Below are 72,089 nucleotides of genomic sequence, written 5' to 3'. Positions count from 1 at the left end.
ATGCCATAGTCGTGCACAAGCTAAAAGAAACATTTCATATAAAATTTGACATTACACTGTTATCATTGTACAGATAAGTCACGTCACATCACATCAGAGGTCAGTTTGCATGTGAACTCATCCCTCTGTTGCTGTACAGTAGCATCACAGGTGCAGTCTGGTCTGTGTGGGATAGGAATGTGAAGATGTATCTGTGTCTATGCTACAGTATCAACAAACGCATGAGAACGGGTTTCCTCCAAACTGAGCAGGTGTAAAGTAACAAATAATGTAGCAAAACCTTGTGACTGTACCTACGTCAATGTTAACTCTGCTTGCATGTTTTATGTGCATACTGTTGTGATTCTGGCTTACATCCGTGTACAACAACGGCAGAAGGAAGGTCAGCTCCCTAGTAACAGTGAAGCAAGACAGCTGTGCTGCTCACACCAGGAGGAAGTCGAAGATCAATGTGGAAATTTGCAGTTGCAGCAACTGAAAATAAAGAAATTACGTTGTACGTGATGCAAGCGCTGCATGATTCAGTAGAAGGAAATGTAGTCACATCCATTCTGCAGCGTAAATTCTGAATATGGACAGTGGATGATCATGGGGATTTGTTTATACCACAGTGGGGGGCCACATACTGTATACAGTAGGTGAACATTCACGCAACTCTGCTTGCATGTTTTATGTGCATACTGTTGTGATTCTGGCTTACGTCCGCATACAACAACGGCAGAAGGAAGGTCAGCTCCCTGGTAACAGTGAAGCAAGACAGCTGTGCTGCTCACACCAGGAGGAAGTGGAAGATCAATGTGGAAATTTGCAGTTGCAGCAACTGAAAATAAAGAAATTACGTTGTACGTGATGCAAGTGCTGCATGATTCAGTAGAAGGAAATGTAGTCACATCCATTCTGCGGCGTAAATTCTATGGACAGTGGATGATCATGGGGATTTGTTTATACCACAGTGGGGGGCCACATACTGTATACAGTAGGTTAACATTCACGCATCGGTATCTCTGCCAGGCTTATGTCTGGAAATTATCATGTGCTTTGTGCACATTTATGACTCTATATATTCTCAAGAAACTCTTGTGGTTATGGTGATTCACAATTTTTGAAAAAATCTTGGAAAACCTATTTTATTGACTGCTCTGTTTTATACCGACTACTAACTGCTCGTTCGTCATCAACAACTGCTGGGCTAAAAACGAAAAAGAATATGTTATGAAATTAGTTATGTATTTGTCAGAGGTCTTTGCTTCTCATCTCCAAGCCAGAGGTTTGATTGAAATGAGCAAGGAGGCTTCCTTTTGGACGCTGTGCAGATGTTAAACACACCTAAAGAATCCACCTTCACTCCAAGAAAATCTTTCCTCCAAGTATGGCCTTAATACTTATTTCCATTTTAAATCGGATAAGAAATCTTTAAACTTTTCCTCCACTGATATTCTATAAAGGTTTACTTTTAAGGCATCTGGAAACTTTTTCCACCACTGTGTAGGGGGAGTTTGTAGATAATCTGCTTTAGCCTGGCTGAGGATCTGAAGAGTGGAACGTGTGAAACCCAGGTCAGTATTAAAGACAGTTCAAAGACACCCTCCTGCTCTAATAGCATGCAGGAGGTAATACAGATAGTAGTTAATAAACAGCTGTGGGGGTTTATTCTGGGCAGTCATTGAACCTAAACACAGTACAAGTTCAAGACCAAGAATCTGCGTTGTCACTCTTCCTCTCATGTCTACATGGTCCTCTTCATATCAGCACTGTCTGCTGCTGCTTTACCAAAAGCCAAAGTCAAACAAGTGACGGTATCGCATATCTGATCAATTTCCATGGTAAACTCACAAACAGGGTCCCTGTAAGGGCAATACTCTGCAGTGACTGGCAGGTCCTCAGGAAACACCAGCAAAAGCCATTTTCCAATTACAGTAAGTCTTGTCATCACTCTTCTCAAGTACCCATGTGGCACCGGTGAGAAGCCACCGCCGCCTGTTGGATTGAAGCCAAGCACAGAAAGACAGAGGGGAGTTTTCAGCCTTTTTTGTTATTTGAGGATACAGTTATATAGACAAAGCTGTCTTAATGTCAGACTGAATATTTGAAATGGAATAAAATTCAGTGCTATGGGATTTTATTTTGGTTGAAGAGGTATGCTTTCTATATTTAAACAATATTTCTAGTGCTTTTGTGTAATGGTGCAGTCTGGCTGGCCTGAAAAGGCCTGTAAAATGGGACAAACTGGAATACATAGAGTTGGCCAAAGGGTTTACGATGCTGACCATGCAATGTCAACATCCCTGTTTGAGTCTGACTGGCTGCCGTCTTTGCATGTCCCCCCATCTTTCTTTCTCTGTTTACTTTGAGCTCTCTGACTTTTTACTTATGTAAAGAAAGAAAAACTAGAATGACCAACTTGCGGATGTATCCCTCCATCAGCCAGTCAAGTTGCAGTTTATATCCAGGTCTGTCCAGACTCTTATAACCCCTTGAAGGATTTATATATTGCATTCACAAGAATGAGACAGACATGAAGTCACAGCCCACTCTCAAATGTGCCAGGATTGTGCCAGTGTGAAAGCTTTCTCAGCCTGGTGCTGACAGCCCCCTTAGCTTTTGGCTATGAAAAGCCATTTTCAATTTAAAATATGAAATAATGCCAGTTAAATGGGTTCATGCAACATATGTGTTAAACCATAAGATAAAATGATTTGGCAATGCATTCTAACACTCAGCTAAAACATTACTTTCATTTGGCACAGACATTAGCTAAAATTTCCTGACATTTGTGTTTAGACCCACGAGAATGTGGTCCAGTTTTACCTGAGCCTCATTCACAGGTCCAACAATCATACTGCTCTGTGAGGAAAGTCCATTTTTCCATTTCTCAACTGTATTTCCACAGGCGAACTGCCCAACCGTCTCTTTGTGGGCTTTTTCTTACCGTCATCCAGGGAACATGCTCTTTTTCACGAATCTACAAATTAACGTACATGTGTGAGTGTTCATTTTTAGTGGTTAGCAGCTTTGAGTCACAGCTGTGCTGTGGAAATGAGTCCAACTCATTCAAGGACTCAACAGTAGCAAGTTGTTCTTATTAAATGCTGACGTGCTGACTTGCATTGCCAACCTTGTCTGGGGATTTGAAAAAAAATCCTTCTCACACCTTAAAGGTTTGATCTCTTGTTTTTCTCACCTGTCTTTAAGAATAAAAATCATTTAACTCAAACCCTGGCCAAGAAGTGAAACATCTGTTCTCTGTCACAATGGCAATCAAGATTAAACTGCCAGAAACTGTTCCTCTTGTAAATACTAAACTTAAACATGCTGTACATATTATGATCTTATAATCTGATATGAATAATGTGTTATCCAACAGCTGTGCATTTATACAGGTACATTCACCACACATAGAACAAAATCAGCATTAATTCACAGTGTAATGTTTGTATATAATGTTTTATATTGTTGAGGAATATAAGTCAAATATTCACCCTCCTCTTAGCTCTGTTTTGGTCTCCAACAACTCCTGAAGCAAATATCTGGGTATAAATGTACCACCATTTTTGCTGGCTATATATAAACTTTGTCTATCTGTTGTTTGGTGCTGGGTCAGAAACATACAGCAGATTGATTAGAGCGTTTTTTCTGAAAAAAGTGCCTGCTGTGAATGTAAATACTTGATACTAATCAATGCTGTGAATGTAATAATTGATACTAATCAATGCTGTGAGACTGAACCAAAACAGTAAAACTGCCAGCTGTAAAACTAAAACAATGAGCTGAAGACATTAAAATGCTCTGAAGTTCTGAGGGAAACTGTAGAGTTGGGTGATAATTATTTGTGGGTTTGACCCTTTTCATATACATATAGTTGTTTGATACCGTGTTTATATGAAAATATGATTACAGCAGCTTTAAAGTATGAACTTGATGATTTTGGCCACCGTCGCTATCATATTTTTATTCACTACAGTCCATGTTTTAGGGTGTAAGTATCTTAAAATATTTCAGACATGTATTAGGACATATATACCAATAGACTGCTTGGACCAATAATGTTTTCCATTAAAAAAGTATAATTTTCACCTCAAAGTCCTTAAAAAGCACATAATTCCTTCTGCCTTAATATAAATTACAGAATCAATTCAAATTTAGCTCATTTCTTAAATTTTCCTGCTGGACACAAGGTGTGTCTTACTCCCAGTCCATTCTCAGTTTATGTGCACTGATGGCTTCAAATTCGACTTATACTTAACTTATAATTGTACAAGTTACAAATTGGAACTGGACTGACTTTGAAACTAATTGTGATGTCACAAAATCATCCTTGTAGGCCCACCCCTTAAAATCAGATTTTCAGTGAGCACAGAGAAAATTTCCACCTTCAGCAGATGAATGTGAAAACATGCTTCTGGTGTCAAACTCTGTATGCACATAGTTTAACCGTGTAAAACTCAAACATCCAACAGTAGGAACAAGAAGAAAAACATATCTGACAGGAAGGGAACTTTAAAAAACACTGGAACATGTTTTATGAGGAAGGAAATGTTTTGACACATTTGTGAGACGTCAATGATACATGTGGTGCTTTTTGGTGAGTAACACTGGATGTAAACATAAATTATATTCGTTTACTAGAAAACTCCCTCGGGGCTGTTTAAAACCTGTATGTTCCCCAATGAGCATTTTTCTATTGAAAAGACATTTTACAAAGAACTATATTCACTGGTGAAAAGACATTCAGAATTGGTCCAAATTGAAAGTTTTTTCATTAAAGGCATTGAATTTATATGCATTTAGAGCATATTTGCAACAGTAACATTGTTCATCTTCTAGAATGTGCAATTAATAGCATTTCATCACTTCAGACCCTCACTAAGAAACTACATCAAACTTTCTCAGTTGAAAGCCAGAAAACAAGTCTCACACAGGATTTGAAGCCCAGTCTCATAGATTAAAGTCCTTTGCAAGTTCTAAGTTGCTCTTTGTACTACATCCTGGTGCATATATCCTGGAGTAGTCGCAACAAATACCCTTAAGAAGTTGTGCAATAAGTGCAAGATGATGTCCTAGGAGCTTTTGGTTGGCAACAGAAAGCCTATATAGTTTGAATTTTTGACAATTACATGAAACATTACATGCATTTAAATTTCTTCTTTGTGTAGACCTTTTGAAAAGTATTTTAACACTAAACAATATTATCTCTCTTTCAATACACAACTGAATAAACTATGAGAATGAAGAAACTAATTTGTGTTTTGTGGCATGTTGATGTTGTAACCACATTTTAGCTGGTTGAAAAGAGGATGAAAAGAGGTCTTCAACGTTCAGACCAAATATCAAGCACTTCTCAACAAGAAATCAATATCGAAAACCAGGTCGGTGCCCATTTCTTACCTAATCAGGCATCTTAGAACCAATGTCACATTATCATAAATGATAGAATTACGTCCCAGAGTTATCGGTGAAGTTGTTAGTGACTGGAGCTCAATAGAGCTCTGACTGTGTTCCCTTGTAGGTGCAGCAGTGTACAACAAGAGGCCGTGTTTTACACTCACATTTGAAGACATCACAAACCCTCACAATCAGCAAATGAGCGACCTCCTCCTGCCACCGAGCGAGGGGGAGTAGGAGCTAGAGACAGAGGGAGGAGGAGAGGAATGTTCGATGGAGTGCAGCAGTTCAGTAGTCACGCTTTCTTTACTCTGTAGGTTAATTACCATACTGACAGATTGATTACTGAGAGTGACAGAGGAGGGGGTCTGGCAGCAGCTCCCAGCTGTACTCCTTAACCCTTAAACACTGTGTGTGTGTGTGTGTGTGTGTGTGTGTGTGTGTGTGTGTGTGTGTGTGTGTGTGTGTGTGTGTGTGTGTGTGTGCGTGTGTGTTTGGGAGTGAAAGTGAGACTGCAGAATGGGAAAAGGAGGGATTGTTGTTGTTGTTGAATTATAAATGGTTACGAAAAGAATGGGCGAGTATATCCAGACCTCAGTGGTGGATGTGCATCATTGCCTGGTTGACCACAAAATTTGTCTCTCTTTGTGTTTGCGTGTGTGTGGGTGTGCGTGCGTGCGTGCTGGACACCTGGAGCTTGAATAGAGTGTTTAGGATGTCTGTATCTGTATACTTTTTCAGTTCAAGGGTCACAGAGGTCCTTCATGTCACTGCACCTGGAAAACAAACACATCAACACACACACACACACACACACACACACACACGATCATTTTCTTGTCAGCAGGTTCTGGCAGTGGTCACATGATTGCGTTAATTATCATTACTGTGTGTTGTGGCAGATACAACATACAAGCTTCTTAAATGATTACACAGACTCCCTGAAACACACAGTGGACACACACTCGTGCAAGAATACACGGTTACTGCTACACACTTGGATTCGAGTGGTGTCAGATATTTATAACAGCAAACATGGTGTAACGAAACAAGTTGCCTGACCTGAACACTGAACTCGGCACACAGATGTGTCTGTGTTGACACTAGTTTCAACACAGCTGTTTTTTAATTTAGTTTTAAGCTTCATTTGTTACACAAAAAACACAAACATGCTGAGTGTCCAACCACTGCAAGTCCCAAAATGGACTATGTATGTCTGTGTGTTCTGTATGTGTTAATGTGTACCTTAAAGAGGTAGTTAAGTTGTATGAGGTACTTATCCATAATCAGTGTATTACCTTCAGTCGACGATGGTCGACATGCTCCCAGATTGGAGAAGCAGCAGGAATACTAATGTAGGAAGCTAACCAATGCACTGCTGTGGACGGGGTCAGCAGCAAAATGTATGTGAGCCACCTAAAAAAACCAATAGCAGTCTAACCCACTCAGAATAGCCTAAACTAGGATAAACTTGTTTTCAGTTTTTCCATCCACAGTAGTGATTTTAGGCCAGCAGAGGGCAGTGGTAGCAAAATAGAGGGAACAAAATTAACAACAGCGCTTCCTGGTTATACGAAGAAAACATGATGTGAACAGAACAGCAGCAAGTTGGAGCAGAAAGTGAGACAGAAACTCAGCCCTCAGCACTTAGTTGTTGCACCAGTGGTAGTGCTCCTCTCCCTCTATCAAATATTCTGGCAGTAAAAAGAGACTCATGACTATAGGTGATCGCTGTGAGGAGTTTGCGGTGGGAGCACACAAAATTTCAAAACCAGAAAAGAGGCTATAATTAGCACAGGTGCTTTGTTGCAATACCGAACAAGACACAGATGTCAACAGTCGGTATATTTTAATTTAAATGTACACTATATTTAGAATATTTTTGCTGTAACATTGCTTTCCATCAGACAGTCTTTTCCTACTGGGAACTCTCTCAAGCCACCGGACACCTTTAGCAAAAACAGTAATTTTACCTTGCAGAACACAGGAGTTGCTGGTCAAAGGCTGCTTGATCAGTTCATTCCTGAACTTACCCTTTAACCCTATGTAACTCTATACCCTATATATTCTATATATAGTGTACACTTTAACTGATACTGGGTTTTTTTAGGTGGACCTTTTTTAGGTGGCTAAAATATGTTTTTTCTCTGACTCTAACAAAGTCTTGCTTATCTTCCGACACCTGTATTCCTGCTGCTTCTACAAACAGAGTGTGCTGACTGTCATCGGTAAACCTCATATAACCTCACTTCAAAAAAACTGAACTATCCCTTTAACACATAATTAATTAATTAATAGGATAAACCTACCAATGTTCACACTCTAATTTAGAGCACAAGCATGTTAAATCAGCAGCACACTGCCCTGCACAACCTCATTGACCTCCTCCTCTGACATTACAGATCTCAGGGGCAGCGATGCGAGGGATGAGCCAAGAGATGAAGAAGGAAGTGAAAGAAAAAGGGGGCTGTCGACGTAGCTTAAGCGTTTTCTTGTCTTTGTCTGTTGGGGATCAAAGCTGGTTCCTGGTTTAAGAGCTGTCTTTCTCATGAGGGGGATTAGTACGAAATAAATGCAGCTCTGAAAGGAGGAGGAGGAGGAGGGGCGTGTTCCCATGCCAGCAAAGGTGGGTACATTACAAGCACAAGGAGGCTAAATGACACCTCATTCGGAAAATATCCTGTAAAGTATTTTGGAAAGCGCTGCGTATAAGATCATGATATCCCCCCACACACAAATCATTCTTTTGATGCAGTGATGGGTCAGTATGTTGGGGGAAGCCCTTGTTCAGCCAAGCTCAACTCCAGTCTGTCAGCCAGATAACTGAGCAGGTACGAGATGAAACACTAGAGAGTTGAACAAGTACACCGTGACCACCCTTTAGTGTGTGTGTGTGTGTGTGTGTGTGTGTGTGTGTGTGTGTGTCTGTGCAGTATCTGATCTGAAAGTTCCCATGAAGTCAAAATCAATATTAAAGTGTTGTTGTTTTTTTTTTATCACATATGTATTGCACTATACATCACCTATATGTCAGTATCTGGCCCAGCAACAACAAAAAAGTTGATTTATAGATATTCTTGTGTATTTTTACTGTATTTCAGAATTTGTCTTTTTCTGGAAAATGATTAAAAACTATTGATGAATCATCCTGCACTTGACATAACTAAATTTGTGTCAACCAAAACACTTAATTGCTTATGATGCCGCCAGAGCATCCACTAGTCACCGACATGGACTGTAGGGTTCCTAGGGGCTGGGCCTCACTGCACATAAGTGCAACTTTATAACTTTATTCACTGATTTAGGTGGAACTGGATCGTGTTTCTGGAGAAAATACTTTTCTTAAGCAGCTTACTGGTTACTAAAGTAGCTAACCATGACTGTTAGCTGCCGTTTACAGTCAACAAATTTAGCTCAGCAGCCTCCAAGTGAACACATCAAGGAATACAGTATTGAGGTCATGATGGAAAAGAGCTTTGGTAAAGTTGTTGGTAAAGTAATTTAACTAAATGCTCTTAGCTTGGTTAGCCATGACTCAGCCCTGGGATGCTGGGAGCCAAACCTGGCAAATAGAGCCTCTCGGTGGCCTATTACCTGATGTCAAACTGACCTTCCTTGTTCTCAGAGGCTGCTTTGGTCACTGGGAGCTCTCACTCCATGGGAGAGTCAGCTATTATGACTGCTCAGAGTCATAGCAGGGCAGTATCAGCCACTGCAGGAGAGAAAATATTGCAGAACCAACAACCAATGTCCACAACAACACTACCTGTGTTACAGGAAACAGGTAAGCCATAAGCACTCTGCTAGCTGTTTCGAGGGAACTTTAAAGGCTGCTTTAGCTAGTAATAATGTGAAATCAATGCTTGACAACACTTAAACCCCTTTCTTTAAACAATGGTGAGAACTATAAATTCTTTAATCTCCATGTGTTTAATTCAGTCGATAAATATCAGAAGCTACTTCTTCACTGGAATGAAGCATCCAGTAGCAGTGGCAAACCCCATCTCTATGCCTATATTTGGTTGTTCTCTTTAATATCATACCAAAATAGAGTCGTGCAGCTGTCTGCCCCACCTGGCCAGCACCTCACCAGACAGGTGACTTTGCCTTCTGTGCAGTATTTCTTTGAGCGTGTGTACTTGTGTATGTGTCTGCACGGTGTGTACTCATGAGGAATGGCTGCCGGATGCCACAAGTAGTTTTCATTAATAGTGCTGTTCAAGTGTTGTGACATTTACGTGTCATCTGCCAAACGCTGCATGGCCGCGCAGTCCTAACCTTCCCGGACAAATGGCAAACACGCCGTCACACTGACAGTCATCATACTAAACATTGTGGTTGTGTGGTCAAAAAAGATGAGTCATTGGACTGACACTGCAGGGTGATGGGGTGGCTCCCACTGCCGCCAAGAGGACTGAATGTTTTAAGCATTTATGGCACCAGGAGGGTGCTGGGACAGAAGATGTCTGGTACAGTATGTGGTAGAACACACTACAGGAAACACAGCATACAGATTAAATATACACAGTATGATCACAGAGGTAAATACAGCAGAACTGGGTTGTTTGATTTTATCAACATGGATGGGGTTTAGTGGAATAGAACATATTCAAATGTATTATGTTCACTGTAAAAAAATAATAATAATAAAGAAGAAGAAAACTAAATCGTCTGTATGTATCATAATTTCCTAAATATTTTTTCCTGTTGTATTGTTCTAATTGGTAAATTATAATAATAAACTTAAAGCTGGGGTTGGTAAGGTTGGGGAAACAAGCAACAGTAAGCTAATTTTAAAAGTTTGCAATTGAAAAAATGCCAGCCTCTCCCTTTAGGCTTCTGTCCTAAGCCCATCCACCAAAACACATAAAAGCACAGTGCCTGACTACTATCAATGAACATGGTTATTGTTAGTACTGTCAGCTATCAAGCTACCATGTTAGTATTTTGGCTGCACTTTCTCGTCCATTCTTGTGCAACTAGCTCGCTCCGGTCAGTGAGTGCACAGGCAACGCATTTGATTTATTTATTTGGTGCTTTGGGAAATTGCCCACACTACTTTGCTTTCTTGCAGAGAGTTAGATGAGGAGATTGATACCACTCTCGTGTCCATTACATACGAGCCTGTATGGAGCCAGTTGACAGTTAGGGTACCTTCGTATAAAGACGGGAAGCAGGGTGAAACAGTTACCCTGGCTCTGTCCAAATGTAACAAAATTCTCACTTTATGCTAAGCTAAGCTAACCAGATGCTGACTTGTCTGGCCTTGACTATACTGTCCTGTTTTCAGGAATGATTTCATATTTCTCTGCTGAAAGGCGAGAGGTCTGTGCACTTCCCTAAAGTCTAAGATTGAAATGAATCCAAGGCAAGCCAGCTTTTAGTATGTAACAAGTTTGTAAGCCACTTGCTGTTTAACATGAAATGAATACAAAGAAACCTGAAACGTCCAGCAGAGAGCAGACTTAGCAAGAGTTAGCTAGTTAGGTCAGTCGCTGCCAGTTACAAGCCAACATGCTAATAAGAAACAACAACAACTACAAATGCTAAATACACCATTCTGATATGTCTGCTAGTCACCAACTTTGCTACACAACAGACTATTTTCATCTCTCTCCGATGTTCCTGATAATGCTAATGCTAATGCAAGCTATCTTGGTGTACGCAGCTCTTTCATTGGTCAACCTAGTACAAACAGCAGTGGTGGGCAGGGCAGCAGCTCAGATCCAAAATTTCTCAATGAGGGAAATAGAATATATGTGCTTTCTATGGAAGCCCATTTCCGCCATTAATTATGATTTACCATGGGGATTTTTTTTTTTCTTTCAGTGGCAGAAATGTGCTTCCAGCCCCTTCCCACAGTTTTTTTCTTTTATGTTTTATGTGGGAAAACCAAATACATAAAACAAAATATTAATCATAGCAGATATATATATATAATATACTTTAAAATGCGAGTGAAGAGAAAGCCACTCGCACCTGCCAAGTTCTTTTACCAATATAACCAATAAAACAAGTGTCAATATAGCAAATAAAAAATAGGTAGAAAAGTAAGTGATACGATGTAATAAAACAAGGGACTTAAAACGTACAGGTTTATAGTTCTAATTTAAATTCTGTCAGTGCTTACTCTAACTATCCAAAATGAAAATAAACAAACTTTAGCAAGCAAAACTCAGCCTGAAGGCAGCTAATTATCTATGTGTGCACACAAACCTCAGCACACTACAGCCGTGTTGTTTGGGGGTTACCAGGCTTGTAGTTGTGCCGGGTCAGCACACATTTCTCTCTAAAGTGACACGCAGAGGGGCTGACATGTTCAGAGCTGTTTCACTGTGTTTCCTTTTTATACACAAACAACGTCCCACTGTCATCACTCCATCCTTCAAATACCAAAGGGCCCCCTTAAGAGTACGGGCTCAGTGTTGGCCTCTAGTCAGGCCCCATGATTTCTCCTGGAAAGCACGTCCCCAAGGAGGGAACTTTCAGTCAATGCAAACTCAGATATTTTCTTCTCTCCAGGTTTTCGGTGAGCAGCCTTACATCCTGAATAACAGAAATATACGCAAACATACAGTAGACTGGGGACGCTTGCAACAAGGGACAGTTAATCAGAGTCAATCAGAATCAAATGCTAGAGTGATGATAGTCATAAGGGACATGCTCAGTTAGACCCCGGCCCCACTGGAAGGATGGAAGACAGAAATAAACAAAACTTGTTGCTTGATGAACATTACTAAATAAATACATAATACTATAATGTCGTAAAAATATGCTTAGTTTCTGAATACTGTGTTTATTGATACAAGCCATGCCAAAAGTGTTACAACTGTCCCTAGTCTTCCCCGCTCTGCTGGTTTTACTGTCATAACCTTTTTCTCACACAGAAAGTTCTCCTCCTCTGAACGGTGCCTTCAGGAGGACAATGCCCACGTCCCCCCTCATGTCTTGTGACATTAGGATTGCATTACACTCTGACTGACATCACAACACACCCTCCCTGATTTTATTTTACAACTGGTAGTTAATCTCTCACCCTGTAAACCTGCCGCCTGTGTCAGTGTGCGTTAGAGGGAGTTTTCTCACAGGTTATCACTCTCACAGCTGTTTTTTCTTGTTCTCTGGCTGTAATTTAAGCTACTCTGCGATGATAATGGATTTAACAGGTTCCTTGGACCAGATGTGCTCCGCAGCCTCGGGATAGACTGCTAAGTATCACTTTGTCTTCATTTCGTCTAAGGTGGTCCTCCATTTTCAACCAAGGAAGGCTCACCTGGAGGTCTTTGCCACGCCTTTTTATTACCTTTAACTTTCCCATCATACACCTCACTTAACAGTTCTTATCCTACCCCTATGCATGGTAGCATAGCCTCACGCTCCATCTGATTCTCTCCAAACTCTTCTCTTTCATAGCCTAGCCACCCTGAAAACTACAACCTTAAAACTCAACCCAACAGTTTACCGATGTGCTGATAATCTTGTTTTCAAATACCTTAGATTCCTCATAACTTTCTTTTACAAAAGAGCCTTAGTCAGAACTAAAATCAATTACTTCAAGCCTCCAGGTTAGAGTATCACTTATCCAGTTAAATTCCACCAACACTCTCTTGTAGACAAGTATTTATGTTCCAATTGAAAGCAACTTATTTTATTGGAATAGTTCAGCATTTTGGGAAATATGCTTACTTGCTTTCTCGCCGAGAGTTGGGAAGAATTAATATCACTCTCACATTTGCCAAGTAATGCTGTTTATAAATCGCCACATCATAACAGAAGTTGTCCTAGAGCATTTTTCATACAGTATAAAGCATGTCTAGACCATACTCTTTATACTAATATTTACACAGACCCAACAATCCCCACCATGAGTGAGCATTATCTTTTAAGCGGCAGAAACCTCAAGCAGAATCAAGCTCTGGGCGGGCAGCCATGTGCCTCGACCTGTTGTTGAGCAAGGAGATGGATAGCTTAGCTAGCTTAGTTTAGCTTAGCATGAAAACTTGAAATAGGTAAGGCTAGCTCTGGTTCTGTCCACCACATCACCTCTAAAGCCCATCTATTAACACAGTGAATTATTTTTCATCTGTACAGAAAATAAAGCTTAAAAACACTTCCTGGATTGAACTGCTGGTTAAGGGATCTTGTGGTGATGACAAGACACTGGGTAATCACAGCTCCCACCTTGGTTTTTGTATGGATTTAACAAACCAGATATAATGTGCTCATTAGTGAAGCGCTGGTTGGTGTATTTTTACCTTTTGACAGAGTCATGCAAGCCATTTTTCTCTGCTTCCAGTCTTAAAGCTTAGCTCGGCTAGCTGTCTTATGGCGGTAGCCATGTTTACTGATGTCAATTTTCTCATCTAACTTTTGGCAGGAAAGTAAATAAGCATATTTCTGCAAATGTCTATTGAAGGTTTCAGTATGCTTCAAACTAAAAGGTCAGTCAACAAACAACATGCCAGATATAGGAGGGGGTGCCATTTTTTATAACTTTCAAAAGGAGGATCTGATAATCACACCCATTTCATGCAGCAATTGACAGGTGTGAGGAAGAGCGCATGATTTTAATTGTTCACTCAACTTCTTCTTCACTTCTTATGTTTATCAAGGTGCAATCTCATAAGTGCCTTTGAGGAGAGACTGTCGAAAAGTGTGTGCATCTTTATTCTCATTTGTATAATTAACTGTCTACACTGACTACAAAAACACGTAAATAAAACAGAGCTCTTGCAGTAGGAGGATTTTAACTCTCAAGCAATGCATGCTGGGAAGTCTGCTGAAAGTTTATTTAGAAACTTAATTTAATGAGTTGAATGAACCCTCAGCATTACATTAATTCAACACATCATTTTAAGTCAAAAGACTCAACAATGTTCAACAATGGTCTGAAAATTAAAACAAATTTTAAGTTGAATTAACTTGAAATTGGTACAACTTATATATTTCAGTTGATAAAAAAAGATGAATTGATTTAAGTAAATTCAAATGTGATGTTTTACAGTGTAACTAGTGATCACACTTCATAAACCAATAAATAAATGTGTTTATTGAAGAGTATTAATGGTTATATGACAAACTGACTCCAATACAAGATTTCTGAAATATGACCACCAGTGGCTACTTAAGAAATTTTTTCTGAAAGTAAATATTTTCCAGATTAACGAATGTTGCTGTATCTTGTGAGCAAGGATGAAAATGGGGATCTTGCAATTACTTTATGAAGCATCTTGACCCAAATGACCACAAAGCCAGCATTTCTACACTCTTAACCTTTCCCAGATGTGTGAGTCAACAGAGAGACGAGGGTGTGGACGAAATAGGTGCAGCAACGAGATGGGAAAACAGTGTTGAAAAGAGTGGAGCAGTGGGAGAAGGAGAATATAGCAGGGTGAGTAAGGAGGGGAAAGAGGCTGTCACTGCCTCCAGGGGTGAGGCAGGGGGCCAGAGGTAAGAGAGATGGGGGTCTCTGCTGTCTGGGTGGTGGGACCACAGGGAATGACAGAATTATTAGGACGAGCATCTGACAGGAAATAAATACAGTGTGGGCAGGATCGCCGAGAGGCAGCCAGACAGACATTGTTGAAAACTACAATAAACTGTGTAGTGGGCCTATAAGGGTTAAGAAAACTTTTCATAGTGTGCTGCACCAGAGAATTCATGACCTTTGCTGCTCAGACTGAAGGTAAATCTTTCTTCCAGAGGGTATCAAACAAATACTCTCATTTTAGATAGTCCTGCAGGTTTCTTCACTTTATTTAGGAACTACACTGTTGACTTTATCCAGTTTAATAAAAACTGTTGATTAGATTTCATTTATTTTTAGCAAAAAAACTAAATTAACTCAGTCTGTTTGGGAAAAATGTGGTCACACTTTCTATTTCAGAACTGTAATAAGACAAACAAGCTGTTAGCAATTAGACAAAAACTAGAAATAATTTGTTCTTTAATAGTCAATAAATAAACAGCTATACCCAAATTAGATACCATAAAGCAAATAGCACACTAGTGAGATGTAGTAAGTCGCACTTTGTGTCAAATTAGACAGAAACTAAAACAAACAACAAACCATACCTACCTCTGCCTCTATAATTTGGACCTGGTTCACATGTTATTTTTAAATGGAGAAGTGGTTTCACTCCAGTTTACAGTACACTTCTGTTGTAATGTGTCCCTAATTTGACACAAAGTACAGCTTATCATGTCTGTCATGTCATGTACGAGAGTACTGTAAAATAAAGTGCAACCAAAAATATCATCAAATTTATCTTGTTCCGGTCATTTCTGTTCAAGTTGTTGAAATGTGTGTGGATTATGTTTCTGTTGTGTCTGGATTTGCTGCGATGTGCTGATTAACAGATGGAGCAGGAAGACGACTGAATACCTCAGTAGCTGCACTGGTTAAGGGTCATCCATCCTCTCTGTCATTTGTACGAGGATATCTGAGAGGAAAAGAATGAAAGGCATGGAGAGCAGAGACTTAGAAGAAAGCGGTGGCTTTGAAGAAGCCTCTTCGTATATATGTCAGTGTCAAGAGTTTTCAGCCAAACTGGACGCGGGACCCCTAAGCAACACAAACAAACAGCTGAAACACTTCTGTGTTTCTGACAGAGTCAAGGAACAACATGAAAGAACATTTTTCTCATTCTGCTGAAGACGTGACTCCTGTCAGATGCTCGTCCTAACTCAGTCTGTTTGGAAAAAATGTGACTTATATGGCATCCTTTTAGTCTGCAGCCTTGTTTTTAGGCAGCATTTGGTCTGGCTTGGTTTCCAGCAATTCCCAGTGTAACAATTAAAAAAGGGTTAGTAGAAAAGCAGGAAAATGTACCAACAATCAGAGAAAAATGGTAAATTAGCTTCAAACAGGGCAAGCCAAACATTATCCGGTTGTGCTCACAATTTAACTGTCTTGAACGTCTGGGCATAAATTGAAATGTCTTTGTAGCTTCAGGGTAACTAGATGCGTCGCCTTGATGTGGTTTCGACATCCCCGAATGACTCCACAATAATGAAAGCAAATGACTGTACTAATGCTTCCTGGCCAGGAGATCAGGATATCGCTCATTCAGTGTGTAATTTTTCCTGACCACTAAACATACAGACAGCAGAGACCTTCCAAGAGCTGTGTGTGAAAAGTAAATCAAAAGAAATAGATGTAAGGGAGAATTCTTTTAAGTTAAGACAAGGTATGACTCAATTTAAGACAAATGCAACCAAGTTGTGTCAGATCAAATATTTATTTTCTGCCACCGATGTTTTGTTTTACAAGCTAAAGTGGTTGGATGCCTCAAGAAATTTGAGTCCAAATCACTGGACTGTTGTTTTAAAGAAGACTTTTCACTGTTTATCCTAAGACTAGCCTGGTTCCAGACCTCTAAATTGCTGCTCAGATCTCCAGTTTCTTCAGTGATTGAAACAGGTCAGTTGTGATGCTTGTGGGCTGCTGTTTGTCTGGTTGGGGAGCCAGCCACCAATCAGAGCTTTGATGAAGAATGAGAACTTCATTTTCAGAAATATGCATACAGAAAAATTGACACAAGAAATGGCAACAAGGATGAATACGATTAATACAGCTGCACAGCGTATTAGAAGGTGATTCACAGCAACTGTTGATCGAAAAGAAGTGGACAGATATGTGTGAAAGTGTAACAACTAATATGGATAAAATGTAATAATGATGAGGTATGCTGTGCGCATTTACGCATGAGGCGCAGCAGCCTAACTTTATGAACATTACTGCTTGAACGGAAATGTTTAAAATGCCTGAAAGCAGCTTCTCTAATCATTAAATCATCTATCTGGGTGATTTCTTTATTCTGTGTTATTTTGATGTCTGAATGTTTTCTTTAATAATTTACTTCCTGATTACAAAGGTTCCTTTCAGTCATTTTAAAAGTTTCCAGTTTCCTTTTTCTGTGCCTTTAGTTGATGGTACAGCTGAAAATTTGACAGGAAAGGAGGGAGAGAGGAGACAATATGCAGGAAAGGGCTGCAGGTTGAAATTAAACCGGGACCACTGCAGAAGACTCATAGTCTGTGCTTCTCCAACTTGCCGAATGTGCCGTTTGAATAGGGCCCCTGACATTTAATTGGAATGGGAAATGACACTGATGACATGATCAATACTGCGCTCCAAAATGACTCTGGCTCCAAATGATGTCACCAGCACATCAGGGCAATATCCAAGATATTCTGGCTTCAGTTTTGTGTAGTGGGAGGAAGTGGAGACGTGTCATCCATCTTTTATTTATGTCAAGGCGTTTAACAAGCAAAAGTGGAGCTGGACACGCGCTAAATGCACTTGTGCCACGCACTTTAGACCATGTGCTATAGATTGTCTAAGTAGGGCTAAATAGGGCCTCTGTGAGTTTGCATTCATGCATAGTGTTTGCTTTGAGCTAACATTATCATGCTAATATGCTCATGATGATAATGATAATATGGTGATGTTTTTAATATTTGCCTGGTTCACTATCTCTGTAGAATCTTAGGCCGACAGTCACTGGGATTAATCCTAAGGTGACCGTAAATGTCTCTATAAAATGTCATGACAATCGATCTGTTGTTGTGACATTTTAGTCTAACATCCCTAGAACCATACTGCTAGTGTGGCTAAAAACATTACTGTACTTTGGTTTGTCAAAAACCACCAATTTAGGATAGAAAATCAGTTTTGACAACGCAAAGTAAGATACAGAGTACAAACTTGACGCATGACTGCACATTTATTATATTATACATGTGTTTTGGGAAAAGAACAGGGCTCTTCAATTTAACAGGGTCAATGGTCAGCGCTGTGCAACAGGCATGAAGTTAGAACAACATCTGTGAAAAATATGTTTTCCGTTCTGTGCCATACGGACAAAATGTCCCCTCAGTATGTTTAAGTGAGCATGTAATGTAACTAATGTTTGCAACAGCCAAAGGGAGCGTGCGTCTATTCATCAACATTATCTGTATCCATCTAAAAAGTAATATTATTCTGTGGAGTTTTTTTTAAATGTGACCACCATGCTTCTATGAAAAAGGGGTAATTTAATTTCCAGCAGGGCCCCAGTCCACAGAGGCGTACTCCGCTTGGAGCGGATCCACCAGGATCTCCTGCTAGGATGTGAAGATCACAGATCAACACAGGCCCTCAGTTGGGATCACTGCAGAGCTCTCTCGCTCTCATTCTTTAATAATGTCATTTATGTCTTTATTGTACCTGTGGAGGATGACAAACATAATTTTATTTCCATGCTTAAAGGCTGGTTGTGAAGGCTGAGTCCCTGGACACAAGCCCTGAGGTCCCTCTAAACTTTTACAGCGCCCCAAACCTATTTAATGTGGATACAATATAAACATTCTTGGGTACATGTCTTAATAAGTCAATGGGGATATCAGTTATTGTGATTTTCATTATCCTTCAGTTCACTGCTGGGATTCAGCCATATCTCCAGAATGAGGTAAGAAAATTATACCCCTGTGTGGGACAAAAGATAACTGTGCCTGTAGTGCTTCCAATAGGCCGTCGTATAAGCTATATAAACAGATTACGAGTATTTTGGCTATTGTAAAACTTCAAACTGATAAAGTAAGCTGTTCTGTTTCAGTGTGTCTGAAGAAAATGTATTTGAAGATAACACAAACATTTCTAACAAACACTCCTTTCAAAGGGCAGACCCCGGGGGTCTTTGGTGTGATTGGCAGTCAATGTGATTGCAATCTGGCCCAAGTCCCGGAGAAACGTTCAGAGACCAGTTTCATATACTGTATATGGTCAGGTTAGAGGTTGTCTGTGTCTTGTTCACCAGAATTAGCGCCTGGACAGACAGCTTTCTGTTGAATTCTCTGCTGAATAGTGGAGAGACATATTAAAGGAAAATCCTGGTTTATCTCACTTTGGTGTATTTCCTATAAATGTGATTATTGGGCCTCTCTGGCTTGTGCTAACTTTGCACTTGTCACCTTCATTGTAGAGATTTGGGGAAACAAGGACCAGTGCATACCAATGTATACAGTATAGGGGCAAGCTGCACAAGCTTCTGACAGCTTTCCAAATTAACATGTTTTTGACATTAATCTTTTCAAACATCTTTGAATGGAAGCGAGCCGCCTGGACAGCCATTATGGCAGCATAGGAGTCTACAGCTCGTAGCAGAGCCTTCGTAGCGCTACGTGCATCGTAATTTGTATCTTAAGGTCTCCCTTAAGCTTACGGGCTGTTTCCCAGAGTCTCCTTAGCTAAGATATATCTTCTGAAGGTATATCTTAAGAAGGGCAGTCTGAACCACAGGGTGTTTCAAACCTCTAAAACAGAGACTCTTGGAAACACTGAGTTTGAAAACTCCGTTTGTGTCCTGATTGGGTCTTATCAGTCACAATGTGTTTTCCCCTGATTCGTCACATTCCCGTCATGTCACCTTTTCCGCGAGAAAAGAAATTACGTCAGCCTTGACTACCAGTGCTTAATTCAACATGGTTAAGGAATTACAGGCATTGCTGACCTTGTTGTAATATATCTTGTGTTAATAGGGATGGATATTATTTCTGAAATGGTGCTAAGACATTTGCGTGGATGGAGATTATTTTCATTTTAGAATATATTAGTGTGGATATAACCTACGTTCGGGCCAACTTACCAGCTGACCCTGCAAATTCTATGCATGCCTTTATGAGCATAATGCTAACTTTCACTGCAGTTATACTGTTACCCGAGAAAATTCAAAAAGCTGAATGCAACAGGGGATTATTATGTGAATTGTTATGGAGATGATCATAAGTCATTTCACTTTCACTTGTATTTATTCCACAGCATACAGATGAGGAGACAGGAAGAACTGAGGAAGAGACAGCAAGGCAGTAGAACGCCTTGATGCCAGATTTGGAAAATAGAAGTGTCCACAGATGAGAGTGATCCCAGCTGTGTAACTACAACAAATGAATTTGCAGCGCTTATCAACATTGTCATTCTGCAACACTTTGTTTCATCTTCCCAAAACCAACTGGAGAAGACGACAGAGGCCAGCTGGACCGAACAGTCAGCGCTACATTCAGTAACAAAAAGCCATAACAACACTCCACGACAACACATAAATTGCCACGTGAGATTCCAATATATATGACTCATCAGCAATAAATACTAGCATCTGCTTACAGTAGTGTCTCAGTCATCTTACAGAGCAGTAGCCACAACTGGAGTCATCATGCAGCTGTAGCAGTAGTTAATGAAAAATGGTATGTTTCTTTTCATCTTATTCTTGCAATTCAGAAGTTTGCAGACAGTCATTTGCCCCAGTCCTAACCAAGTGTTTTTGCCCCAAAACCTAAGCAGATCTTAACCACAGCTTTGTCTCATCATAAAACGTAATTGGTTTGTAACATGCACAGTGAAGAAACAACACCTACAAGTCTCACAATATTTTTGCAAATCTAGGGTTACCATCTAGACGCAACCCTCTACAGCCTCACACATGTAAACGAACTGATGTGCAAGTCACTCCAGGTGTAGCTCCCTATGCACATACCCATAAAGACAGCCACTTTCTGTGTTTACTTTAAGTTCAGCCAAGAGGAAAGTGTTTTAAAAGACGTTTATTGAGAAATCTGTCAGAGGCTTGTGCAGCGTGGCCTGATATACACTGATTTATGCGAGTCCTTGTTTGCAGAATGTCAGGTGGTGAGTGCAAAGTTAGCACAAGCAACAAAATGACAATAACCGCATTAATGGGAAACACACCAGTTTGAAATGAACCAGAGTGATCCTTTAAGACAAGTCAGATATTGGAGTGGGACTGAACGTGACCAAATATAGGAACCAAGGCAGATGTTGTACGTCTTGGCTCGAATTCATTAACACTACGGGGACAAATCAACAGTGGATTTAGGTCAGTTAAAGAATTTTTAATTTATAGATCAATGTGATGATGCCTGCCTCAAAAGACCTCATAAAACAAAGAGATAAAAGAGCGGTCATGTCTGTCAATGAGTGCAAACAAAAAAATAATAAAAACGACAATCAACTTTATCTTTTTGAAGGTTATATATAGACTTACAAATTAAATTTCTAATTATAAATTCTAAGCTCAACATCAGCTGCCATTTATCACATATATACACTATAGTTTAGGGTTTTCTATTCTACTTGAGACCTGCTACAATAGTAAAACAACTTTTCAAACAGTGTCTGTTATTGTTGGAAAATAAAACTGTCCAAATATTTGCAGTTAAAAAAGTAAAGCCCACCAAAGATACTGTGGAGCCTTCACTTTCTTGCAATGGAGTTGCAAATATTTTGACAGTGCATGACTTTAATGATGTCGGACTATCCTATTACTAGTGGCATGCAAACTATACCTCCTGTCAGTGAATGCTTTGTTGCCTCAGGCTAAGCAGATATTACTTCAGGGAAAAGAATCTCATTCAGCAGGCAGGTAATACTGTCTGTGTCCTCAGAGACTGTTGTCTGCTATCTGAGTTTGAACAGCGGTGTTCACAGCCCAGAGCACAAGAGTTTAACATGATTTTCTGGATGATGACAAAGGTATGTCTTCCTTGTAAGTGTGGCCTATTGTGTTAAAGATATAGTATATCTGTTTCACATTACTGTGCCTCCCTAGGTTTATCCTGCGACTCATTCAACATACAGCTCCAGTAATCAGAGCCACATTTCTGCTGCAGGGAGGGAGCTTTTTGGACTGGGATATATGAGGTCCAGGTAGTGATCACACTGTCAAATTGCAGTGGCTGATTATTTTGAGCTGCATGGTTAAAAGGTCCCCCGGACTAAGCATATGCAATAAGTGTAAAGCAGTATTAAAGTCACAGAGAGCAATATTATATAATACATGATTATAATTTTGGTTGAAATAGCTCATTTTGACAGTTGTGTGTCACTCACAATATTTAATTGAAGGGTTCCATTAAAAAATATGTCTGTGAGCGCCCTGCCCTTTGTATTCAATTGACTCAAACAGTCATTTAGGGTTAGTTAGCAATCACAATCTCTGTACAAACAAAACAAAAATGTCTTCTGGGTAGCAGACATTAGTTTGGTCATTAGTTAAAACCCTGACTAGATATGTGACTGGAGCCAACTGTCAGTTAGCTTAGCTTAGTATAAAGACTAGAACCAGGAGGTAACAGCTAGCTTGTGTCAAAAGGTAACAACGTACACCTACCAGAACCTCTAAAGCTAACTGGCCAGCATTCATTAACATCTTGTTTGTTTAATGCATATAAAAACCAAACTTTAAAAAGAACTGTTTAACTTTTTCGCCGAAATTGACAAGATCAACTGCTGTTTTCACTGCCAGGTGATAGGTGGCGCTGTGACGGGTCATCTGTCGAAAAAATTGTCACTCTGAGAAGAAGAGAGCAGCAGAAGGAGAAGATGGTGTTATCTAGTATGAAAACATCAGTGCTCAGTGACAGATCCGCAGGACAGAGAGCGTCGTGACTTGGCCACAGAGTCCGTGCACTGAGCGGAGCTGTTCAAGCTGCAGTCCCTGGACACCCACAGTGAGCGCTGCTCACACTGCAGCCTCTGGGACTCACACCACAGCCGGGGCAGACAGCGCCCCACTCCCCAGGCCTCTTGGACAGTGATTCGGGTGGGACACACACACACACACACACACACACACACACACAGTGTTGGGAAAGTTCACTTTCTACATGAACTAGTTCAAAGTTCAGTTCACAAATTTTAAAATGAACTAATTCAGTTCATAGTTCATAATTCAAAATGTTGAACTAAGTTCACAGTTCCAAAAATGAACTAGTTCATAGTTCTTTTTTTTTTTTTTCAAAATGTTGCCTGCGATCTATTATTTTTCAAAATGAGTGCCACGGCCCATATAGAACCACAGACAGCAATTGTTTTATCAGTTTTAACGTTGGAGTGTCTTTTGATTTTTTATTCGCTTACACATACCTTGAAAGGCTACCCGGGTGCTTGAGTTCAATGTGCCCGTTTCAGGTTTGCTCACACACACACACACACACACACACACACACACACAGGTGACAGTGATGTCACACATAAGCAAAGTGACCATCGCTGCCCACATACTTAGATGCATCCTTTACGTTTTCATGGATGTTAAGCAACACACCCACTCAGAGACAAAAGTTACCCCAAAGAAAAGTTTCTGACAGCAACAAACATGGTACTGGAGGAGGTTGTAATAACATACATCCTAAGAAAGAGACAAAAGTGGAGGCAGAGCTGTAGACGGTTGTGATCTGGGCAGCTATTAAATACATCATGACATTTGGATGGAGAATGTTTTTCTCAAAATAACTGACAATGAGTTATTTCCAATACTTCAGTATTTTTACATTGTCATGTCCTTTGGTCATGCCTTGTTTGAAGTATTGGCTATACTGTTGCACTGTCCTCCACGAGTACCCAGCATACTCCATACAGAGAATGGACTGAAAGCTCCTTCCATATCCACATGCATATCTCACATTTCTATGCATAAATGAGCTGTGAAGTAACAAAAACAGGATCCCTAGTTTCAGTATACACTGATAAAAATACACTTATGAATATTACATTCCATCTCTGCCAATAAATACCTGTAAATCTTACACACTGGTCCTTTAAGTTATACATCTTTTTGTCATTTTAAAGCTTAGATGAGGTAAATCAAACATGTTTTTGAATCCGTTTACCAGCATCTTCTGATATTTTTGCCAAGAAAATTAAGACCCATTATTGAGGAAGTCCACAGGGATGTAAACTTAAGAAATAGACACTTTCATGTACGTACAAGAGTACACACAAGTGTCTAGTTACCGTCCTCAGTAGCTGTTAGCGCTATGGCTTTTGTCTTACTTTCTAAGCTTTTTAATTTTTGGTTCCGCATGGAGCACAGACACAAGCTGGTTTTGAACTTTCAAAGAGATCTTCCTCAGATCAGTATCTGCAGATTTCCTGAGGATCAGTAGTAGATTAGCTCCAGTAGTGACTGAATCATACAACAACAACAACAGATAGATTTACTTAACTTCAAACAGGTGGAGTGGTCAATGCAGAAAGAGTTCTTCAATTAGCATCATGGGAAACGTACTGTACATATATTGTGCACTGCTGTGTAAGTCAGATAAACCAATGGCATGTGTAGGAAGGAGGAAGTCATATAGCAATGGCAAACCATTATTTACTGCTGAAAAATAGCTATGACAAAGCATTCTTTTATAAAATAAGCTTTTAAGATTTATAAATCTGTCAAAATAAAAGTCTCTCTGGAGATGAGTATGAGACCCTCTATCTTGTTTTAAAAAAGGAAACTCATTGTTCATGTAGGGAGTGAATCCCTGACATGATCCAGATGCTGCCAAAGAGCAGGAAAAGCCTTCCTGAACACAGAACATGAGGTCGGCTGGGATTAGATTATACCAGCAGGATATTGGTCAAACCCCAAAACACTCATGGAAAATCAAAGGAAAAGTCTGCATTACTTAATCTTCATATCATTATTTCTTAGTGTAGTCATCTCTATTTGCTTTGAGATGTTGGATGGTCAGTCGGTCCACTGCTTTGGTTCAGACTGGAATGACAACTAGTGGATGGATTTCCATGTAGGTCCGTACATGGTACCTTTGATGATCTCCTGACTTTACATCCAGCGCCGCCAGCAGGTAAACAATTTTCATTCATCCAATTAAGCATCTCAACATCTACCAGATGGATTGACATCAGATTTTTTTTTTTTTTTACCAATTTTCATGATTCCCAGATGTCTACTGCCGTTGGTGATCCTATGACTTTTCCTAAAGTGACACCATTAGGGTTTGCATGAGAATTTGAATTAAATGTCTCAACAGTTATTGGGTGGATTGCCATAAAAAATTTGGTACAGACCTTCACATCCCCCTCAGAATGAAATGTAGTAATTCTGGTGTTCCTCTGACTGTCTAGTGCTGCCATCAGGTCAAAATTTCCATTCGCCTGACATTTTGGTTCATGACCACAGTACAGTGGCATGTCTTTTTTGGTGTTTTATTTGCACTGACATGAGTCATTTATCAGTGCTGAAAAGACACTTCCTTCCTCTTTTCAGGGTCATCCCCTCTCTCTCTACCCTCTTTCCTGTCATATCTTCAACTATCCCAATCAAATAAAGGCAAAAATGCCTAATATTACCAATATTAATTATATTACCACTAGCAACCTCAGCTGTACTTTGCAGTTAATTCTAAGTAGCAAATGATAGCATGTTAACATGCTAAATTGAGATGGTAAACATTATAACCACTATCAGCATGTTAGCATACAACATGTGCATGCTAGCACACTGAGTTTAACAGAGGTGGGACAAAGTCTTTGTGAGATGCAAGTACCAAGTAAGTCTTAATTGTTTAAACTCAAGTGCCAAATCAAGTTCCAAGCCCTAAACTTTGAGTTTGGAGTCTTAAACAAGTCATAATGTAACAGTGTTTTTCCAGCCTCATTGGTTTACAAAGTTACTTAGCTGTTAAATTAAGTTTGGTAAAGGATTAGCTCGCTAACGATGTTTATATTAGCTTACTGTTAAGGGTGCAACTTTCGACCCATACATTTTGCATACAGGAATTAGTGTTTTTTGTTGACCACTGCACTGTCCTTCTCAGCCAGAACTCTACATTTATGTTTGTATGAATAACAGTAATTATACCGACGAGACTGCCCTGATTATCCTTGCTGGGGAAAAAAACCCTGGTAGAAATCTCTCATCTCTCAAACAGCTGTGGGGTCAAAAACATGAAAGTCCACATGACACACTGATCAAATATAGGGGACATGAGGGACCAGAGTCTTTGATGCCTGTATGAGCATATGGGGAGACTCTGACAACAGGGTGTTTATCAAACAAAAAGAAATCAGCTGAGAGGACTTTGTGTTTGTTCTTCGCGGTACTTCACTGTGTTTCTGTATTTCCTCGCTGTTCATTCTCCTCTTTAATCCCTTTCTTTCTTTCCGCCATCACAGCTCATGAAGGTCTCTTGTGAGCTCCCTCTGCTTGGGATCATTGTGCTTTCCACAACAAAGAGAAAACATCCAACATTTGTAAATGGGCTCTTGCCAGTTGGACAGGTTTTTTAAACAGGGGAAAGGAAGTCTGCTCTGTTGAATCTCAGCGGCCAAGAATGTGGGTTGAGGGTGAAATAAGTTATCCAATCAGATCTAATTAGATTTTCATGATGTTTTACACAGTTGACACTTTGCTAAACTCTCTGATGCAACTCCTCTGATTCTATTTACAGATATTGAGTGCTGAGCGCAATCCTGAATATTTCCTTTATCATCACTGTGATTCTTGTGAGCTATAAGGGATTTATTAATCATCACTCTGGCTTGTCTCTTGTTAATGGGAATGCATGTATTATTTCTGCATCAGCCAGATGTTAAGCACTCTAAGAAGACCATAAAGAGCAGTACCACGAAAAATTTAATGGTGAAAAGAAGTTTAATCTAGTTAGTTTGGCTTTCACTTCTTCATTGGCAAAAATAGAATATAGCAGATAATCAATCAAAAGATACCGTATATGTCTCTATTTTATAGGAGAACCATCTTCGCCACCTTTGCTACGCCTCAAATGGAAGAGCATTAAATTAAGTCCAAGAACCAAGGTGGCAATACGCCCAGGTGTCGATTTGGTCTGCAGAACAATTGCCAGCAGAAAACCTCACAGAGCAATCCAACACTAATGGCAAATATATACAGCATGTGGTAAAACAGCAAGGTTTGTTCCAGAAATTTGAAACATCTGGATGACAATATGGAAACTTATGATCCAAACAGCTCCATCCAAAGCTCATCTATAACACCTAAGAAGATGTGGTTGTTGTGGCTGAAAGTCAGAGTGAGTGATCTGCATTAGAGAATCCAACAAAAATCCTCTAATGATCATCATATCAAAGCAGTCCAAGGTATACAAGCTTTATGTCAAATTTGGAGCCAAATATAGTGTAAAATGGGTATACTGGATGCAGAACAAATAAAAAAATATGGCGACACAGACACATTTCATTTTGACACTCTGTAAATCCATTTATATGTGGTGGTGTTTTATCAAAGCCATTAAGCCAGATAATGTTTCAACCAAAAAGTTGTCAGTTGAGTACATTCAGTGGTCTGGCTGAGCAGTTGCTCATGACGGCTAATGTTAGCACAAGCTAGATATTGATATTCACTTACTTTCTGTCTCTTCTTTTCTTGTGTTACTGTTACACTATGTTTTAATATGTCACAGGTACCTGTTTTAATGGGTTTTATCACTTAACTACAACAAGTGAACACGCCTGTCCAGGTGTTCATGTGTGTCGACATCTGGACAGTCAAGAGTTCAACTTGGAAGACTCTTAATGGACTGATATGACCTGCAAGGCGCAGGTCATGTGACCGATGGAGACTTGTTAGCTTCTCAGCTGGTAAGGCAGACAGAGAGGAACAAACCACTGCCCAAGTGCATACAATTACAAAGTTTTTTCTTTGCCATATACTGGTTTTGTAAAAATGAAGACTACGATAGAAACAAACTAAAAACTTTTAGCAACCTCCCTCCAAAATATGACAAAAAAAATTTATATACAACACGCTCACTCACTCCTATTAAACCTTAAAGACTGTGTTCTTAGTGTATTATAGTGTAGGAAACTCCAGCTTAACTGTTAATATTGCTTCACAGATGTTTTCTTCTTTTGTGAAATTGCAGAGCACACTCTGAAAGTTTCCTATTGAAACATATAATTGCAATTTTTAAAGGCCTGGTGTAAAATATTTATGGGAATCCATTGGTAGAATAGGTCAGAAATAGAAAATAATATTCATAAGTATGTTTTCATTAGTGTATAATCACCTGAAAATAAGAACTGTTGTGTATTTGTTACCTTACAATGAGTCAGTATATCTACAGAGGGAGTGGGTCTTCTTCTTTGAAGGCTGCCAGGTTGTACTGCCATGTTTCTACAGTTGTCCAGAACAGACAAACATAAAACTGGCTCCAGGTACATCCGCCGCCCGAGGTGTTTGCAATCTGCAAGCTCACCATTAGATTGCACTAAATCCTATACACTGATCCTTTGAAATAAAAAATAATAAAACACAGCAAAACCCTCGGCCAATTGTACTTTATTATAATTTTGTGATAAAAGTCTGCATGCCCACCTGGCAGTAAACATGCTAACAAATTAGCTTGCTAATGCTAAAGAGTCTTCCTGTTCCACTTGCTCTCATTCAGGTCGCTTGATACTGATGTCTTGACAGTAATGTTTTGGGAAATTAAGAGAAATTCGGCATTCAGTGAATCCAGTTTATAGTGACAAATTTCCCAAAACCTGAAACATGGCACCTGTTAATACCATTAAAAAAAATCACGTCGTTCCCCTTTAAATGTTTTTATTTCATGCGAATGGAAAGAATGAAACATGTGAGTGTGCCTCCACTGGATGACAAAGCAGTCATTGGAAAAAGTAGCTCTTCCTCTGACTGTTAAGTCCTGTGTTTGCCAGCGGTGGAATTTTACTGGAGAGTTTGCCTTGTGTTTGACTGGCCAGTCCTCATACATGCGAGTGAATGGGAGATGGAGGGACTTCAGGTTTGCTTCTTTTCAGCGTCCACTCTTTTGTTGCATCATGTTTCTTTGTGTTGAGAAAGAGTCTCCTAATTAAGCCAGATGCATAAAGACTGGAGAAACTCTTGACTGATTGACGTCTCAATGTGGCATGCATGGCAGACCGGACACACACACACACACACGCACACACACACACACACACGCACGCACGCACGCACGCATGCACACACACACACTAAGTCAAGTTTTTACATTCTTATTCAGGGGATAAGATGTATTGGACATGGTGTTAAAAATACAACAAAAAGAGGGTAATAATAATAAGAAAAAAAAGACGGTCTCAAGTTGTTTCCATGAAAGACCCTCGACTCAGAGAGGAAGAGAATGAGGGACAAAGATCATGCACCCCATCAGGGAGCCCACATAACATGTCTCAGTGGTGCAAGTGTTTCTCAGGTCTGAAAACACATTGCTGGGGAGGAAAAGTCATTAACTGTCTCAGTTTTTATTCCAGAGATTGGAGACATTTAATTACTTCATTAATAATGTTCTTTTTGGGGGGTTGTTTGCAGGAGCCAAAGTACAGTGGGGATGGTTGAAACACAGACCTTTTCTCTTGTAACACAGAAACATGCCACACAAAGTCCACACAAAGTACATCACAGTCCACAGCTGAAAACTAGCCTGATCTTTTGCCAGTTGCAGCAGAAAAAAATGATGTCTTAATACAAAACAGAAAGATTTTTTTTTCAGTTTTAAGGTAGTGTAATGTATTTGTATAAGATTATAAATGTATATTATCTGGTGTATGTTTAATTTATCTCTGTTGCTACCCAGGGTAAAGTTGACAGAGACAGAGGAGGGACTAGAAAAACATGGTGTTACTTCAGTTGCTGTTATTAAAGATGTATTTCTCATTTGCTTCGAGAACTAAGTGAAGCATTTACTTGCATTATATGCCAGAAATATTAAGGACTTATTTGTTTTGTAGTGGATTTATTGAACCATCACTTTTACTCCAACAGAGAGGAGCAAAAGTACAAGGTCAAACTCTTGCATCCAACTCATTTATCCAAAATTTAAAATAACATTCAGTATTGGTAGAGCACATGTGTATGTTGTGTATAATGAAACATGGTTACTATAAATGCATTTTTGTGTACTCCAAGAAATAACAAATGAACTCATTTGTGGAACAGGATCAGTTTATTTTCAAGGGTTATATACAAAACTAGTACCTCGTCTGCCCCATTAGATGCAATAACTGAACCTACTTGACCCATAAATTGTCAAAATTGTGTCTAGTCTCCTTGATAATATCCTACTGAATGTGTTTTATTATCTAATCCTCAAGGTCTCCTGACTGACAGGCTAACTGACTGCTGCAGCAGGGCGGCTGTCTGCAGAAGGTGAGAGGCAGTCAAACAGTGTCAGTCGAGCGCAGCTGCACCTGAAAATCACCACTGCCCCCTGCTGGGCTCCACCTCTCCATAAACTTTAGCCTGCTTTCTGTGCATTCTATACTATTCAATATATTCACCCAATATATTCAGTCAGAGAAAGGGAAACGGATTAAGGAGGGTGGAGTAAGACCTGAAGTGACCTCGTGTAACACTGTTTTTCCTTACAGGCCAGGTGTGGTTCACATAAAGGACGGGCGTAGAGCAGCCAGATATGTTCTGCTCTCACAAAAAACTTAGGCTGTTCCACACAACTTGTGACCTTTTGACAACTCAAGTCTTACTATCCATTGGTGAATTCTTCTTAAAAATATCCTCAAAGAACCATTATTTCAATAAATATATAAACTTTGCTATGCTTTACTTTGATACAAGCCCCATTGTGTGTTGTGGTTTATAAAGGTTATAAGCAGTGCAGGTAAAGTAGTTCACATTTTGTTGAAACAAGTATGTTAAGTTTTGTGATGTTAGATAAGAAAGGCAACATTAAATTAAGCTGACAGATTTCACAATAGACTTTGACGTGAATTTCTAACCCATACAAAGAGAGAAAGAATGGCACATATTGAGGCCACGCTGAGATAAGCAGAGCAGTGATGAAATGAAAAGTGGTGAAATAAGCATCAGAGTTTGCAGCCCAGAGTGACGTGAGCTGGAAATGTCTACAAAATGTATTCTCCACAGACATCAATGAAAAAAAACTAGCCCTAGTATAAAGTGAGAAGCAACAGCAGCCAAGAATCCTGCTGGGTTTGTTTGGTTACAAACAGTTTACTCAAAGACACCATGGCAACACATCTCACAAATAAAAAATGGAGCCAAAGCTATCATAAGTTTAGGACACAGTCAGATCAAGGCTTTCCCACAGAAAACGATAGAGAATAATCCTGCTGTGACTGACGATTTTATTATAGTGATGAACACATAATTATCACCCACATCTACAGCTCCTCAGCTTCACGAAGCTTTTTAGCTTCTTTCAGCTCATTGTTTTGGTTTTACAACCTGCAGCTTTCTAAAAAGTTCACTCTCCTGACACTGATCGGTTTCATACGGAAAAGTATTGGGTCATGGTATAAAGAAAAAATGAGAAGATCAAGTTTTTTTTTAATTTTTCATTTGAATGAAACTGAAAAGTCAGTGCCAGGCATAATCAATCAGATGATTTTTAAAAATGTTGAGGTTGGAATGACGAGAATACATTGAAATGCCGGGAATAAAACTGAATTGTTGAAATAATTTGAAATCTCAAGAACAAAGCTGAAATGCAATTTTAAAAATAAAGTTGAAATAGTGTTTTGACTTTATTCCCAACATTTTCACTTTCATTCGAAATGCAAAATAAAGTTATCTTTCTCCTCTCATTTTTTTCTTACACTTGGGCCGACTCTTCCGTAGTAGCATTTTCATTCACCGCAGGCAACTTTTTTCTGTAAAAATTCTAATAAACCTACTGTACCATTTCCAGCTGGCATCAGGCAACAGATACACAAAGTCAGCATGTAGCTGCTGAAAATAGTGAAACTAAAGAAGCAAATATTTCCATCAGGAAAGGGTTGAGACCAATACAGAGCAAAAGTAAAGTGAGAATTTTTCCAGGTGGCTATAAACAAGACAGTAAATGGATGCTAATGTGACTTTTTAAGGCAATCTTATGCGAATGTTGCGTTTACCGTATTTTGTGCAGCTGAATCATTGACAAAGCATCTTGATCTCCTCCTGGTGGCTGGCTGCAGTATATGTCAGATATCCTGCTGCCATGCACCTAACTGAGTCATCAATGTACACACTACATATTTTTTTTTCTAACATGGTTTCTGTCAGTTGAGGTAGTTCTAATCACACTGATGTATGTTCAAGTGTTAATTTTTCAAGCAAATTTTGTTTTAATTAGTTATTTGATGCTATAAAAAGAGGTTTTCACGTTATGATTGAGCTGCGTTCTGCTCATGATTGAGTCAGTTGACTGTGTGGGTAGGAATTCAAAATTGGCTCAATCCCTGGTCACTCCTGTGCTTACTCTAGCACCAAATAACATCATCAGCACAAGATGACAGAACTTGTATCCAGGATATTTTGGCATCGTTTTTTCAAAGTCATCCATCTTTATTTATGTCAGTGTTCTGAATTTGATAGATCAGCTTGAAGAGTTAAATTCATGAATACATTATAAGCCAGAAAAGTTAGCAATTCCAGCAAATGAAGAAAAAAAAAGTGGCCTTTCCTTTAATTTAAATGGTCAGCTAATAAGTCATATGACCACCTGAAGGCAGCCTTTTAGAAAAACAGGACTGCCGTTGAGTGGAAACCATCTGGCCTATGTGAGAATGCCGCTAAAGGCATCATGGCAACATGCACAAGGAGGAAGTTAAGAGCAGTGGCAGCCATGGTGGGAAACTGATCTGGGCAGCGCTGCACAAATCAGCACAGCATGAGACTGCCATGTATCACATTAAGACATCCTCCAGAGCCGATATGAATCACCGGTTACATTTTTCTGTTGTTGTCCCGACAGGTGAAATATGATTCTGTCATCAAAAACAGATGGAGTGAAAAGAATTCCAGGTCAGACTTTTAGCTGTCTCTTCGTTCTGCTTGGACTCCCCCCCTTGCTTTAATTGACTTCCTTGTTCCGAGCTACTGGGGGTGACCCTTTAAAAGGTCAGACAAACACAACTCAACCGAAGGAGACTGGACCTCAGGAGGTGCAGCAGCAGCACCAGTTCCAAACTGAAACAAAAACCACATCCCAGCAAGAAGAAAGAGAGTACAAACTGTTTTCAAACATTTGAAGAGGACCACTCAGGAGCCAAGGAGCTATTTGCATCACGGGCGATGCAACCTGCATGAAGATTATACTGACTCCAAGGACTGCTCGTCATTCATAAAGTGTGTATATGCTGCAGAGCATGTGTTTGTGTGTATAGGTGTAGATTTCACAGGGGGTGGATAGGACAGGCCCCCCTTAATATTTATAACATGAATTTGTGGCCCCCTTTGGAAGATTTCCCAACAATAAAAACATGAAAGTAGCAGAAGACTTGTCTTAGAGCTGTTATATATTTTATATTTTGAATTGTCACCTGGCACCTGTATTTTGTGTTTTCCTTTACACAAATAACACCATAAATTGATGCAGAAATGATGGAAAATGTTGCATAAAAATTACCAGAATACAGTAAAGCGCTCAAAATATCTTGGGGGAGGAACCTTGCCTAATATTTGCCCTCCCCAGTGTTGGAACTAAGCCCACATCCCTAGTGTGTGTGTGTATTTACGGGCATGCCGAGTATGTGTGTGTATGTGTGTGAGAGAGGAGGATAGAAGCTGGTGCTGTCAGAGGGCCAAGTGGAAGAGAAAACTGGGATAAGAGCCTCTTCAAAGAGCGGTGAATTTGTTGAAGAAGGCAGTGCCATTTAGCACGTACACCCAAATAAGAGCGGGAAGGGGAGTGGGTGAGAGGGCTGAGAAACTGAGGAGGGTGAGAGGGGAGGACTGGTTGATACTTGAATGGATGAAGATTCATGGCACTGGCAAGAAAGCTTTACCCAACATCAGAGCAAAAAAAAAAAACAAAAAAAAAAACAAAAAAAAAAAACACACACTGGATGTCACTCTTAACCTCGATCTCCACTCCCTGGTCGATGAAACCTGTGTCTCGGTTTCCAGCTGTCTGCTTTGCCAAGCTTCTTCCTTCTCACCTCATTTTGCAAGCAGTGGGGGGCTTTAACCAAACCCATTCCCTTGAAATAGGCTAATTGTGTTCAGTTGACTTCCTTGGATGCAACAGCCCTTACAAGTTAATCACCCAGGAAAGCCTCTTAGTGACAGCTATGCCTTAATTGCATACCAGACTGTGCCCATCAATTTGGATGGCAGCAAATCCACACATTCCAGCTGCATGGGAATGAGACGTTCTGTCGAAACACGTTCGGTTCTCACTGAGAGAAATCTTACACAGTCAGATTGTGTAATTCAGTGATTTTGATTAAAGGTACCACCCCAAATTCAGCTCCTCGGATCCCACACTGTTGCTGTTATGATCCTCTCGCAGGGGGTTTTTGTGTTTAGACTCTTCAGCAGCAGCTATCACCAGGGGCCCTTCAGTCTTCACCAAAACATTCAAGTCAAAACAAACTGACCAGTGTGACAGTAAAAGCGGAATGTGGTGCGGTGGGCTCGTTTTGTTTTTGTGCAATGTGACCGTACCCACTCATCTTCGCTCTGGTCCCAGCTCCTCTGCTCGCTCCATGCTGCGTTTTCGCAGTTTATCCAGGGAAGCGGGGGTGAAAACGCTAACCTTTTCCACACAGCAATAACTTCCCACCATGACATCGAACCAACATTGCTTCAGTGTCCCTCAGCGCTCGCTGTGAAAATGTCAGACCAGTTCTTTTCATCTGAGGGAAATCCTATCTGATTTACTCTCCCCCCTCTTCTGCAGCTGAGGCGCCTGTTTGTACAGGGCCATGTTTCATTTGAATATCAAAGCCTGTGAGGAGGTGGCCAGACACTTTAAATGCCATTTTTTGGGTTTCTCTCAAGGAATGTGACTGCTTAAGTGTCCTTGACGAAGGGACCTGATCACTGAGACAATGCTTCCTTTGTGGCGGCGGGGTGACGGTAATCTCTATCTATCTTCGCTCTGCTTCGTAGACGTGGCGGACACAGAAGGCCATTTGCATCTCAGTGTGCAGCTCCTTTAGACTCCACGGTTGAGATGGCATTTGAGAAATTGTTCACATTTTGGGACATGAATCCAAACGGTGAACGTGCTCCTGGCATGCCCTGCTTGTATTTACCAAGTTTTCACAATGAACCACACTGAACCAACTGTTAAGGAGACACACAAGAGGAAAGTTCAGTGGTTCCTTTTCTAGCTGTAGCCCCCCTGAATAACCAGGTTGGTGACTCCCCAAACAGATCCATATTGGAGAAAATCAGGGTGATATTTTCAAAAAGCTGGCGTTTGAGAAGCCAGTGCCACCTTGAGTAACAGCCTCCATTTCCTGTCCAGTCTCCTGAGTCTTGGGCTGGAATACTTTTTCTGAGAAGTCAGTGCTCCATTGTAGTCGTTCCGAACTGACGATATCTGCTTGGTGGAGTACGATCCTGTGAAGCAAAAGCACCAGAATGGGAGGATAACATGCACACTTTGAGTTTCACACACTAAATAAAATCGATTCTAAGGCAAATCAGAATCAGATATACTTTATTGATACCTGGGAAGAAATAGTTCACGTTACAGATGCTTCCATTCAAGAAAAGAAAAATATATGGCACAGAGACAAAATGGCAATAATAGATAATAGAATACAATATACACCGATCAGGCACCTGCCTAATATTGTATTGGTCCCCCTTCTGCTGCCAAAACAGTCATGTCATTAAAGAGCGAGTATTGCTGAGAGCCACTTTCTGCCTTTCATTCTGTGCTGCTAGACACAATATTTTATCTAAGTCTCCACAACTACCTGGCAACCCCAGAAATCATTTCACCCAACCTTGAAAGTTGGGTGTCCCAACCTCCAGGTTGAGAACCACTGCTCTGCAATACCACAATTGTTTCTGGAATCTTCACTTTCTTGATACGGGCATCAGTAACACAGATCTGAGAAACCATAACATCCCTTTTACCAATTAATTAGTGAAATATCAGAAAATAAACGACAAAGACGTCCACTGTCTAGATCCCTCTATTCCTCTATTCTAGTCCTAGAAGCTTAAAGCTTATTGCTCTAAACAAATACAGGTTTCTGTTTACATGAAGTGTTTCCAATTAATATGCACTCTGAGTACTCTTGTAGGTCTACAAAAGTGAGTGTCTTTCCATCCTCATAAAACTTTTTTGAAGCTGCTTTTTGAATACATCCCCAATTCCAAAATGTTGGGATTCTGTGTAAAATACATTTTTTGACATATACTCAACTGAAATCAATACAAAGACAATATATTTAATGTTTTCCATTATTAGCCTCATTTATTTTTGTAAATATATTATATATAATATTGTTGTATTGTATTGTTGTATATATTGTAATTATTGTATGCCTGCATCACATTTCAAAAAAGTTGGGATGGGGCATCCAAACACTGATAGAGTTGCAGAATGCCAAAAAAACAAACAAACAAACAAACAAACAAACAAACAAACAAACAAACAAACAAACAAAACACCTATTTGGATCATTTGACAGGTTAATTGGTGACAGGCTTGGTTGTGCACAAGCAAGGACTGGACGAGGTTCACCACTGTGTGAAACACAATTGTATTATCACAGTGCTCACTCATTCATGTGCATCCTCATTTGGTGCAACAAACAAAACAGCCCTCCCAGTTTGTGCACATTGCTCTGTAGCAGTACGGGTGGTCAAAAACTCCACAGGGTACAATTAATTCCAAAAGGACCTCATGACCGGATCTACTTACAAACATCAGTTTAAGGAGGAACACATAAATGAGCAAAGATAGTAAATGGAGAGAATGTCTTAATTACAATTCAGTTTGTTTGTCCTTTTTTTATTCGTTCTCATTCTCACTGTTAAAATCATATTGACAGTTTCCTAATGACTAGATTTGATTTCACAGTATAAACTACATTTTATTTCATTTATCTATAGTATTTTATTACCAATTGCGATTTATGTTATTTTTCTTAATGTTGTTCTTTACAATTGTCTTTATTACAGTAATTATAGTTTGGCAATACATGTCAAATTTCATGCTAAAACTGATGGCCAATTAAATAATTTTGTTTGGAAAAGTGAGACCTACCCTGAGGACAAAATATATATAGAATATATATATAATATATATATAACCCATTTCATACATGTGTTTTACTAAAAAAGGATTTTCCATTGTTGCAGCCTACCTCTGCTTTCTTCATGCTTTATTTTTACAAACAGATGAGCCTGAGATAACTCCTGTAAAAACATGACAACTGGACAATGACATAGTGTTCTTGTGATAACACTATCAACCATCAACCTTTCTTTATCTTCTCCGAGTCTCTTTATCTAGACATGAAGGATCTACCTGTATCTTCTATTTTCTGCAACAAAAGTTTGGCATGTTCCTACACTGCTCCTCTAGGTGCCTCTCATACTTTCATCTGATGAATGTGGCATGGATGGAGGTATGAACAGTGAGCCTTTGTTATGAGCTCTGAGCATCCAAACAAAAGCAACACAGGGATTAAAGTATCTGTAGGATCCAAAGATGCATGCTGCAGTTTATCGTATCAACTGCAGGATTTATTTTTCACTGGCACGTTAGGTTTAAATCTTCCATGCTATAACTACGCTGGTCTAATGAAATAATGGCTGCACATCATACGACTTTTGGTTTATCTCGCCCTCTCTTTCTCTTTTGTCAGCAGACAATGTGAAAACTACAAGAAAATAAAAGAAATAAAAAGTTTCACATATACTCTCAGTAATTTTCAAAGTCATTTTAAAGTCTCTCAAGCTAGTGTCTGTTGATAAAACAGGCCCCAACATATTTAGCACAACAGAAAACATATTGCATTGTCCTTGTAAAGGCACATCAACATACATTAAACACAAACATGAAACAAATAAAAGTGCAAAACTACAACAAATTACATCTCTTTGACCATTAAGAATATGGTCATTTTGGAGCCATAAGTCTTTCCTCTGCAGCCACGTTGGTTCTTCTTGCAGCTATGCTGGTTCTGATAATGCCACACTTCTGCCTTCAACTAAACTCTGGTCATGTGGACTGTTACACTATACATCAAAATTCAATCTAAGCTAAAGAGTAGCATTATATTTTTTTATTTATCACATTTTTGTCATTTTTAATGGCTTTCTAATCTCAAATAATCACGTATTTATGACAGAAACATATAAGCCTAAAATGAAACATGTCTCTTAAGCAATTACACTTGCAGACAAATACATTCTAGTTTACAATTATTTCTCTCAGGGCTTTAAAAACTCTCTGTGATCTGGATGACACTGTCACCTTTTCCTGGGCGTTTTCCCTAAATAGAGACTTTTCAACATTCCATGTCTTCATTGCTTTTCACCCTTGTGTGTAATTTTGTTAGATTTTGCAGTTTGTTTTGTGGGTAACTGTAATTAATTAGATTTTGATCTTGGCTCACAATGTGTTTGTCCTTTGAGGCAAAGCTGATGATAAATTATCATAAAGTCTATAATTATATTTATCTGGACTTGAAAAGGAATTTCCTCTTGGTCATGCATCTGTTTTTATCGAGCAAGTTTATTAAATATAAACGAATATCAAGGGCGGACATTATTTAAGTTGATTTGTTTACGTGTGTAACCCACTTTGTGTTGCAATTTGTCTTTCAACGGTCTTCACCACCACCGATGTAATAAGATCTCCTCACCGTGGGTGTCGCTGTTCTTATTCTCGCGATAACAGAAAGGATCGAGACGAAGGTCAAGAATTAAAGATGGCGGCCCGCAGTATGTTGAGGTCTGTGTGGACCTCGTTTGTGGGATTAAAATCAGGTGCCACATGTGCCAACGTGAATGTTCAACAAAGGATAAATGTTCCCCAGCTCTCGGTTTTAACCTTTCAGAGCAGAGGGATCCGACAAGGTGAGACTTCTCCGTAAACGTTAAGGTTTTAGCCCAGCAGTGGTCGAGGAGCTAGCTAGCTAACGTCTGCATGTCAACGTAAAGACATTGACAGTGATTAGAGACACCTTAGCTGCTATTTCATCTTATGAACTACAACATGCACCTCCCCAACAACATTTCAGTATATAGTTGTTTGCCAGAAGCCACACTGCATCTACTGATGGAGTTTCTTTTTCTTGAAAATAAAAATGGTCACTGATCAAAAGCAAAGTAAAAGTACAGACAGAGGAATGTGTCATACCACAATTAAGTTGAGTAATTGAGTAGTTGACTAAAAGAAAATTTGCCAACTATTATGAAAATGAATTGTATGTAATTTCCTCTGTGTTTCCAAGCAACAATGTCAAACATTTGCTGGTTCTGGCTTCTCAAATGTGAGGATTTGTTCCTTTTCTTCGTCATTTATGAGAGTACATGAAGGGTCTTTGGATTTTGAACTGTTGGCGGACAAAAGAAGCAAATTGAAGAAGTCACTTTGGGGTCTGAGAAACTGTGAAGAGCATTTTCAAACTTTTATTCCTTTTTTGACATTTTATAGACTGAAGAATTGAGCAATCAAGTGTTACACTAATCTGCAGATTAACTGCTAATCAAAATAATCATCAGCTGCAGCCCTAACCTAATTATAACCAACGATAATTTGGCACAATAATCACTTAAAATGTCTATCGAATACCAGGAAGGCAGGAGAGAAAAATAGTAATATATATATTTACTCCTGATCTAACATAATATAATGTCTGTTTTGCAGTGGTGGAGAAGAAAGATGGTAAAACAACAGTGGTAAGTAAAACCAGCCTGTATTGTGAAACTGAAAATTATATTCTACAGGCAACTTATCTTGTAGTATTTTGGTTTTATATACATAGCCTATAACATTACCATTTTTAACACATTAAATAACAAAACATACTTTACACTGTTTGCTGAGTGTATCGCAACTGTAAGTTTCTATCTGTGTGTAGCAGGGTCTTCCAGGGTGGATACATTTTACACAGCATGACACATTTTAAAGAAGTCAGCTTAGGGTTAAGATTACATCATTGCAACCTTGAAAGCTACACAAAGCGCTGAAGTGAAAGTTTCATCATGTTTTCAAAGGAGAGGCACTGTTAGTTGTGGGGAGGAACACTACAACCAACAGTTAGATAGGATTGTAGGAGAGAAAGGGAGTCATGATTAAAAAATACTTACAGCACGTGTAAATATTCAGTCATCAGTGATGAGGAACCTACCATTATCATTACACTAACTGTAGTCATGTTAATTGTCTCTCAGATGGAGGGACAAATACTGGACGTTCCATCAGGACCAGAGCCTCCAAACCCCACAGCCAAGTGTCCGATCTATAGATGGAACCTGCAGAACAAATACAACTATACGGTAAATTTGTCTGCAAGTACATGGTGATCAAATCATCTCAGACATTATGACAGTGCACGAGCTGTTTTAAAGTGCCTGCTTTTCTTTCTTGTGTTTTGTTGAACCCCTCTAGGACGTCTTGTTGCTCAGTCAGTTCATCAGGTCAGATGGAGGCATGTTGCCTAGGAGAGTCACTGGCCTCTGTCCAGAGGAACATCGCAAGATTGCCATCTGTGTGCAGATGGCCCACAGAGCAGGTCAGGGTTGCTGCCTGCCCCTTTGTTTCAGTATTTAAATCTTTGTCATCTTCAAACTCAAATTACCCTCACCTTCATTATCTGTTTGACACTGAGTACCTTAATGTACAAGTTTAAAATAATAGCAAGATTTCTGCAAATTTCAAGTAGGGTTCAGTGATGTAGATAAGCTAATAAATTCATTAACAGACTTTGCGATAGGAACATGGGAATTAAACATCATACAAGCCCATCTGACATGCAGTGAATAAGAAAAACATTTTGTTTATAAGCTCCATGCAGTCACACTGATAGGTCAAATGTTTGCATTTGATCTATCTGATGGAGCCCTGGATACATGTGTTCACAGCATTTAGCCAATCAATTGAAGCCATAGCTAATTGTCAGCAACCCTCAGATTCATTGGTGTCAGTTTGGTGGTGACTGTGAGGTTAGCTAGCATGATGGCTGAAGAAGGAAAAGAGAGTGAGGAAACTGTGAATGACAAAGACTTTTTGATGGAAGAAGACCAGCATTTTGCTATTTGGAGTCATTTTGAATTCAGGAGATACAAAGTGTTACAAGCACAAGTACTGTGTAAAAATGGCAGAGCAAACAAGCTAATATGCACACTTCAGTATTTGTTTATTTATTGCAAATCATGTGTTATCTTAATACTGAACAAAGTTGTAACACATCATAGATTTTCTTCATATTGTGCAGGCCTGAACCACATATTTATTGCAGACCAAAATATTGAAGCTGAATTTTACTGCCTGTTATGCTATATTGATTTTTCAGTACTGCAGGCCATGATTGTTTTAAGGGCCAAATAAGCACTAAATTACTTTTGCAACTAATACTTGGATTTGAGAAACTTCAATTAACAAATGTTTGGGACCTTTGCTTGGTAAATACTAAATCAATCAAAGTTGACAGTTTCCTGTTATTTGACTAACTGACACTGTTTATTGAAGTGCTCATTCCTAGTTGAATAGTGTGAATCCTAATATGTTCTAGCACAGTCTTGCTGTTGTACCTTTTTGGGCCTGCTTTATTGATGATTGGCTCTTTTACAGTGCAACTTGGTCTTTGTTCTTTTACGCTTTTTTAAAACTGGAAACTCCTATTCATCCGTGAGCAAAACAAGCAGTGACTTAGGTTATGGTTGATGCCCATGTGTGTGTATGTATGTATGTCTGTATTAAGTACATAAAAGTGACTTTGTTTTCTCTGTATTTGAGGTCTGTTGCCTGACCACAAACCCAAGCTTCCAGAGGACCATGTCCCAAAGAGGCCCAAACCACAACTTAACAGGTAATGTATGCATTATGTATATGTTTCTCACCATTATCTGTCAATCCTCGGGACAAGTCAATTAGCATTAATTTTTTGCTGTCTTTTGTACAGATACCTGACCCGCTGGTCCATCGACTCAGTGAAACCCATCTATAAAACTGGACTGAAGTGGTGTAAGAGGCGCATGACTGTTGGCCACCCAGCACTCAAGAACAATGTGCGTTACAGCGTCAAGCCCCTTTACATAAAACACTGAAGGACAGAAAGCCTGACGAATCACTGCAGCAACTGGATCAGAGCGGGTGGGCCCTTTTTATACAAGGGGTTCAGCTCCAAGTGGACTGACTTTTGTCATACTGCCCTGGGAAAAGGCCTAAAAGCTTCATCCATCTGTATTTATACTACCTTTTGTTTATAAAGCTGCGTCATGCTTTTAATGAATCATGCTGAGCCCCACCCAGAACCATCCATTCTGTCTCTGTTGGTTTTCAGAAAGCCCTTGAAGTGAACTCTGTGACAACTTAATGTGAGCATCAGCTGAGTCAATGTTACACTTTCAAAGTAGGTGGTATGTTGACTGTGTATACTCGAGGCAACACAGATGTGCAAATAAAATGCTCTCAACATGTGTTTACACTGTATAGAACCAGCCTTTGTGCACAAGAACTAAATGGAACAAAAAGAGCATGACTGTACTTCTTCAGTTTATTTTAAGGTAAGACAAACAAAAAGTCCTGCAATATGTTGCATTAATACATTTTGAGGATTGATGTAATTAAGCATGGGAGATTTCCAGCTTGAAATAAGTGGAAGATGTCTCTTTACAGCATGAAAGGGAGATCTAAGTTCTTGGCCCCATCACCGATATAGATGTATCCATGCTGTGGTGTCATTGGCACATGGTAGAAGGTCAGGCCGAGCCACAGCAGGCTGCGAAGCACGCACACTCTCCCAGCACACTGAAACTGAAGACTCCATGATCCTAGACACAAACAAAGAAGTCTTTTTGTAAACAATTTAAGTTAAATTCAGGCAGCTGCCATGTCTTGTTCTCTGACTGCGTAATTGAGCTGAATTAAAATCAAAGCTGCAGTAATCTTTCTCTTCAGGTCAAATAGATTACACTCTTCACATGCTAGAGGCAGCCAAGTTATACTTCAGTACATCAGTCCTTTGTGCTTATGATATCTACAATCTAACCTTTCTCAAGATGTCTAGGTGTGGCCATGAACCCAAGACCCAGGGAATTAAAAATAAGAACTGGATCTGCTACTATGTAAACATAAAAGCCCTTTTTTCACTAAAGGGAGATGATTACGGTAAATTTGACAGTTGTTGCACCACTTTTTTGGCAAACTACGTATGATGCAACTTTAAAAATGACTACAAGTTCAGTATCTAATATTTAACATGTGGTATTGTCAAAACTGTGCTGCTGCAGGAGAAGAAACGTAAGCCATTAATCAGGAGGTGGAAACAGTTTGCAGGATTTTTGTGGAAAAGAGGGAGAGCACAACTTGGGGTCTTGGAGGAAAGCACCTGTTTTTAGAGGAAATACATCATACTGCATTTCCCCAGAGTCCCATTTAAAAAAAAGTGTTAACTCTTTTCTCCTTTTCAGCGTGTTGCGTGTGATCTGATACCAAGATGGCTGCAGTGAGTGTGGCATAGACAGCTGTGTAATGTCTGCTGTAGTGATGACACTGCTGCTGACATCCGTATCAACTTGAGGAACACACACAAACATATACACATGTGGAAGCCCTCATAAATCAGACATCTGTTGTGTGTTTGGTTATGGGTGCTAAACATTTTTTTCTGTCTTTCACACACATACACTTGTACATACAGAGTCTCACGTTAACTACATTTACTGTGGCCTGCAGTGCATCCAGCGGAGCAGCTGACCACAAAACCTGCTCAATGCGACTGAGCATGACTAAATTCATATTATTCTTTTCACCATCTTCAACTTTTATTGTTTGCCTGCTGGATACTTTTGAACAGCTCAAATGTCCCATCAGTTTGAACACATAAACCTGAAAGACTTATCATTTCATGTGTTCAACTACATTACCACACAGTGATATATTAGACCAAAAAAAATAAGTTTCTCAAGAAAGCAAGTCTGCAAATTCATTGTCATATATTGCACTTAGATTTTGAATGTCTTTTTACAACACTAGATAGTATTTGTCAGAAGTAATTTGTCATAAATTACAAACCTCAATTTCAGAAAGTTCAGGCACTGTGTAAAATATAAACAAAGACAGTGCAATGGTTTGCAAATACTTTTTAATCTATATTCACTTGAATACAGTACAAAGAGAAGATATTTTATGCTTGAACTGTTTTTTTGTAAATACACACTTGTTCTTAATTTGATGTCTCCAACATGTTCCAAAAAAGTTGAGACAGGGACAGGGACATGTTTACAACTGCGTTGCATTTTTTTTTTTTCTTTTAACCACACTTAGTAAGCCTTTTGGAACTGAGATATGAATTGTTGAAGTTTTGAAAGTGAAATTCTTTCCCATTCCTGCTACTCTGGGATCTTCAACAGGCAGGCCAGTCTAGATGTCTCTGAAAAAGACATCTGGATGGCATCGTGTGTTTTTCCAAAACCTGTATGTACCCTTCAGGATTAATGGTGCCTTCATAAATTTGCAAGTCACCCATGATGCTATGGACACTAACGCACGCCCAATACCATCACAGTTGCCGCCTTTTGAACTTTGTGCTGGTATTAATCTGGATGGTCCTTTTTAGCCAGAGGACACAACGGTCATGATTTCCAAAAACAGTTTGAATTGTGTGCTGTTAGGCAACAGCATACGTTTTCACTTTGCGTTGGTCCATCTCAGATGAGCTCAGGCCCAGAAAGTTCATTGACGTTTCTAGATGTTTTTGATTGATGCAGTGATAAACTATGTTACTGACAATGGTTTTCCAGAGTGCTTCAGAGCCCATGTAGTAATATTCTTGATACAGTCATGTCGGTTTTTAATGCAGTGCAGCCTGACGGGTCAAAGGTCATGAGATTTCAATGTTGGTTTTCGACCTTGCCCCTCATGTGCAGAGATTTCCTAGATTCTGAATCTTTTAATGGTATTATGGATTCTAGATGGCGGAATTCCTAAATTCCTTGTAATTTTGTGCTGAAAAACGTTCTTAAACTGTTGGGCCCATGCAGTTTTCACAGAGCAGTGAATTTCTCCCCATTCATGCTTGTTATCGACTGAGTCTTGCAAAGATGCCCCTTTTGATACCCAATCATGATACTATCACCTGGAATGTTCTTAAACAGGTGTTTTCTGGGCATCCCACAACTTTCCCAGTCTTTTGCTGAAACATGTTGCAGGCATCAGAATCAGACTTCCCATGCACTGTAAGTTTTTATCCATTTTTTTTTGTATCACTCAATTTCATGGGGAAATGATGATAGTAGAATTATCTGTAGTTTTCTCTGGGGAACTTGAGTCCAGACTCACAGTAGGTGGGCCCTGAATCCCACAACCCAGATATTTCTAATCTAGCATTAATCGTCTGGTTATCAGACCACTGTAAAAATAATGGACAAAGTTGAAGGGAAATTCTTCCAACACATTCCCAGAAAACGTATTCCATCTGGTAGGGGGGCGGACATTAGACATTTTAGGAGTTTGTTTAATCATTTTACCATTAAAATGATTCAGTTGTTGGAAGAAATGCCTCTTGAGTTTCAGTCAGTCAAATCACCATAATGGGTTGTGTTAAAATCACGCATCATTTAGTTGCAATGTACCATGGTAGGTGGAACATGATCAAGAAAAACCACTGGTATTGACCATGTTTAGCTGTGTGTTAATGGATCCAGATCATAGGATGAGCTTTTTCTGCACTGGTTTCCTTTACTTGTTTTCTTAACACCTTAAAGGTCAGTGTTGGTAAGAAAAAGGTCTAGCTGAAGATGTGTTCATGCACTTTGCAATAAATCTTGTATGATACGATATATCTATGTGATTAAACAACTGGTGTAGTGTAGGGTAGACTGAACTTTTTTTACCTGTAGGAATGTCATCACTCAGTACGTTCAGGAAGTCAATAGCTGGGTTCAAATCACCCAGTTCCAGGATGGATTTCTTCTTCAGATTTTTTGGTTTGCTGAAGTGAAAGAAGTTGTTAAGCTTCCCCGATTCTGAGTGAGACAGACCTGAGGAGAACAGCGCACATTTACATGTAATTCAAATTGTATTGCAGCAATGATAATGTAAGCATACAGTGAAACAATGCCAGAATCTAAATAGACATGCATATATATATGCTTCACAAAACAGGACTATAAGATTAACCATATAATTTTGAGAAATGTTATGAAAAACTTACAATGTCACTTAATAAATCCCTTTAATTTAAACCATGCTTTATGAAACACCTCAGGGTCAGTCACATATTTACCACCAAAGCTGCGATTGATCTGGACGAGGCCATGTCGACTCTTGATGAAGGCACCACGTGGTACCACGGACACTTCCTCATCGATCTGATGAATTGTCACCACCAGCCGGCTCTCCTCATTGACTTTTGTCTGAAACCGAGAACAGTTCATCACCAAGCAGGAATTTCATGACTATATAGACAGAGTTGGGATCAGCCAGAAAAAAGACAAAAAAAAAACAAAACTGAAAAACCTCAGCTTTTGGATTTAGGCTGCAACAGACCTTTTTCACAGCAGCCATATTGATGAAACAGTAGCGTAAACACAGGTGTTATGATACTAATTAAGATCATGTTCCATTTAGTATCGCAGAGCTTTTCCAGTGCACAGTAGAAACACTCTGACTCTATTTGATCAGGATGCAACACAACCATAATTTGTGTCACTGGTAACATCTGGACTTAATCTATTCATCTATACACTATTTCATGTCAAAATGGCTGCTGTGAATAAGGTCTGTTCTCATTTGCACTAATTTTTCATGAAGCCTAAATATATCTGTTGGCAAAATTGGGACATTGTCTCTTCTGCAGTTCTGTTTTCTTTTTTTACTGCAGATTTAATTTTCTTCCCACATCCATCTTTATTTTCGCTATAGTCATAGCTCTACTGCATAATACTGTGCCTAAATATTTTTCTTTAGATACCAGTAAATGGATGTACTTATATTTATAAACTACTTACAGGATAATCTAATACTTTTTCTTGTTCTGATGAAGTACATAAAATCCAGGCATTTTACCCCAGAATGTAGGTCAACCTCACAGAAATTACAACATAAACAAACACTACATTTTGTGTCTTATGTTCCGAATGGTTGGTTCATTTGTTTAGTGTTACTTGCAGTTTTTGTTGCTACTCTGGTTTCTGGTCTGTTTTTCGAAATAATGGTGTCTTGTCTGTCTTGTCTTGTCCACTTGGGTTGCATTACTCGTGCATGACACAAAAAATAAAAATCAAATCAAACCAACTCAATCTTAAAACCTCTGACAGGTTATACGTTATATTTGTCTAGAACAGTTGAAATAGTTTCTGTTGCAATTTGTGTGGGGTCATGTGTGATAATGCCTGCACTATAATACCACTTGGTCCATGTGACTTGGAGGCACTTGGTCTTGAGTTTCACCTGCCAGCTCAATATTTTCACTGTGCTCAGTTTTCACAGTATTGATCATACTTACCACTTCCCTCTCTCCCTGCCTGTGGATCTCAGCCTGCTGGTAGATATGTGTGGGGTCTCCTGTGAAACGACCCTTTGCAGCTCTCGACACGTCCACGATCATAGAGGGTGTGGCAGGCGGCAGCAGGGACCAGTCCATGCAATTGAAGCTGGAGACAACACATCAAACGACATTCCAACACTTATTTCACAGTCAAAAATTAGCTATAGCGAAACAGATTAAGGCTATCTTACCTATACAGACTCTTCTTATCGTTCATCTCATCTTTTCCTATCCCTTGAACGATAAAATAATCCTCCTTTAATCCCAATATTTTGCCCCAAAACAAAACTCGGTCGACCTTATAGTTTTTCTTAAGGATCACCAAAGAAGTCTGCAGAGCGGTTCTTTGTTCAACGGTTAAAATGTGTCCACTACCGGCAACGAGCTCCAAAGAATAGTATAACGAATCAGAGTCCATTGTTTATGTGACACACGACTTTAAATTGGATACTGTAACGTTATTTAGCTCTAGTGTTTTAAAGTAGCTAGCTGCTAGTTAACACAACAGACTCTAGTTTGGTTGCTAATGACAACAAAAGTCAGGCAGAAGGGATCTCTACAAAGATCTCGCGAGAGTCTTAATTTTAACCCAAAATTATGATGAGTCTCTCACCCTGACTAAGTGTTTTCTGTCACTAGATATACCCAGATATTAACCACAGCGTTGTCGCATTATCAAACATTACTGGTTGGTTTTACGTGCACAATGAAGAGACAACGCAAACAAATCTCGCGAGAGTTCACACATCAAGGGTTCCTTTTTATACAGGACAGAGAGCAAACCTTGTTGCGCCAGTTGTCATGGCAACGCCCCAGCTTTTTCTCCTTTTTCCCCCCCCTTTGCAAATATTTTCTTTTGAGTGTGTCGTGCTGCCACGGCCAAAACAGAAACAAAACAAAACTGTTTACATTTTAATTTTGGGTGTTTTTATACAAACCAGACCATGTATGACGTAATGACCCATCTTTTCAAGTGTGTGCCGACACGAAGGATCAGTCCCCCGTGCAACAGAGACAGAGCACGTGAATATCAAAATGTCTGCATGTAGTTCAGTTTGTTGGGTTTCTTGGAGAGAGAGCAATTACAGCTTTCTGTCTCATCTCGTCGACAGCTGGTAAGCAACAATCTCTAAAACGTGCTTAGGTGCAAACACATATTTATTTCACTGAAGTCAAAAATGTCAGTCACTCGCTGGTGACCTTTTTCCACAGAAGCCATTTTAGTAGGTTAAACTCAGGTGTTACCATAGATACTAATTCCATTCTGTTCCATGTGGGCCAGAGTCAGGATGCTGCTGCATGATGGCTCACTGGAAACACTCTGCTACACTAAATGAACCTAAATTAGTATCACTGGTAACACTTGTGTTTACATTGTTATTCCATATCATATCTTGTTTTTGTCTGCAACCCAAAGATATTCAGTTTAATGTTACAGAGGAGTAAAGAAACCTGAAAATATCATTCAAGAGGTTGGAATTAGAGAATTTTGACTTTTTTCCTGGGAAAAAAAAAGCTCAAACGATTATCAAAAAGTTGACGATTCATTTAATAATCAGTTATAATTGACTATCAATTAATTGTTGCAGCTCTAGACTTTTCAGATTGTAATAAAAATCTATGTGGAAAACTGCTGCACCACTGTCACTGTCATTTTGCCCTTTTGTGTTGGATTTTATTGTTACAGTTGTAACTGTAGTGCATAAGTGTATAGTGTACAGTGGTGATGCTCATTTGTTTCTTATTAATGACACTGATTCCTTTATGTTTTCCTCTCCTTAATTTTGTTGCTTTAGCATTCTTTGACAACACTTTGATTATCCTACCATATGGAGCGTCAAATTCATAGAGAAAGAACACCAAAGATAGACACATATTTTCCTGAGCTCTCCTTACATACAATATTTGATTACTAGAGTATTTGATGTACTGTGTGGAAATATCGTGTGGCTTTTCTCTGTCTTACAGCCAGAAAGTCTGGCAGTATTTTTTGTCTGGCAGTTTCGACCAAAGTGTCTGGACGACAGAATCGGTTAAGCCCTCTGCACAGCTGGCAGGATGCGTGCCTGGATTACTCCAACATGACTGCATGGCACATGGGAATAGGAGTGCATACTTCTAGGAAATCATCCTAGGGTGCATTTGCTCTGTACACACTCTAATTATGACTGTGTCTCTCTGTTTATCGGGGAATAGAAACAGCATGAGAGAGTGTTGGTGTCAACAAATACCTGTGTAATTAGAGATGAGATACCGCAGAGGAAAATTTATTCAGTGCTCCCATGGCCATAATTCAAGGTAACTTACCGGCTTGTGACATGAACTCACTGCAAGGCTGTCTTCCTTCGGGCTTACTGCATTTTTATGAATAGGATTTAGAGCCGGAAAATAAGAGAACAGGAAGAGTGTGTGTATGTTTTGGGGCTGAGACTGTAGAGTTGATCTGGCCTGCAATTGAAATCGGTGAAGTGAAACCTAGCATGGGAGAGGAGGAAGAAGGCGAAAGGTGTCAGTGTGTGCCGTGTGATTTTGTCATTGTGTTTAATATTTGCACCTGGTTTGTTTTATCTTTATTTCATAGTCAATTCTGTTTGCTTTTAAAGGCTGGCATAGCAAAGAGTTTTTATTTTGGCAGTGGAATGCCTCTGTCTAAAACTGCATGTGACGTGACTTGGTTGAATCCCTGTCTGACAAAGTTTGGATTGGTGGGAAAAGTGGTCAGGCTTTTGTGAAAACTATTGCCAAACTTTGGTACCTGTGAGTGTGACACTGTTTGCTTTCTCTCTCTTTTACTGGTGAGATTTTCTTTCTGGTCAAATCTTCACTCATAAATGTACAGTATTTCATTAATTTTCTCTTTCCCTCCTTTCATTCACAAATTTCATTCATATTGGATCCAACCAAAATAGTTTCATCGTCTACCTGCTATAGCAACTTGATTCCAACACTGGAAAAAGGAACTGTTTGTTTTAGCTTAAAAAAGTAGTGTCCAGGCTGCCTTAAAAATTTGAGTTGAATGAATTTGAAAAGACAAGTTGAGGCAATTGTGTAATAATTCAAAACAACACAAACAAAAAAGCTTTCTGGTCAAGTTATATATATTAATTCAGTTGTACACAAGAAAACATGTTCAATAAGCTTTAGATATGAAGATGAAAAACTCTCCAGTCACACTTGCAAATATTTAAAATATTTAACATTTACAATTGTTTATTAGCTTTTAATCAACTAAGTCAGTATTCATTTTCATTATGGTTCACAGTTTGCAGAGTCTTAACTCTCAACAGTGCATGCTGGGAAATGTGCCAATATGGTAATAATATTGCTTTAGAAACTCCATTTTATGAGTTGATTGAACTCTGTGCAGCACATTCATTCAACTCATTTCAAGTCAAAAGACCTCAAGTCAGAAGAACTCACGTTTGAGTTTTGAAATGTTCTGAAAATAAATGGAAACTTTAACTTTAATTAACTTAATAAAACTATGTTAAGTTAATGAGAAAATATTAGTTGATTCCACTAAATTCCTGTGAATTCCACGATTTTTCTTTTACAGTGAAAGGTGAATATCTCCATTTTATTAAGACACTCTAATATACTCAATCTATCAAAACCTTTTTCAGTCGTCTTTTTAGTTAATATTATTATGCATTACCACTTGTTTATAGTGGTGATGTAATTTCCTGAACTCAGTACCTGCAGTGGTCTGTACTGAATATACAGGCAGACTGAATAGTGCTGAAATCACTGGTTCCTCTCGACAGCGTACGGAGCAAATCTTGTTAAAGAGACACTAAACGCACATCGGTTGTTAGGTTTATCCTGGCTCGGATCCAGCAGTTGTAGCCAGTATAAGCAGTGTGAAGTTGGCTGAAGTTACACTTGGAAAAACATGATTGGATACTGTCCAACAAATGATTTTGGACAGTCTGCAGTGTTGGGCTAATCTCATGCTTGCTGATCCTATTTTTGGTCACCTTGCTTGACTGGCTTGACTTTCACTGTAGAACTTAAATGTCCCTGGGTCCAAGTGTGTGAGACTTCCTGCTTTAGGGACATAATTTACACACTCAGCCCAGCTTCAGGTAATTTTAGGTTGGTTTAGTATATTGTTTAGTATATTGTTTTTGCTCAGACAAAAATGATATACTTTGCTCTGAAGTGATTATTGTCTTTCACATTACGAGGAAAAATAAACATTCTGTTAAATTTCATTGTGGTCCACCATTCAAACTGCCTTCACACGCACAGGTGATTCACAGCAAATGAGGCGTGTGTGTAATCCAGGGTTGTTCTTTGTAATTTGATCTCACTAACATTAGCCTCACTGTTTACTGCTCACTCAGTGTTGTATCAGAGCTGTATAAAGTTACTGCAAATCTGACATTTCCTGCTGCTGCTCTCTTCAACCAGACAATTTAACATGAAGCAACAGCAAGTAGGAAATGTGGTTTTTACTTTCATTTCTTACGGGGCATGAAATGAAATGAAAGCTACTGTATAAAGATGTAATTAAAGAATGTCAAAACATTTAATAGCTATTATTAGGGCTGCAAAATATCATAATAAAATCATATTGTGACTTCTGCAATTTGGATATTGCACTTAGTCATATTGCAATTTCAGTAATATTTTTGATTAATTTCGCAGCCATAGTTGGCATTTCTTCCGCCATTGTATTTGTAATAACCTCCATATAAAGTAGTTTTCATTGCTGGTGTTAGGGTCCGCCATTCAATTTGCCCTCACATACACAGGTGATTCACAGGAAATAAGGTGTGTATGTAATCCACGGTTATTCTTTTATCTCAGCAACATTAGCCTCACTATTTACTGCTCACTCAACAGAAATATTTCCTACTGCTGCTGAGTTTAACCACCCAATTTAATGTGAGTAAGTGGGGAAGTACTATTATGGGTTTCACTATTTCACTATTCATCACAAAGACAGGAAAGGACAGGATAAATCTGACCGGTGCATGATGTATGTGGATTAAGGCTTGACGGGAACAGGATCGGAGTCATTCTTCCAGGATTGGGACGGGACTGGATGTTGTTTTGTTTTTTTTGTCTCTGTCATGAGATTGGGACAGGACAGTAGAATTTCTGTAGAAGTGGGATGAGACATGAGTGCAAATCCACTCCTCTGTTAAAACTACTAGCTAAACAGGTGATTAAAAATGTAAATGCATTGAATTATAATTGCAGAAAAAGTGCAGACTATAAATAGTATCAAAATGGGGTTGTCTTTCATTAAAACATTACTGGATATAACTTTATGCACTCCATGTAAACAGTTTCTCTCAAGAGCAGCAATCTCTTAAAACAAAAGCAGGTTTTAATAATAATTGCTGGTGTCCATTCATTCCCGTGCTTGCCTATTCCCATGACACACTGCATGTCCAGGACTCTGTGTGTTGGCTGTAATTGTCCAAACAAAAGGGCCTCGGTCTGGAGTCACATGCTTCATCAGCAGCGGTGATTTCAGCTGTCTGGCCCTCCGCCCTCCTGGCTAACGTAGTCCACCAACAGAATAAGAGACGGAGAGTGGGGTGACTTCTCTGCAGAGTACCCCACACAGACGAGAGCACATAAGGACAGCCCCTCACCAGCCCTCCCACCCACTCACACAGACAAACACACTTTGAGCTTGTGGCTCAGAATGGCACCTCATTAGAGTTGGCAGTCTAGGTGGAAGTTTTGGAGTTGGAAGCCATAGAGTGACAGACACACACACACACCGCGCACACACACACACACACCACTCCACTTCTGTCTCCCAATTGGCCAGAAAGGAAGTAATAGTTGGAATGAAGCGGCCTGTTTCTGTCCTCGTCCCGCTGCTCTGGGAAACTCACCTCTCAGGCGACCAGCGTTGCCACGGCACTAATCCTGACGAACAAAAGATGGGAGTGCCACAGAGCACGATGCTGCCAGATGCTCTCATTGGTTGGCACCGTCCCACGCGATGCCGTGATTGGCCGGTGCTGTGTTTATATACAAATTGGAGCAGTCAGAGGTCATATCCATCGATCTTGGTGGTGACATGAAGGAAACCTGACCCCAAAACCTCAGAACACTGCATGGGTTTAATTCCTGTTTGATACACACACATACACGCACACACACACAAACACAGCGGCTCTTTCTTAAGTTCAGTGGCCTGGGAGTGCAGAATGAAGTGAATACTGAGAGCGAGGGAGTGAAGTGACTAAATAATAGTGTCTGTAGTATACAAAAGCACAGACGACAACAATACCGAGAATGCATTGAGGGCACTGAGTTCAGTGGGCTGCACACCTAAACACTGGATTAACACTGGATAAATATTTTGATCCGGAGGAGGGCGTGTTGTGTAAACTAGTACAGTAAGACGTTACAGGCTAAATCACTGCTATTTCATTTGGACTAAACAAACTATTTGACACCAATAATCTTTATCAGGTTTTATCCTTTTTCCTCAAATTTCAAAGCTTATTATTTTTCTGAATACTCTCCTGTATTTTCTCAGTCTATTTAGTATCCACGCTTTCTCCCTTTACATTGAGATTTGATCAGTAATAGAATAACTATATAGATAAACTGGTTAGGCTACCGTATAAGCCGATTTTAGCTTGTTGCGGATTTATCTGTATCAGTGCATATCTCAGTCAATAAGATACAAGAAATTCCAGTAGAAATGCCAAAGATACCAATGAGTCTCATCAATCTAAACCAGAGAGTGCTAGTAAGTTATCAACCGTAGCCTAATATTTTCAGCTTAGATAGCTGTCAACACTGTACAGGAAACGTTTGATATACTTGGAAATACGGTTATTTGCTTTTTAGCAGAGAGACATGAAGATGGATACCATTCTCATGTTTGTGCTCTAAATATCAAGCTACAGCCAGCAGCTGGTTAGCTTAGCTTAGCACAAACACTGGCAGCATCTGACCAGCACCTCAAATGCTCAGATTAGCTTGTTGTTCAAAAACCAAAGAGTTTTTAAATGACATGTTTGGTTTTACAGTGGATTATAACAGATTAAACTAAGCTAATTAAGCATCTCTTGTCTTTAGCTTCATTCAGGGTAGCCTCCATGAAAATGGTATCATGCCTTTCACCTTACTCTTGGCATGGAAAAAAATATTCCGTTGAAAAACTCATTTTACATGTCTGTAATTTCACAGAGATGAGAATTTAGAAACAGTGTCTCAATCATCTAAAATGTCTGTGCGCCACTTAGCTTAGTTTATCACAATAAAGTAGGGGGAAACAGCTTGCTGGTAACAAAAGTATCTGCACCTGTAAAGCTTAGAAATTAACATTCTATTTGTTTAGTTTGTAAAAATCACAGAGTAAAAATAATGTGGTTTTACAATGGGATATAATGGGCTAAGCTATGCTAACTGTCTACTGTCCGTAGCTTTGTATTTAGCGTACGTAGACTACAAGACAACTGTATCAAGCATCTCACCTAACTCTTAGAAGGAGAACAAATACTTATATTCCTTTAAAACACTTATTACACAAGTCTACAATTTCAGAACATACTGCTCTATAAATTTTCTAATATTTTCTAAGACATTTCCTCAAAAGAACTATTCAATTATGGGCAAATAGAGTCTGTGGTCAGTTGTTTCCAATGAAATAATTCAAATGAAATGCAAGCATAACCTTGAGAGGCACTTTTGGTGCACAACAGGACAGCTGAACATGCAAATATGTGAATTCTGTGCACAGACATGCATAACATTCAACATTTCTACCAATGATAATGAATAATGAATTAATATCTACTTGGGTTTTATCTGAGCTTCTCTTGTGAGGACTTCCATATTTTTCCATGTAATTTGAAGCAAATTACATAGCTGTTTTTCCAGGAACTTCTTGGAAATTATTACAAAAGTACTGACCTTTCACAGACAGATTTAACTAATGCTTATCAAAAATGTTTGTATGATGTGTGTTTGTGTAAGAAATGAACATATGATTATCTGTTTTTTGTAATTTTCAAACATCAGTATCAGCCTCAGTTGTAGGAGGTTTCTAAAGAAAAAAAAAACAAAACTCTGTTGACATCACCAGAAAACCAGAATTAAAAACTGGGACATGGTGTTTGAACGATTTGGAAGTTTACCAGGCAGTGAGAGAATCTATTATTTCTGGATCCTGTCCTGTGTGAGAGACCAAAAGAATGAAGAAGTTACTTGAGTATCTCTTTAAGTCTCTGAGTTAACAGGAATAAGTTAGATGTTGACCATCAAAAATATACATCTGCATGAACCTCTGAGTGAACTGTTTGAACTCGAGATGCCACAAACCGCTCCCAGTTTGCATGTATTTGGCTCAAGCTTCAGACCAGACTTTCACACACCCATTACTAGAAGCCCAGAACCACGTGGGCCGAAACTGAGCCAGTGAATTTGTGGTGTGTTTAACATCGGGTCAAAGTTTGGTGTGTGGTTCTGGAAAGCTGTGCACTGTAGTTCTGGCTGCTGCTGCTGGACAGAGCTGCTTCCCAGGCTCCTCCAGTCTGAAACGTCCACATTACTCCTGCTCCACTGAGCCTGCAGAAGGCCGTCCTCTCAAGCATCACACATATATAATACACACAACCCGCAGACAGTATATCAGGTGTCTAATATCAAACATTAGTCTCTTTTCCCAGCTCATCCTTGGCGCCACATGAGAATATCTGCAAGTTATTAGTGCCCCCACATCCTGACCCTGCACAACTTTCTCATGTGACTTTGTTGAGGTATGTCTGTTCAAATTTGTCTCCAAGTCTCTTTGCATGGGAGTCATGCAGTGTATGTTTGTGTGATTATTAGGTTTTCATCTCAAATCAGGCTATATTGTGGGTTTTATTATCGTTGTCAGCATACTGGAGATCATCCAGCATGGAGAACAGCGTGTTTATTGCTTAATCGCACACACACACACACACACACACACACAATGAAATAATACTTGAGTAAGAGTAAACAAGTGAGAGATTGTTTTGTAATGCCTAATCTTTGTCCGACATTAGGGTTAAAGCACAGTCAATAACCTTTGTGTGCTCAGATCTTACTAAATTTATAGTGTCAGGAGAAAAAGTGAAGTGTTTTTCAAAGTGTCTTTGTAAACAGTCCTTAACCTTTGTGTGACCACTGACTAAGCACGCAGTTATTAGCAGCAGTGAAAGTCTGATGCACTGTAAAAAAAAAATAAAAATATTTGTTTTAATTTAACTAAAAAGGTTAGTGCCAGGAGCCTTGAATTTTTTAGTTGACTGAATTTGAAGACAAGATGAGATAACTTCATAATGATTCAAAACAAATAAACTTTTCTAGTCAAATATAAAGTACAACTCAATTCAGCTATACTTTAGTTAACATGTTCAATAAGCTCAAGGTATTGAAGTTGAACAAACAAGTCTTTAGACAACACAAACAAGTTTAATTTCCCTTTACACTTTCTCAGTTTGAAAAGTCAGTTCTTCATTTTTCTTCAAACTACAAAAAAGAAGGGTCTCAGGAGAGTTTTAACTGCTGAGTTGATTGAACTTTGTACAGTACATTTATTCAATTCATCATTTCAGGTTGAACAACTTCAAGAACTTATGTAGTTCTGGAAAGAAAAACTAGAAATCTTCAGTTTAATTTATTTGGAACAAATAAAACTTGCAAATTACATTAAGTTAATGAGAAAAGCTCAGTTCGTTCCACTAAGTTCCAGTATGATTTTTTTTTTTTTTTTTACAGTGAGGGCTTTACAGTTTCTTTATTACATTTTGACTTTCATGCATGTAGACAGTCAGTGTTTAAGGTCTGTAAATGAAAGTGTGCACATCTGTGAGACGAGTTATCAGATCTAAAAGAGAGAAGTGTGTCAAATTCCTGAGCACATTTGTTTTAAAACTTTAAGAACCACATCAGTAGTTCCTGTGTCTGAGTTTTATTCAACAACTACTGCGAGGCTCCATAAGGGAACACTGATCCTCGTCCAATAGTCCAAACCCCTCTTTTCACCGTAGCAGTAACCTACATACTGTGGCCTATGTTGTGAGCTTAGCACTTCATTACACATATTTAACAACAGTGCTAATCACAATGGCGCACAAAAAGCCCACCGATGTCAACAGGGGTCTTTCTCAGCTGAGGCAGGTGGTGAGAAAGGGAAAAAGGGCAGGAAAAAAGGGGGGGGAAGCAAAAAGGAATAGAAAGGGAGACAATAATGAGAGATCAGGTGAGGAGGTGGAGCCCAGTACACTGACTCATACCAATGTCAGAATAAGTTATAAATCCTCAATGCAACACTGTGCATTTGTCCTTTGTCACTGCTGTTATGAATATGTAAGAGGTTAAGCTGCCCCACGGCAGCTCAACAGTGCCCCCCAATGACAAGACACACTCATAACAAGCTGTACCTGTTTGTATTTTGAAACTTAATGTGACATTGTTAAATACAGAAATTTATATCACCGTATACAACGCTAAGACAGAGTCCTTCTGAATATATGCAATATACAAACATTTTATATTGAAATTCAACACTCTTATTATCAGTCACTTACAAGATACGAGCCTGCCTTCAGTGTTTTGTTCCATGTTAAAATGCATATTTCAAAAAGCTCATTAAAATATTTTAAATACAAATAAAACTTGACCCATAATGCATGAAAACAACATATGGGCAGAAACATGTGCCACTAGAAACTGAATTTGAATCACAATTTGAGTTTGTAATGTTTAAGTTGAATAATTACATTGAAAAACTTAAGCTGAATTCCAGTAAGCTTGAAACTGAATGTAATATCTTGAAATTGATTTGAAGCTGTATTTGCTCTATATGCTTCCTTGTTCTCGCAGCTCGTTTTCAGTCTGGTCCCTGAGGAAGATCAACTGACTGATTGTCACACTGTAATGACTATTTTTCTCTCCATGATCAATAACCAATGGAAGTTAGATATTTTGAAAGCCTAAAATCTTTTCTCTGTTCTATGTAAAAACTGCATTTGCAAGAATTGAATTTGTGAGAATAAAAGGTGGAAGTATGTAGAAGTTTTTTGTTTTTTTTTCAATTTCAGATTACCTTCAGTTTCAATTTTATTGGAATTCACTTCCAAACTAAATTCAAGATCATGTTGTGCTTTTCAGATTTAGTTTTTCAACATGTGTGCTCAGTAGAGTGCAGATATCTACCAGGAAACCGGGATGTAACCACTTTGCAATCACTATTTTGATTAGTAAATGTAATTTAATTACATGCTTTTCTCAGTAACCAGAATGGATTACAATTACTTTTGTAATTTAATTACTTTTAAGTACTTACATGTAAGCAATTACTCTCCAGCACCGCTTGTTTGCTGTTATTTGTGTGAAATTTTGTCATAATTAAGAGAATGAATTCTTGACTGTTGTAGCTAAGAACATGTTTTGTGAGGTCACAGTGACCTTTGACCTCTAATCAACTAAATCTTATCAGTTTATTATTGAGTCCAAGTGTAGGTTTCTGTCTAGTTTGAAGACATTCAATTCAATGTGCTTAAGCTATTGTGTTCACAAAAATTAGATTGACATGAGGTCACAATGACAATGACCTCTGACCTCTAAAATCTAAGCACTTCATTTTTCTTGAGATATCTCGCATTCAGAAGAATGAGATGACCAGACAAGATAATGCCTCTGACCACAGCTGTCACCAGCACTTTTCAATAATTGTGAATCAGTTCTGTTGGTCATACACACATACAAGCGATCACATGATCCCCTCCAGGCTAACAGCTGGCGCAGATAATTATGTGATTCAAATTCAGGTTTTGCACTTCAGATATTCAAGTACAGTTACTCAAATTCAAATATAAATCTTCAAGTCAATAAGTAACCTTCAGTGTCTAGTGACAAATATTTCTGTCCATATACGTCTCTACCAATAAAATTTCGGTAACAAAAGTCCCGCAATACTGACATAAATGTAAAAGTATTCTTGTCTAATTACAAAAGTAAAAACATGATGCTCTTGGTAATTAGTAAACAATGGATAGGCCTCTATTGACACAATTCCATTATTACTAGTAGACAGTAAGTTATTCACTTGTTTTGCACAAGTTCAAAAACAGGCACTGTTAAGAAGTCTAAACTGGTCAAAAAACAGCGAGCAGTGCTTGTCTAACTCCTTGGCTTGATTACCTTGTTCTGGTAATACTTGGCATTATTAGCTTTGACATGTGCAAGACATTACTTTTTGTTTTAAATGGCAGGTTTTGGTTAAACATTCTTTGGTGAACTGGTCCTTATCAGCAAGGCCTCACAGAGGAAAATACATCAAGTAACTGTGATTTATGACGGACAAGAGCGATGTGTTGATCAAGTGCAAATAATGATCCAAATGTCAAATTCAACACACTGTCCTCACTGGTAATTATATACAGTATTTCAAAAAGCAGAAGGCACAAGAGATGGTCTTTGGAATCTATTGCACGTTTTTCTTTCGTACCATCTGGAGATCTTCTCTTAGAAGGACAGGCTGTGTCTGACTGAGCAGTAGGACAGAGGTGAACTCAAACTTCAATACTTATATCAATGTGCAAGAAGTAGATTTATGATCAGTAGTTGTGGGGATCTTGTCTCCAAAGTTTTGACTCGGTGTTGAAATGCACTGACTCATCCATCTGACATGCTTTCCTCCACTGGGCTGAGAGCCGGGCTGCCGTCTGTAGAGCCGTAAGACTGCTGAAGTTTACACCCCTGAGCGGTGCTGGCAGGTGATTTGGGATTAAGCACTCGGGGAAGGTAAACCTGTAATCAAAAACACAAGAAAGACGAGTGCTGAAAACGAACAAAAGCACTCTCGAGGGTGTTTCTCAATATGCATTTTTGTGTATTCTTTTATCCTCCCTGCTGTGTGTGATTCAGTGCTGCATGTTATGGCCAAAGTATGATCCTGATACAAAAGAATGCTGAAGATTAGTAAAAGATGCTTAAAATTTATGAGGCAAACTAAAGTGAAAAATGAGCTTGGCCTCCAGGAATGACTGGTAACCTGAGTTGACTGCAAGAACAGTTCATCATGAACAATCAGCTCTTTAGCATTGTGTTCAGAAGACAAAGACGAAAATATTAGCCTGGTATTTGTCACTTTCAATTTTTCAATCACCAAATCTTTAATGCTGATGTAGTGTGGTGATTCTCTTTAAAAACTCTGTTATTTAACATTGTCAATGAACCAGGAAGATGACAAGTAGGGTGACAGCATTTAAAGCAAAGTTCAGGTAAAAATAGTTTGGGTTATTTGATGTGAGGTTGTGTGAAATACTTACCTAGAATCGGTGTATTACCTTCAGTAGATGGTGGTCGGCATGTCACCAGTTGGGAGAATCAGCTTTCTAAAAGTTTAGGAAGCTAAGCAATGAACTGCTGTGGACCAGGCCAGCAGGAAAATGTATTTTAGCCAAAAGAGGCTATTAGAATATTTTAACACCTTTCCTTTGCTGTCAGACAGCCTTTTTGGAGAGGAAACCCTGGTTATATAAGCCAAATATCAGTCTTTCCAAAGCCACCAGACTCTACCACAGTGCTTCCCTTGATCTGTTAGTTTGTGTTATTGTGCGAGTTCAGTGTTGAAAAGGGTTAGTTCAGTTTCACCGAAGTCACACAGTAATGAGTCTGGTGGCTTTGGAGAGTTTCCCGTAGAAAAAGACTGTTAGTAAAGTGGTGAAAAAATTCTAAATGAAGCATATGCTTTTTTTTTTTTCCTTTGGTGGATCCTTTTAAGTGGCTAAAAAAAAAACTGTTCATAGCAGTACAGGGCTTTGCTTCCTGCACTGATACTCCTGCTGCTTCTCCAAAACTGGAGTGTGTCAACCGCCATGTACTCTAGGTAATACATTGACTATTGATAAGTACGTCATACAACCCCACTTCAAATAATCCAAACTATCCTTTTAACTGAAAATCAGGCCTGTTGTAAATATGTCTTTATTCCTGCAGTGGAATTTATTATGGAAAGAGTACAGTACCAAGGTGTTTTCTTCATCTCCGTCTGGCTCTTCCTCTTCATCGTCTTTCACCTGCAAAAGAGCACAAACAATATGAAGTCAAATGTTGAAGGGCGACAAAGAAGTGACAGGACATGCATGCACACAAGCACACAACACTCACCTCATAGTTGTGCGGACTGAGGTACTTGAAGTGGCCAAAGCAAGTGTAGCCGACGCAGATGAAGACGGTGAAACACAGGACTACGAGGGTGAACAGAGATGTGGAAGTCCAGAAACCTGAAACACCACACATGCACCACATAATTTAAATAGTGGCTTTTAATAAATCTTTTACTTGTTATGTTGCTGCATGCAAGCAAACATCTGCAAGTAATTATATAATAAGGCTGGAAAGGTTCACGGTGTAGAGTCATAGTTTCGTCTTTAGTCTTTAAAAACCAAAGAACAGCTTTATCCAGTAACTGAGGCTGAAATCTTAACACAAATTCTGTACATGTAAACATTTTATAAATGTATACAATATGACCACATACACTGTGGGTAAGCATTAGTTCTTAATTTGCATTAGTGAATCTGGAGTCACTTTACTGATGTTAACTTCCGCCATGTTTATGTCACACTTGTTTCTCACTTGTTCTGAGGACAGAAAAGAAGTAAAGCCATATGAGGCAGATGATGGGGGCGGCCAGAGCTTGATTGACAGCTCCCAGGTGGACCTGACGGTCGAGGCGAGCAGGCAGGTAGGCAAAGTACAGGTTGTGTTTGTCTACAAGGTGCTTCAGTAGCATGTACAGCAGACCTGTAGATACAACACAGACATTAAAAACCTCACTATGGAAGTGACTGGAAATGTCGTGTATTTATAGAAGTGTGTACAGGACAATGATGTCTCTGGCAAATGTGTTGAGTATGTGTGAGCACATGCATGTGTACAGCCCTCCTAACTACTCACCAAAAGGCACAATGATAGGACATATGATGCTGTAAGCCATGATGACAGTGAACACACACAGGGTCCAGCCATACATGGCTCCATATTCAAACTCATAGGCCTGGTGCTGAAAACACGAGTCAAAAAACAGTAGTTCACTTGTAAATGTTGAGACGAGGTTGGGAATAAAGCTACTTACAGACAAAATATACCCTTCTTCTTTTTTAACTTTTTACTGACTTCAGTTTACATGAAAAAAAACAGCATAATATATATATATAACTGTTCATATAGAAAATTTGTGGATTATTCATTGGCTAGAACATAAGTTCCATACATATTACATAAGTTATCACTAAAACATTGATAAATAATAATTTGTTACTTAGAATGACTCCTGGCCAATGAAAAGGCCACAAATAGTTGGCCCCAGGCTGTTTTTTGATAAAAAAAATCTAGTAATGACATTTAGGTGTAGCATTCCTTTAAAGGAGAACACAGTTGCAAACCTGTTTGACATATTTCCTTTCAGCAGCAGAGCGAGCAAACATCATGCGTACGGTGTAAAGCAGTAACCCTGGCAACCGCAGCAACTCCATCCCAGAGCCCACCAGGGCCGCTGCGATCACATAGTTGACAAAAAATGCCCCTTGGTCAGGTAAGAACACACACCTGGTGTACAGAAGAAAAATAAAACAAACAGATACAAGAAAAGAGAACTATTAAGTTGAAACAATGAGCAAAAGACATTAGAATTAGAATTCATTTCGGGCTGCAAATAGAAATTACTTCATTATGTATAAGTATAAATCTTCTTACACATAAATACATAGCTTCTTACAAAAAGTGGCAGATGCTCTTATAATGCAGTTGAAAATATCACAATAAAGTAAATTAACATAACTTAGAAATTTCTGCAGTCCAAAAAAGGTGTAGGCTCAAACTACAGCTTCTAATGCCTATCCTTTTAACACATCAAATTTAACAAACAACAAAATTTATGAAGAGGAGAATTTTTAAGAAAATAGAATCCAGACCATGGTTATAAAGAGCATGGGAACATGTTCTTATTTTGTGTTTCTCACACATTTTGCTGTTTGATTCAGCAAACAGGACAGTGACTGTTTTAAATGAAGAAAACCAAACTTAAAAGTAAAATAGTAAACTACATTTAAAAAAAAAAACAATATAGTTTTGGGTGACTGTGACAAGTGAAGTGAAGAAATACTTTGTTACTATACTTAGAGTTTTCAGGTGTCTCTACTCTTTTTTACACAAGTATCTGTACCTCTACTTGAGTAAAGAATGTGTGTATTCTGTCAAATCTAGACTTTAAAATAGCAAGAAGCCAAATAAGAGGGAATACTTACTCAAACCTCAGTTTCCCACCTGTGAGAAACTCTTTGTCAAACAGCCAGCGGAAAAACACTGCAAGACTGATGGAGACAAACAAACAAGATTGCAGCAAAGTTAAGCAAGGTTCTCCCTGAATCCACATAATGTATCTGTTAGCCTGGGAGGAACAGCAACTAACATTCATTTCTTTATGTAATATTTTACTGTCAAAGTCAAGTCTTTAATGTAAATTCTACTGTATGTGTGGGACATATAGACAATCAAAATGCTGTTTCTTTCAGACCCCACTGTAAATATACAAGAACTAAAACAACAATAAAGGTAAATATCTACAAGTTAAGCTGGGGGCTGGGGGATAACAAGGCACAGATAGAGAACAAAATCTGTTGTGTCAACTGCAAATCGCATCTTATCGTCTCTCTTAGTGTCCTCATTTTTTTTTAAGTGTGTAAGTTCTCCATTTCTCACTGTGTTTGACATACACTGATTATTCAAACTGGTGGACATTCAAATTACCTGGTGAGTCCTAGCGAGGGGAGGATCAGCACCATGAAGAGCAGGAAGAAGTAAAGCTTGCGCAGCATGCTCAGCTGCTCACTGGACCTGAGACACAGATGGCACTCGCTCAAAACATTTTCCTCTGCAATCACTGAACTACTAGTGTGTGTGTGTGTGTGTGTGTGTGTGTGTGTACCTGCTCCAGTGTGATTCTCCTAGTGTAGAGTAGTAGACTATGGTGGGCAGCAGTGCAGAGAAGGACCACAGCAGGAGAGTGGGGAAGAACTGACTGATAATCGGGCTCTGCGGTGAAAAACAAAACAAACTGTAGAGTCCAAACTTTGAAAGCTGAACAGTGACAAATGTGGGTGTCTGCATGTGCAAGTCTCACGTTGAGATAACGGATGGGCTTAGTCACGTTGAACTTGTCTATGGTGGTGATGATGATGGAAGGTGTCGTGAGGAAGGTGAGCAGGAAGAAAAGGAAGAAGTTGAGCATCACATAGCGCATGAACCAGGGGAAACCCTGCACTGAGAGACTGTCCCTGTTGGATGGAGAGAAAAGGACAAACAGAAGCAACAGGACAGTTACCCACAAAGAGGTAAAAAAAAAAACACTTCTACTGCTACTTCTGAAAGTTGGTATTTTGCTAAAGTTAAAGATAACATCATCCACAGTATAGAGATGTCCCGAGTTGATCTTGGCAGAGGATGAAATAAGCACCTGCCACCAGTCAAACACCGAGTTAATGTTGGCAAGTAAAAAAGCAGGCAGGTCACTTGCTCCCATGTCAGGTTTTCCTTATATTAATAATTATGATTTTTAAAAAGAAATTCCAAAGTTAAAATTATTCAGGGATTAAGGTTGCATAATATAGTTCATCTTTCTACTGCTGGTGTTCTGCTCAGTGTTACAATTCTAAAACCCTCTACCTAGATTTCAGAGGTGGCAGACAAAAAGAAAACAAAACCTGATTCTAAATATCTGTATCTATATCTGTAGTGCTGTTCTCCTTCATGATAACCAGACTCTACACTGTGAGCCCTTGTCTCTGTGTGCAAGTGAAAAAAGAGTGAATGTGAAAAATAATTTAGTGGCACCAGTGTATGACTCTACTCTGGCACCTCAGTGGGCAAAACACACAGATTCACTAAGCTCAGGCAGTAAATGACAAACTCTGGCAGAGTTTGTCAGATTCATGATTCACGAATCATTAGTAATGCTTTGCATAGAAAGGAGCCAGTTGAGGTGGTTCGGGCATCTTGCAAGGATGCCACCTGGTCGCCTCCCTAGGGAGGTGTTCCAGGCAGGTCCAGCTGGGAGGAGGACAAGGGGCAGATCGAGGACTAGGTGGAGTGATTATATCTGTGCCCTGGCCTGGGAACGCCTCGGATCCCCCAGTCAGAGCTGGTTAATGTAGCCAGGAAACGGGATGTCTGGGGTCTCCTGCTGGAACTGTTACCGCCGCGACCAAATTTTGGATAAGCAGTTGAAGATGGATGGACGGATAGTAATGCTATAATTTACATTGTTTGAGATGTTTTTGTTATGTGTAGAACAATAAAATAATTTACTCATTCAAATGTGTACAATATACAGAGATTTTTACTTAAAATAACAAATTATTATAAAGAATTATACTAATACTTGAGTGAGTGAGTATTACCTTTGAACATTTACTAGCCATTGGGCTGGTTGACAAAAAAGTACATTTTGCACCCTGCACATACATGAAGTATATCAATACTTTGGGTGTTATGGTTGAAATCAATGTTCAAACTATTACTAAAAATATCTTCATGCAACCAATATTGTCATATTGCAAGATCACATATAAATGGTGATAAATCAGGTAAATGTGTTCCACTGTTATACAAAAAAACTCAACTAACTTACACCATGTGTTTCCACTAAAAGTCAGTTAATGATAATATTGAATAATTGCTCAGCCATTTTGGCACCAGTATTATAAATACCAAGTCATATGATCTGCATTGAGCACAGACTGTGTGAAGATCTGGTATTTCAGTCCTTACCAAAACACATTTTTGGGATGAGGTGCAAAGCTGACCCTCCACTTGTTCACTTTGAGAGTTTCAGTGTTGGATGAAGGTTGGGGCACCCTCCCACAGCAGCAGGTTGTGCCACCACACTGGAGTGCGTTGAAGTCTTTGAGAATGCTGAAGTGAGTAAATGACAGCTGTTTGTGATACACATTAACCAGCTTTCAACAGTAACATCTGCTCAAAGGCCTGCTAAGAGTAAAAAGTCATGTGGTGACAATAAAATCCAGAGATCACTGTCCTGAACCACAGAAACAAGCAGAGTCAGCGGACATGATACTGCTGCATCTACACTGCCATACAGGCAGAAAACATTTGCACATGGTGTATACCAAACAATCATTCCTGCGGTTTCCTTCACCTCATAATACAAATGCAGGTACTGAGAGAAAAAGACACCTTTAAATCAGTACTCACTACTTGGCCATAGCCTCAGTCTGCAAGGTGACAAAGGCAATCCCCAGGGGGCGCTGTGGCACCAGTTCTACCTGCTGTCTCACCTCCTCCAGCAGGTCTTTTTCTTTAGTACTGTAGTACTCTATTGCATCAACCTGAACACACACACATTAAATGTTTCAATAAAACTGAAGTAGCCTTTTTCATCTTGTCATCTTTGTAGTCGTAACAACTCTCTGTAGTATTTTCTTTTACCTTTCTTTTTAAATACATTTTATTAATATAGTTTATTGTGTTTGTTGAATGAGAGAATATCTGTAAATTCACATTTGAAGAACATTTTAAAAGAAACTAAAAGAAAATAGTAACAATATTAATAGTAAATTAAAGAGAGAAAGGAACAAGAAAAAATTAAAGTAGGTTAGTTTGATGGTGCATATACATAGCCTATACACACACATACATTATACATGTACATGCAGATTCTATAAGTTATTGTTCTTTCCATTTATAAAATGCCAGTTACATTTTCCTTCCAGCTGTTAACTGAAGGTGCAGTGGGTTTTAACCAGTTCCTCGTTATCTGTTTCAAAGCTGCAGTTCTATTTCTAATGTGAGTTCAGATGGTGATAAACCTAGAAGGATACATTTTGGTTCAAGTGCATGTTTAATTTGAAAAGTGTTCATGATTGAAGTTAGAATTAATTGCCAGAATGTTTTAGTAATGGCTTTTAACCAAAATTGTAACATGACAGGGTAACCAAAAACTAAATTCAGACACCCTGCATGAAACTGCTCGGCATCTGGTCAGTCTCACCTTCTCCGAGCTGGAACAGCAACAGAGGTGACCACACAAACGAGGATTAATCAGCTCACGGTTTCCTGTGCTGTCTAGGACACGTTCATAATAGCGCAGGTTTTTTCCAGCTCGTATCCTGGGGTGGAAAAAAAAAAAAACAAGCTAAATACACACATTTCTAAGCCTGGAATATGCTTCACATGTGAAACCAAACATATGATACCATGTTGAAGAGTGAAACTGAATCATACTGCAAATTTGTGGACCATAAAACTAAAATAATGAGCTATAAGAGGGTAAAAAGCTGATTAGATCTGTTTAATTAGGTTAGAATTCACTCAGTGAAAATAGAAGTTAGATATGTTGTTAAAGCCAAAAATACTTATTAGTAGCACACACCAAAAAACAAACAATGAATGAACTGTGCATAATTAGCAGGTCTATATGCAATGACTGTGGTCACGCTCGCTTGCACCACAGGCATGCACTCAATAGCACTGACGGCAATAGTCACATGATTTTTATTTATGTTACTATGATTTCTTACCTTTCCTTATCAAGGTACATGAGTTTGGCCACGTCATAGGCCAGGGTCACATCACACACTCGACAGGACGGGTACGCCTCTCTATACAAAAACAACACTAACACTGAGCAGGTGGCTGCTATTTATGGTGCCATGCATGAGCTCCACATCAAGACCAAAATTAGCAAAAATTAACAAAATATGTCAATAGTGAATCTGAAACTTCAGTCTACTCACGTGAAATGAGTTTTTATAGCTTCCGCCGTTGCTGTTTTAGGGACCGAGCACACAAACAAAGTGTTTCTGGCCTACAGACAGAAAGACAGAATAACACATCAGTCTGGAACCAGAAAGGAGAGCATCTACTTGTACCTGCTCCTCGTAGAAAGGTGCAATCTGATGAAAAATACATAGAGAGAGTAAAACTAGTGATGTGGACACAGTGCAGACGTAGACATTTATGAAAGATGTAAATGCGGATGCTGATGACTTTGCTCATAACAAATCTTGTTCTCGTCAGAGACTCACTGTCTCTCTGCGCATGCCTTTCATTTGTGATGTGTGATGTCGCAGCAGAACAACTGTCAGGATCAGGTACAGAACTGCAAACACTGTATGCAGCCATAACAGGTTGTTTCTAAAAGCAAAAATGAAGAAGCATTTTGTCATGAACAACCCAAAAAACTGGTTTGCAATAAAAACATTCATTAATGTATCTTATACAGTAGTTACCCCTTTTGAAGATTCCCAAGAGTTGTCCTTCCAAAAGTCTGTGGATCATTACCTGAAAGAAATAAACAGCATTTTAAAGAAAACATGCATACATATATGCTGCAGGTGAAACTGTAAATGAGGAGAGCGAAGAACATGAACAGAAAAAGAAAAGAATACAAGCTACCTAACGCTGGACAAGACAACACCGTGTTTTAATGACCCATTAGTTAAAATTAGATATAAAAAAAAAAGTTCACGCTATAGAAACCAGTCAGTGACTAGCTGCTGAGTTTTGACTGTTTAATTTACCAGTGAAGCAATCATAATATACACCTGACCCATTCTCTGTGCATAAAATTGTCTTAAAATAATGCAAATAGTGGAATTAGCTAGCTGAATTTACATGGACCCTAATATTCCACAAATATTCAGACTAATAGCCCAATAATATAGAATAAAAGTGCCTGATATTACACTTCAATTGGAAGAGACTGATCTGATCTAAAAGTAATTTTCAATCAGGTTGAGAGAGGTAGTGTAACCATCTGATAATCTGAAATTATAACCAACTAAATGCTTATTCCATCATTTCTCTCAGGTACATTCTTTCTGCATGTATTCCCCACTTGGTGACATGTTATGAAACCTTTAAAGATTTAAAGACACTAATATTGTTCACGGGATATGATGTGGGTCCATCTTGAAAATTAATGAACAGAAACGTCTTTTTTGTTTATTGATTACTTCTTCTATTCATATTTCTGGCAGATTAGATGCTTCACAGAGGGCAGAACCACTTTGTGAATGTCAAAACACTGATATTCTGATGAATGCTTTGGGGCGTGTAAACACACAGCTAAGTTGAAAATCATAATGATTTCATTGGTTTGAAGCAATATTGTCCATGTAAACATAGTTTTTTGCTGTTTTAAATGACAGAGAATACACACACCCAGCAGATCTCCAGACAGGTTAACAGGCAGTATGATCCCGAGAGAGGTGACAGTTATGACTACCAGCAGAATGATCAGATGACGCTGGAAGGACAGGTAGTGGACAGCATCCGTGCCACATTTAGCTTTTATTTTTTCCTCACTGAAAGACACACACACACCAATTAAAAGCAACCATCACATGGCCTGCATATACAGTATGGTAAAAAACAAAGCTCTGGTTGAGCCACAAGTTGAGAAACAATAACCAGGAAAACCGACAACAAATTACAGAGTCACTCACTCCATTCTCAGGATGTAAGGCAGCCAAGAGCAGCAACCCTAAACAGACAGAGAGTTGTTTTGGATTATACAATAAAGATTATATTAATTAGAAATATTCGGTAAATTCTTTGTGGTTCAAGTCTGTAGAAGAAGCATCTTGACACTACAATGAATATAACAGCACATCAAGTCAGTGAAGCAAAAACAATGTTAAAGCCTTGGTAAGTTTGAAGTGGGTTCAACTGATATGTTAAAATATTAGTGTTGTGCCTCTGTGGCTCAGTTGACAGAACATGAGCCCCTGAGACAGTCACTATACTGAAGCGGCCGCTGGTTACATATATATCAGTGTTGATGAAGCCAGTTTGGTATGATGTGATATATATAAATGATTTTGATTTTGGTGCTGAACTGATGACAAATATGCATACCAATTCATACTCAGGATCATCCACGCTGGACACATAGGAGGACATGTGTCCATAGCGACGGTGTGTGGAGTCAGTGAACCTAATACGCACAAGTTGGCAAAAAAAGAAAAGAAAAGATTCATCTCACTATTCTGGTCAGTAGTTCACATTTGAAAATGTTCTATTCTGGTAAGAATGAACTTTGAAGTGTGTAAGATCATGAACTGACCCTTCTTTGTCTGCAACTAATGCCAGACGTCCGTAGTCCCAGAACTTCCTCCGGATGATGGAGAAGAGGATCAGCAACACCTGTAGGTGGCATGAGAAACAGAATCAGTCAGCTTTCACCTCATGCCTTTAAATGTCACAATTCACCCCAAAGTCAAAAATAGATATTTTACTTTCACTCGTAGTACTATTTATCCATATAGTTTGTTTTGGTGTGAACTGCCCTGTTTTGCAGATACTGGTCATAGAGTTCAATTAGAGTGTCATGATACCAGAATTTTAAACTTTGATATAATACGTGTATTTAAAAAAACAATACTTGAAGACTATAACAATACCATGGCAAAATGAAAAGAAAGCTAATAGGACCCAAAGTCTGGTTTTCCAAGAAAATAATTAAGACTAAGCTGAAGTAAGGTCTTGAATGACCACTTTTAAAAGCTTTGGTACCTTAGATACTATCAAATGTTGGTATTGTATTGTTTTTCAAAATGAGGTATTGAAAAAATATTGATACTTCCATACTTTTGACAACCTTATTGATAGCAGAACTAGATGGCACTCAGCTTGTGGTGGTCAAGGTAAAAAATACATTTGAAAACCTCAACAGCAGTGTCTGTTTCCAGAACTCATGACCTGGTTCCTCAAATTAGTCAACAGATCTTGTTGTAAACAGAAGAGACTAGTTCTTTTAAGAAAGTGCTTTCTTTCTATGAAAAAAAACCAAACAGAACTAGTTCTTACATTAAACTGCTGACAACAAGATCTGTGGATTACCATGAGTAAGTATGAAGCAGTGTGTTGCTCAATATTTCACAATGGGAAAAACATTATGGTGCAATTTTTACAATGACACAAAGAAAATATGGACCTTTTCAGTAGACTATCTTGAATCTAAGGACAATACAGAAATAAACACAGATAATGGATGACAAGATTTCCAATCTTCAGCAGAGACATACCAGAAAGACAGAGAAATCGAGCAGTAGTACAGTTGGCACTCCTCCAAATTTGACTCCATTGAGTACGGTGCTCTGTGTGGAGCTGAAGCAGGTACTGTTGTCCAGGAAATCAGAGGGAGTACCGTTTCTGAACAGCAGGGGCCACTGCTCCCACCACACAGAAGTCATCTCTGGACTGGGACCTGCAGCCTGTCTGCAGAGAATGGTATAAAAATATCTTGAGAAATGTCCAACCAGCGCCGAAACTGTTTCCACAGGGATAAGAAAAAAACAGTAGGGCTGCAAGTATCAATTATTTTCATTAATGATTAATTGTTTAGTTGATAAAATGTCTGAAAATATAAAAAAAATGTAGTTGACAGTTTCAAAGAGCCCAAGGTGACATCTTCAAA

At 39.0% G+C, this 72,089-nt stretch overlaps 3 protein-coding genes and 1 long non-coding RNA gene across 4 annotated transcripts; 2 read left to right on the top strand and 2 right to left on the bottom strand.

Moving 5' to 3' along the window:
* Positions 1-38,808: 38,808 nt before the first annotated feature.
* mrps18a (mitochondrial ribosomal protein S18A) lies at positions 38,809-42,563 on the top strand. The gene is made up of 6 exons (XM_084737757.1): positions 38,809-38,990; positions 39,784-39,815; positions 40,311-40,415; positions 40,528-40,651; positions 41,875-41,947; positions 42,041-42,563. Exons 1-6 carry the CDS (start codon positions 38,843-38,845, stop codon positions 42,183-42,185), a joined length of 627 nt encoding a protein of 208 aa, XP_084593883.1. The 5' UTR covers positions 38,809-38,842; the 3' UTR covers positions 42,186-42,563.
* Positions 42,564-42,620: 57 nt separating this feature from the next.
* Positions 42,621-48,323, bottom strand: rsph9 (radial spoke head component 9). The gene is made up of 5 exons (XM_084737758.1): positions 47,821-48,323; positions 47,570-47,735; positions 46,367-46,496; positions 45,975-46,121; positions 42,621-42,911 (listed from the first exon to the last, which is right to left on the bottom strand). The coding sequence occupies exons 1-5, from the start codon at positions 48,045-48,047 to the stop codon at positions 42,751-42,753; spliced, it is 831 nt and encodes a 276-aa protein (XP_084593884.1). The 5' UTR covers positions 48,048-48,323; the 3' UTR covers positions 42,621-42,750.
* A 176-nt stretch (positions 48,324-48,499) lies between these two features.
* On the top strand, positions 48,500-62,336 carry LOC146314246 (uncharacterized). The gene is made up of 3 exons (XR_014771934.1): positions 48,500-48,652; positions 56,281-56,370; positions 62,243-62,336. It is a non-coding gene; the product is annotated as an uncharacterized LOC146314246 (long non-coding RNA).
* On the bottom strand, positions 59,712-71,887 carry tmem63a (transmembrane protein 63A). Its single transcript, XM_084737741.1, has 22 exons — positions 71,698-71,887; positions 70,737-70,816; positions 70,529-70,607; positions 70,117-70,154; positions 69,833-69,975; positions 68,899-68,950; positions 68,695-68,803; positions 68,404-68,474; positions 68,188-68,268; positions 67,659-67,776; positions 66,863-66,996; positions 66,419-66,562; positions 64,773-64,926; positions 64,578-64,684; positions 64,400-64,486; positions 63,898-63,963; positions 63,037-63,199; positions 62,549-62,654; positions 62,228-62,395; positions 61,757-61,872; positions 61,615-61,665; positions 59,712-60,394 (listed from the first exon to the last, which is right to left on the bottom strand). Exons 1-22 carry the CDS (start codon positions 71,863-71,865, stop codon positions 60,260-60,262), a joined length of 2,370 nt encoding a protein of 789 aa, XP_084593867.1. The 5' UTR covers positions 71,866-71,887; the 3' UTR covers positions 59,712-60,259.
* Positions 71,888-72,089: the final 202 nt, after the last annotated feature.

Source organism: Lutjanus erythropterus, chromosome 15 (genome assembly GCF_056507025.1).
Source record: "Lutjanus erythropterus isolate fLutEry1 chromosome 15, fLutEry1.hap2, whole genome shotgun sequence".
Classification (NCBI taxonomy): Eukaryota; Metazoa; Chordata; class Actinopteri; order Lutjaniformes; family Lutjanidae; genus Lutjanus; species Lutjanus erythropterus.
Note: the sequence above shows the minus strand (reverse complement) of the source record. Positions and strands in the feature narration are given on the sequence as shown.

Excerpts from the sequence above, each read along its gene's own strand:
- rsph9 (XM_084737758.1), bottom strand. The coding sequence starts at position 48,047 with ATGGACTCTGATTCGTTATACTATTCTTTGGAGCTCGTTGCCGGTAGT. Across the intron at positions 47,736-47,820 it reads GATAAGAAGAGTCTGTATAG|CTTCAATTGCATGGACTGGT; the intron begins GTAAGATAGCCT and ends TGTTGTCTCCAG. Across the intron at positions 46,497-47,569 it reads TGGTAAGTATGATCAATACT|ACAAAAGTCAATGAGGAGAG; the intron begins GTGAAAACTGAG and ends TCTCGGTTTCAG.
- tmem63a (XM_084737741.1), bottom strand. The coding sequence starts at position 71,865 with ATGACTTCTGTGTGGTGGGAGCAGTGGCCCCTGCTGTTCAGAAACGGT. Across the intron at positions 68,804-68,898 it reads CTTGGGAATCTTCAAAAGGG|AAACAACCTGTTATGGCTGC; the intron begins GTAACTACTGTA and ends TTTTGCTTTTAG. Across the intron at positions 62,396-62,548 it reads TCCTATCATTGTGCCTTTTG|GTCTGCTGTACATGCTACTG; the intron begins GTGAGTAGTTAG and ends TTGTATCTACAG.
- mrps18a (XM_084737757.1), top strand. The coding sequence starts at position 38,843 with ATGGCGGCCCGCAGTATGTTGAGGTCTGTGTGGACCTCGTTTGTGGGA. Across the intron at positions 39,816-40,310 it reads AAGATGGTAAAACAACAGTG|ATGGAGGGACAAATACTGGA; the intron begins GTAAGTAAAACC and ends ATTGTCTCTCAG. Across the intron at positions 40,652-41,874 it reads GCAGATGGCCCACAGAGCAG|GTCTGTTGCCTGACCACAAA; the intron begins GTCAGGGTTGCT and ends TCTGTATTTGAG.